The sequence below is a fragment of the Bos indicus genome, chromosome 15 (assembly GCF_029378745.1).
Source record: "Bos indicus isolate NIAB-ARS_2022 breed Sahiwal x Tharparkar chromosome 15, NIAB-ARS_B.indTharparkar_mat_pri_1.0, whole genome shotgun sequence".
Lineage (NCBI taxonomy): Eukaryota > Metazoa > Chordata > Mammalia > Artiodactyla > Bovidae > Bos > Bos indicus.
In genome coordinates this window covers 56886814-56942503 of record NC_091774.1, presented here as the reverse complement: position 1 = coordinate 56942503, position 55690 = coordinate 56886814, and the positions used below count along the sequence as shown (strand labels likewise).

Below are 55690 nucleotides of genomic sequence, written 5' to 3'. Positions count from 1 at the left end.
CTCCAGGCAAGACTGCTGGATTGAGTTGCCATTTCCTCCTCCAGGGGATCTTCCAGACCCAGGTATCCAACCTGGGTCTCCTGCATTGCAGGCAGATTTTTTCCTGGTGGGAGCCACCAGGAAAGCCCCTTTTCATGTCCATGCTGCTGCTGCTGCTGCGTCATCACTTCAGTCGTATCCGACTCTGTGCGACCCCATGGATGGAGCCTACCAGGCTCCTCCATCCATGGGATTTTCCAGGCAACAATACTGGAGTGGGGTGCCAATTCGGGATGGAGGAGCCAGACCCAGACCCCTGGAGGTGCAAAGAGGGCCCTTGTCAAATGGGGAAAGCTGGTTCCAGACCCATATCGAATATTTATTTACTTGTGCAATGATGGGAGGACAGAAGGAGGGGCATATTCCCCAAATAAGATAGAGAAGGTTTGTGAATGACCAGTCCTGGCACACAGTAGGGGCTCTGGGATGGCAGGACAGACGTGCTTATTATGCTCATCGGAGGCCTAGGTCAGCCCACTTCGAAGATGAAGAAGTTCAGACCCACCATCTCTCCCTCCTGTGTTCCCCTGCACACTAAGTCACTTCAGTAGTGTAGGACTCTATGCAACTCTATGGACTGTGGCCGGCCAGGCTCCTCTGTCCATGGGAGTCTCCAGGCAAGAATATTGGAATGGGTTGCCATTTCCTTCTCCAGGGGATCTCCCCGACCCAGGGATAAAACCTGCGTCTCTTACATCTACCTGCGTTGGCAAGTGGGCTCTTAACCACTAGGACCACCTGGAAGCCCAGTGTTCCCAGTCTTGGGTGATGTCATGTACTTAAGTCACTCTGACTAACCCAGCCTCTTCATGGCCTGTCCCAGGCCTCCCAGACATCCCCAACCCCCCACTCCCAGGTGTAGGTCCAGTCCTTTACAGAGCCTTGCAAATATGTAGCCATGACCCACCGCCCACAGAACAATGTTCCAAGGCTGTGCCCTTGCCTGACTGTCCCAGGCAAATCGCACTCCACTGCCCCTGCCCTGGGATGCAGCCTCCCCAGGCTCTCAGTGCTCTTCTCAGGGGTTCCCAGTGCTCCTCTCAAGGGCTCCCAGCTTCCCTGCACTCAGACCTTGTCTAATGGGGACCTGCACAGTCTGAAAGGCTCTTCCTTGCCTCTATACATGGCACATCTTGGTATCAGGCTTGGCCCTAATGTCATGTCTCCACCACAAAGCCCTACCCCCATCTTCAGCATCCCCACCTGGCCTCTTGTGTCTCTTCCAGGGCCCTAAACTCATGCTGCCTCTCTGGGGTTAGTGGTGGAGTGTGCAGGCAGGTGAGGCTGAGGCTTGTTCTAGGAAAGACAGTACTGCTTGGTGAAGCCAGGGAGTTCTGGGCTCGGGTCCTCACCCTGCCAGTTACTGGCTGTGTGATCCAAACAAGTCCACTGTCCTTTCAGAGCCTCATTTTTCTGTCTGTAAAATGGGCTTCTAGCAGAAGTGAGTGATGATCACATATAGGTAAGCGGTATTGAGCAGCACTGCCTCTGGGCTGGGCAACTCCCACATGTTCATAAGTGAAGCTGGGGTCCTGGCTGAGAAAATGTGGCTGGTTCAGCCTTCACAAGGGTAGAGTTCACAGGATGCTTAGCTCTCCCTTATGTATTTCAGAGTGTTAGAGCCACAACACTCTGAAATACAAAGTTTCGTGGTGGTTGCAAGAATGTGTCCTGGACTCACCGCCTGGGTTCATGTCAGCTGTGTGACCTTGGGCAAGTGACCCACACTCTCTGTGACCCCGTCACCTCACCTATAAAATGATGATAGTAGCACCACCCCACGGGGTTGCTGTGGGGATTAAATGGACTGAGTCACATAAAGCACTAGAGTGGGCCCTGGCTGAGAGTTAGTGTTCAGCAGGGCTTAGCTACTATTTCCATCTAGCCCAAACCCCTCGTTTTGTGAAGACACTGGGTCCCCAGGACCAGAGACATGTACACATGGCTACTCAGAAGCCCAGCCATCCTAGGATCTTAGAACTGGAAGGACCCACCCCAGAGCCCATCTCTGGCAGCTCCCACCTCCTCTAGCAGATGAGGAAAGAGACCTAGAGAGGGACAGTGACGTGTCCAGGGCACCCAGTCTGGTGGAGTGGGAGAGGCATTGGCCTTGCTCTTGTTGGGGGTTGGGAGGGAGGTTTCCAGACAAGACAGGAAGAGCCTGGTCCCCCAAAAAGAGGGGGGGGAAGGGGCAGGGCTCTGATGATGCTCTGGCTCCAGGTCCCTGCTGGTTGGTTGTTATAAACTGATTCACCAAGCGGTGCCATCACGGGGCCTGCGGTGTAGGCGCTTTTCCCATTTAATTCTCACAACCACCCTTGGCAGGAGCTCTCATTAGCCCCATTTTACAGATGACAGAACTGAGCCTCCGGGAGATGCTCCAGTCACACAATTAGGAAATGGCAGACCTGGGATCCTATACACCCTGTCTGACTCCACTCTTGTGCCCTTCCCCTCCTCCTCTCTCCCCTCGCCTCCTCTTCACCTCTGATGGCTCTTTGACTGACTGCCCCACCTCTGCTACATCCTCCTGCAAATGGACACCTCATTCCCTCACAAGGCAGCCCTTTCCACTTCTCTTGAGAGAGTGTCTGTCACCCAGAGCTGAGCCCGTTCCCTCCTCCTAGTTCTGCAGGACTTCATAGCCTCCTCCCCACCAGAGCCCTGGAGGGAAACTTTTGTACTGCAGGACAGCAGACCCCTATCTTCACTGCTCCTGTACATAACAGAGTTTCCCAAGTGAAATTTTTCTTTTGTGTTAAAATTTATTTAGCTGTGCCGGGTCTTATCTGCAGCATGCTGGATCTTCGACCTTCATTGCAGCATGTGTGGTTTTTTAGTTGCGGTATGAGGGATCTAGTTCCCTGACCAGGGGTTGAACCCCGGCCACCCGCATTGGGAGGGTGAAATTTTAGCCACTGGACCACCAGGGAAGTCCCCCAAGTGAAATTCTTAAAAACAGTAATTTCTTTTAAAGATCCCATGGGCTTCCCTGGTGGCTCAGACAGTAAAGAATCTGCCTGCAATGTGGGAGATCCAGGTTCGATCCCTGGGTCAGGAAGATCCCTTGGAGAAGGGAATTGCTAGCCACTCCATTATTCTTCACTGGAGAATTCCATGGACAGAGGAGCCTGGCGGGCTACCGCCCATCAGGTTGCAAAGAGTTGGACACGACTGAACTAACGTTTTTACTTTCAAAGAAAACCTGCTGGCAAGGGGAGTGGCTCAATACGGAGCTTAATGTCTTGGGGTGGAGTACTCAAGTAACCTCATTAACCAGTTCCCCCACGGCCATCTAGCCAAGGGGATGGGATCTCAGGAAGAGGAGTGGAGCTGGACACACAGAACTTTTCAGGACACAGAAAACTAACAAACAGTATTCTCCTGAGAGCTCAGGAAAGGGGAGAGCCATGTTGAACTCGAGGGACGAGCAGACACCATGGAAAATAGGGATACGAAAGACAAACATGAACTCTGACTTGCTCTCAATTCCATGCTACTCTGAAACACTACTTATATTTTGTTAGTATCCTGGATATTATTAGGAGCCAGCCAAAACCAAGTGGGATTGATTCCAGGAATATGAAGTTGGTTTAACATTAGGAAATCCATTAATAGTATATGTTAGCTAGGACTGCCGTAACAAGCCACCACAAACTGGGCAGCTCAAACACAGAAATTTACTGTCTCACAGATCTGGAGGCTAGATGTCCAAGAGCAGTGTGTCATCAGGGCTGGGTCCTTCTGAGGGTTGTGAGGGAGGATCTGCCCTGCGCCTTTCTCCTTAGCTTCAGGTGGTTTGCCGGCAGTCTTTGACATTCCTTGGCTTATAACACAACACCATGATCTGCACCTTTGTGTTCACATGTGTTCTCCCTGTGTATCTAATCTCATGTCCAAAGTTCCCATTTATAAGGACACGGGTCATGTTGGATTTTTCAAGATCTTTCTGTGTTGTTGGGTGTTGTCATTATAGACATGACTGAACCGGCTAAGTCTGCTCCTGCCCCTTAAAAGGGCTCTAAAAAAGCTGTGACCAAGGCCCAGAAGAAGGACAGCAAGAAGCGCAAGCGCAGCCGCGAGGAGAGCTACTCTGTGTACGTGTACAAGGTGCTGAATCAAGTCCATCCGGACACCGGCATCTCGTCCAAGGCCATGGGAATCATGAAATCCTGCGTCAACGACGTTTTCGAGCGCATCGCTGGCGAGGCATTACAACAAGCACTCGACTATCACATCCAGGGAGATCCAGACTGCCGTGCGCTTGGTGCTACCTGGGGAGCTGGCCAAGCACGCCGTGTCCTAGGGCACTAAGGCTGTCACCAAGTATACCAGCTCCAAGTAAATATAATATGCCTAGCTGCTGTTAATGGAGAAGGCAATGGCACCCCACTCCAGTACTCTTGCCTGGAAAATCCCATGGACGGAGGGCCTGGTGGGCTGTAGTCCATGGGGTCACTAAGAGTCAACTTCACTTTCACTAATGACCTCATTTTAATTTGGTCACCTCTGAAAAGACCTTATTTCCAAATTTCATTATGAGGTGCTAGGAGTTAGACTTCAACTTCTTTTGGGGGTGGACACAATTCAACCCATAACAAGCATGCACCGTACTAATGAACCTAAGGGGAAAATCATGATTCTGGGGGGAGGGGGCATGCTCTGTAGTTGTGGCATGCAGGCTTAGTTGCCCCATGGCACATGGGATCTTAACTCTCCAACCAGGGATCAAATCCATGCCCCCTGCAGTGGAAGCATGGAGTCTTAACCACTGAACCACCAGGGAAGTCCGATGATTTTTTCCTGTAGATGCCAAGACAGTCTTTAACAAAATTCAACACCAATTCATAATAACATCTCTCAGTGAAATAGGAAGTGAGAGATATGTTCTCAATATGGTAAAAGGTAGCCCTAAAGCCTTAAATAAACATCTTATTTAACTAAGAAACACTGGAAGATCAGGAACAAGGCAAGAATAGACTGTCTACACCACTATTCTACACTGTACCAGAGATATTAGCTAATACAACTAGACAAAATAAATCAATTTAAGGCCTAAGACTGAGTAAAGAAGAAAAATATATATATATCTATTTGCAGATCATATAATGTTATACCTGAAAAAAAAAAAAAACCCAGAGAACCAATGATAAAACTAATTCAAATAGTAAGAGACCTTGCTGAAATAGCAGGATACAAAATTAAAATACAAAATTCAATGGCTTTTATATATACAAACAATAAACAGAGGTCAGAAAGGTGGAGAAAAGCCTTTTCACAATTAAAAAAAAATTAAATGCTTAGGAACACACTTAATGAGAAATGCATAAAAATACATGAGGAAAATTTTAAAACCTTCTTGAAAGACACTAAGAACAAACAGAAAGACATCTCCTATTCTTGGACAGGATAAGTCAACATTACAAAGATGTCAGTTCTCCCTAACTTAATTTGTAAATTCAATACAATCCAAATAAAACTACCAGCAAGCTGTTTTATGAAGATATATGAGTTGAAAAGTCCATCTGGAAAGATAAACATGCAAGAACAGGTAGGAAAACACTGGGAAAGAAAAACTGTGAGGAAGAAATAGCTTTAGCAGAGATTAAAAAAGAGAAAGCTTCTGTCATTAGAAATGGGTGGCACTGGTACATGAATAGACAAATTGCAAAAGACAGAAATTTAGAAACAGACACAAACACATCTTTACCCCAGTGACTCGAGAAGCCATCTTTGATACATTCTAAAAATGGACTTTGTTATAAATGGTACTGGGGACAATTGGGTAGCCATTTGAAAAAAGATAAAATTAAATCCATATGTCACACCCAGCAAAAGAATAAATGACGTGAATTAGGGCTCTAAGAGTAAAAACTAAAACAACACAAAGACCAGAAGAAAACATGGGGGACTTCCTCTTTAGCTCTGATATTGGGTAAGGCTTTCTAACCATGATTCAAAACCCAGAGGATGTAAAGAAAAGATCAATAAATTTGACTATGTGAAAATTTATCCCTGGTGGCTCAGACAGTAAAGAATATGCCTGCAATGCAGGAGACCTGAGTTCAAGCGCTGGGTTGGGAAAATTCCCTGGAGAAGGGAATGGCTACCCACTCCAGTAGTCTTGCCTGGAGAATTCCATGGACAGAAGAGCCTGGTGGGCTACAGCCTATGGGGTCGCAAAGAGTCAGACATGACTAAGCAACTAATACACACACGTGAAAATTTAAAAACTTTGCATGACGCATAAAGTCCACAGATAACTGACAAACTGAAAGAAAATAGTCTCAACATAATACCACAAAGGGCAAATATCCCTAATATATAAGTAACTCTTAAAAACTGAAAACAAAACTAAAAAATCCAGTAATAAAATAAGAGTAAAGGCATGAATAGACAGTTTACCAGAAAAGATATAAAAATGGTCCTCAAACATATGGGGAAAAAATGCTCAAGGACACAATTAGAGAAAGGCAACTGAAAATAACACTGAGATAGGTACCATTTGTCACCTATTCAGACTGGCAAAAAAAAAAGTCCCATTCTGCTGTCCGGGTTGAAGGGGAAAATCACACACATTCTGCTGTCCGGGTTGAAGGGAAACAGGTGCGGGAATACATTGCTGATGGGAATGCAAATTGGTGCAATTCTCTCCAGGAAAATTTGGCAATACCAAATGAAATTAAATACATGCGCACCCTTGAACCCAGCAACTCCACTTCTAGGAATTTATCCTGAAGCTAGACCTCCAACAATGTGAAAATGCATACGCAAAAGGTTTTTCATTGAAGCATTACTTCTTAATTGCAAAATACTGGGAACAATATGGGCTTCCCAGGTGGCTCAGTGGTAAAGAATCTACCTGCCAATGCAGGAGACAAGGCTTGATCCCTGATCTGAGAAGATCCCACATACCAAGGAGCAACCAAGTCCCCGCACCACAACTAGAGCCCGGGAGCCACAACTACTGAGCCCACAAGCTGAAACTACTTAAGCCCACGCCCTACAGCCCATGCTCTGCAATAGGAGAAGCCACGGCAGTAAGAAGCCTCTACCTCACAACTAGAGAGTAGCCCCTGCTCACCGCAACTAGAGAAAAGCCCACATAGCAACAAAGACCCAGCACAGCCAAAAATAAATAAATGACATTATTAAAAAATACTGCCAACAATGTACTCCTACGTGGAGAGTGGTTGGATAAACTATAGCATATCTCGGAGAAGGCAATGGCACCCCACTCCAGCACTCTTGCCTGGAAAATCCCATGGGTGGAGGAGCCTGGTAGGCTGCAGTCCATGGGGTCGCTAAGAGTTGGACAAGGTTGGGCTACTTCACTTTCACTTTTCATTTTCATGCATTGGAGAAAGAAATGGCAACCCATTCCAGTACTCTTGCCTGGAGAATCCCAGGGATGGGGGAGCCTGGTTGGCTTCCATCTATGGGATCACACAGAGTCGGACACGACTGAAGCAACTTAGCAGCAGCAGCGTAGCATATCTAGACAAAGGAGCACTATGCAGTTGTTAAAAAAAAAAAAAAAAGGGAAGAAAAGAAAGAGAATGAGCAAGATCTCTGGATTTGTATGGCATGAATTTCAGCAAGGACTATTAAGTGAAAAAAAGCAAAAGCCAAGATCATCTATACAGTATGCTCCTCTTCATATAAGAGCCTGCTGAAGCTGCTGCTAAGTTGCTTCAGTCGTGTCCGATTCTGTGTAACCCCATAAACCGCACCCCACCAGGCTCCCCTGTCCCTGGGATTCTCCAGGCAAGAACACTGGAGTGGGTTGCCATTTCCTTCTCCAATGCATGAAAGTGAAAAGTGAAAGTGAAGTCGCTCAGTCGTGTCCGACTCTCAGCGACCTCATGGACTGCAGCCTACCAGGCTCCTCAGTCCATGGGATTTTCCAGGCAAGAGTACTGGAGTGGATTGCCATTGCCTTCTCCGAAGGAAGAGCCTATAAGAACATACATAATTGTCTCTCTTGTGTGCAAAGGAAATGGGACAGGAACAGATGAGATAGTGATGTGATGGAAGCAGGCTAGAAGGTTGAGGGGATGGAAAGATACAGAACAGGGCAGGGAGGGGAGTAAGGAGTGTCTGTCTTCTAACTGTATCTTTTAAAATGCCACTATTGAGATGATTTATATACCATAAAAAATCACCATCTTAAAGTATCACATTCAGTGGATTTTAGTTTATTCACGAAGTTGTGGTTAAGATTTTGCGCTTCCACTGCAGGGGCCGCTGCATTCGACCCATGGTCAGGAAACTAAGATCCTACATGCAAAGTGACCAAAAAAAAAAAAGAAAAGAAAAAAAGAAAGAAAAGAAATCCACTCATTTACTTTCTATCCCTATGGATTTGACTATCTAGACATTTCATATAAATAGAATCCAGCTTCTTTCACCTAGCGTACCACTTTCATGGTTTATTGACATGGTAGCATGAATCAGAATCCCATGGGCAGAGGAGCCTGGTAGGCTGCAGTCCATGGGGTCGCTATGAGGCGGACATGACTGAGCGACTTCACTTTCACTTTTCACTTTCATGCATTGGAGAAGGAAATGGCAACCCACTCCAGTGTTCTTGCTTGGAGAATCCCAGGGACGGGGGAGCCTCGTGGGCTGCCGTCTATGGGGTCGCACAGAGTCGGACACGACTGAAGTGACTTAGCAGCAGCAGCATGAATCAGAACTTCATTTCTTTTCATGGCTGGATAATGTTCCTCTGTGTGTATTTACCACATTTTGCTTATCTATGCATCCTTTGATGGACATTTGGAATTTTTCCACCTTGGGCCTATTATGGATAATGCTGTTAGGAACATTCAACTGCAAGCTTTTGTGTGACACACGTTTTTAATTCTCTTGGGTAAACACATAGGAATGGAATCACTGGGTCATGGAGTAAAGCCATGTGAAACCACCAGTTTTCCAAAGAGTTCAGCGCATACTCACGAGGCTCTCAATCCTCCCACACCGAGCCCTGCGAATTGCAGATCCTGGAGCTCGTCTTGGTGGGAATACACTGCCCGAGGCCTCAGCAAACGGACGGTGCTGAAGTGGATCTGGTGCCCAAAGCCCCTGCCAAGGAGGGGCAGCTGGATCCAGTGGCTCCTGGACTCTCCAGTGTCCTGCCCAGGCCAGTACCGGTGGGTGAGGTCGGGGAGTAACGACGTGTGGGTGTTTCCTGGACCATCTGGGACCCAGAGGAGGTGGCACCTGCCCCTGGCCCTCCCTGGGGCAGAGTGTGGACTCCCGAAGTGGCTCTAGGCTCCCAGCTCAGCACTGAGGCTGGGAGGGGGAGGTGAGGAATAGGGGGGGCTATTCTGCTGAACTGGGTGCCGAGAGGGTCCTGGTTGGGGCTTAAGAGACACTGAGGTCCACAGGGCAGCCAGGAAAAGGTGGTTTCCCCTGAGGCAGCTGGGGACAGGCGCTCATTTGCTCAGGAAGTTTCCGGATTTCGTTGAAGGTTTGGGGTACTCTGGCACCTGGGAGGGCCCTGAGGGGTGAGAGGGAGCACGTGCCCCACTGTGGCAGGCCTCCTTGATGCCCATGTAAGCCAGGATTGGGTGGGAGGGGGGGCTGTGTCAGGAGTCTCAGACCATGCAGGTAGCTGTCTCCAATCTCTGAGAGTTTGGGGGGCTCTCTTCTCCCCACTGTGCAGAGCCTGGCACTGCTCACACAGGGGTGGGGTGGGGTCCTTCAGAAGCTGTCAGCCGGGTCCTGCCCTGTGGCAGAGCCTCCAGCCCTCACAGGGCTGCTGTGGAGGGGGCAGGGGCGGGGTGGTGAGGTGTAGGGGAGCGTAGCTGACACCCAGTGTGGAACATTCTGAAGACACTCGGGGATTCCTGTCCTCTGCTGCATGCTGGGGAGCTGTGGGGTGAATGAGGGAGGGCCCCAGGCGGGTTGGTATGTGGCGTGAGGGGCCCTGCGTGCCCCCTAGACTCCCAGGACAACTCACTCTCCACGGGCAGTGCCCACAGAGCTTTTCCATGCTGGACCCCTCCATGCCCCGTCACCCCAAAGGGCCAGACCTGAGCCAGCCTTCCTGTCAGTCCTGACAAGCACGCCCCTCCCCTCCCACGGCCCCTGCCTGAGTGCACGCCCTGCCCATTCCATCTCCCAGAACCTCTGGACTCTCCCCACTTCTTCCTCTCTCCCAGACCCCTTACACATCACCTCCTCACTCCCCCCAGGACCCCTCCTGCCCCTCAGATCCCTTGTCCCACAGCCAAATGAACTTTCTAGAACACACATCCAATCTCTTACCTATAGCTCCAAACACTTGACACCAGGAGTAAAGGAAAAACAAACAAACAAACAAAATGACATTTTAAAAACTGACATCGTTTCTGTGTTCTTGGGAGTATGAGAACGAGCCTGGAAAGACTGCTCTTCTACTGGGAAAACAGGTCAGTGGGCCTGTTTGTTACTCCAAGGCCAGGCTGAGTCTGGCTGGAGGGCAGAAGAGCGTCATCATCACTACCGAACCATCCTGTAAATGACCCGGCCCAGGTTGGAGACAGGCCAGTTTTAAAAATTATCATAACGTTGATTCAAGGCTAAGAGATTGGTAGCCCCAAACCCCCCACCCTCCCCCCACCGCGCCCCTCCCCCACGGCCCCTCCCCTCCACCCGCGCCACCCCCTCCTCGAGGCGGGGAAGAGGGAACGCCGCCTGGTGAGCAGCAGGCGGCCCCTTCAAAGCTCTGGGTTCTACTCTCCTGGCTCCAGGCTCCGCGCAGAGCCCAGCCTTGAGGGGCGGAGTCCTCCTTCCCCTAAGGCAGCGAGGGGAGGGGCGCCCCTCAGGGCCCAGGGCAGACAAAGGGCACCTACCGTTCAGACCGCTGGGCGTTCCCGCCGCAGAACTGAACTATCTCTGGGCTGAGGCTGGGCCTGGAGCCCTCACTACCTCAGACCTGCGGTGCGATGCTGCAGCCACTGCTCCTTCCCAGTCCGCTTTCCTTTCCACTGGGGGTGGGAGCTGGGAGGGCTCTCGGGCTCGGACTCCTGCCTCCCCCCGAATCATTGTTTGCTCTTTTCTTCCAGGTATGAGGGATGGGGCAGGTGTGGCATTGGGTGGGGAAAACTGAAGTGGGGCCTTTCCTTTGAGTTCAGCCTTCACCTCCTGCTCCCAAGTGCAGCTGAGATGGGTAAGACTGAGGAGATTTTACACAAATGATGTTATAGCTGTGGCTGGGTGAGGCGACGGTGGTGCTGTTTGCCTCTTTAGGCAACTGCTTCAGCTCTGGGTTTGGTGGCTGTCCAGCATGGTGCCTGCGGCCGTAGTCAGGGCAGACTTGGTGACTTTGGGCAGGTCATTCATTTACCTGGGCCTCAGTCTCCACATCTGCCCAATAGGAATGATAATAATCCCTGTTCCCTGGACGGGGTGAAGATACGAGGAATTCAGGGGCTTGGAGGTGCTTTGTAACATGCTATCTCTGTACGTTAATTAAGATGTTTAGGACTTACCTGGTGGATAAGAATCTGCCTGCTAATGCAGGGGACATGGGTTTGATCCCAGGTCTGGTAAGATTCCACATGGCAAATAGCAACTAGGCTCTTGTGCCCCAACTACTGAGCCCACATTCTGCAAGTACTGAAGCCTGGGCCTAGAGTCTGTGCTCGTAACAAAAGAAGCCATCACAACAAGAAACCCATGCAAAACAATGAAGAGTAGCTCTTGCTCGCTGCAACTAGAGAAAGCCCTCTCGCAGCAAAGAAGACCTAGTGCAACCAAAAGTAAATAAATAAACACTCAGTCAGTTCATTTCAGTCACTCAGTCGTATCTGACTCTTTGAGACCCCATGGACTGCAGCACACCAGGCTTCCCTCTCCATCACCAGCTCCCGGAGCTCGCTCAAACTCTTGTCCATCAAGTCGTATCAGGTCAGTGATGCCATCCAACCATTTCATCCTCTTTTGTTCTCTTCTCTTCCTGCCTTCAATCTTTCCCAGCATCAGGGTCTTTTCAGATGAGTCAGTTCTTCCAATCAGGTGGCCAAAGTATTGGAGTTTCAGCTTCAGCATCAGTCCTTCCAATGAATATTCAAGACTGATTTTCTTTAGGATTGACTAATTTGATCTTCTTGCTGTCCAAGGGACTCTCAAGAGTCTTCTCCAACACCACAGTTTGAAAGCATCAATTCTTCTATACTCAGCTTTCTTTATAGTCCAACTCTCACATCCTTACATGACTACTGCAAAAATCGTAGCTTGGACTAGATGGACCTTTGTTGGTAAAGTAATGTCTCTGCTTTTTAATATGCTGTCTAGGTTGGTCATAGCTTTTGTTCCCAGGAGCAAGCGTCTTTTAATTTCATGGCTGCAACCACCATCTGCAGTGATTTTTGAAGCTCAAGAAAATAAAGTCTGTTATTGTTTCCATTGTTCCCGTATCTATTTGCCATGAAGTGATGGGACCAGATGCCATGATTTTTTGAATCTTGAGTTTTAAGCCAGCTTTTTCACTTTCCTCTTTCGCCTTAATCAAGAAACTCTAATTCCTCTTCGCTTTCAGCCATAAGTGTGGTGTTATCTGCATATCTGAGGTTATTGATATTTCTCGGGGCAATCTTGATTCCAGCTTGTGTTTCATCCACCCGGGCATTTTGCATGATGTACTCTGCATATAAGTTAAATAAGCAGGGTGACAGTATACAGCCTTGACATATATATTTTAAAAATATCTTAACTGCATCACTTTTAGATTCAGTCCTAGGTGTATTTTTATTTCTACTATAAATGGTACTTTTACAAAATGACTTTTCCTGATTGCTTATTGGGGCATCCCTTGTGGCTCAGCTGGTAAAGAATCCGTCTGCAATGTGGGAGATCTGGGTTCAATCCCTGGGTTGGGAAGATCCCTTGGAGAAGGGAAAGGCTACGCACTCAGGTATTCTGGCCTGGAGATTCCATGGACAGTCCATGAGGTCGCAAAGAGCTGAACATGACTGAGTGACTTTCACTTTTGTATTTTTATTTCTACTATAAATGGTACTTTTATAAAATGACTTCCCCTGATTGCTTGTTACTATATAGAAGTTAAATTGATTTTTGTACATTGATTTTGCACTGGAACAATTGCCACATTTTAAAATTAATCAATCAACTAGGATTTTTGTGTTTTGGTGGGTTTTCTAAAGTAGGCTGTTTCTCAATGAGGTGTACTGCCCCCTAGAGGGAGATTTGAAAATTTGTAAGGGATTTGTTGTGCCCAAGAATTTACACATCATAATACATATTATTTATTTTATTGACATTTTATATTACAATGAAAGAATTATATTCATTTTTTGAAAATACTATAAAAGAATTTAATTTCAGGATAGGGTGTACAGCATTAATTTTATGGGGAAATGGGATCTAATAGGGTTACAAACCTCTGAAGTTTTGATAATTTTTTTTCAAGTCATTATCATTAAAAAAAATTTTTTTTGCCCACTCCTCTGCAGTGAAAGGACAGAGGCCTAATTAGTGGACCGCCAGGGAATTACCTCATTATCATTTTAAGCCTTTACCTTACCTTGCTGTGCTCTCAAGCCTTGGACAGTTGAACAGTGGTGATGATGGGCACATGCAGTCTTTTCAGACTCAAAGGAAATGCTTCCATATTTCACTAAGATTTTCTTTAAATCACAAAAGGATGCTGAATTTTATCAAAAAATCCCCCCCACTCGCCCAACATCTGATTCATATTTATCTTGATGTGATGTACCACATTGACGGATATTTCTTTTTTATCCATATATTCTGATTCCTTTTCTAATGCTAGGCCCACCTCACATTTCTGGGATAAATCCGTCTAAGTGCTATGTCATCCTTTTTACATATTGCCACATTGTGTACTAGCATTTCATGTAGAATTTTGCATCTGTGTTTGTTAGTGAGGCAGGCGTATCATTTTCCTTACTCGTGGGGTTCTTGTCAGCTAGGCTAGCCTAGTGAAGGGAGGTGGGAACGCGGACTCCTGGGGCCCAGAATTACCCGATCCAAGGACCAGCCGCCGCCACCGCGAGGAAATCGTGTGCAGGGCGCGCCCCCTGGCGGCTGCGGATCTCTAAAGAGCCCTAGGAGTCAGGCAGGCTTTGTGGGGACGGGGTGATCAGGGCCAGGTGAGGGGAGGGAAATAGGTGACATCAAGAGGAACCAGGGCTGATTGTGCCCTGGGCCTTCGCTGGGCCTGGTGTGTGAGCAGCTCAGCTTCCGAGAGGGGGTGACCAGGACCCGAAGTGACAAAGTAGTCCTATAAATGAGGCGTTCCGATCCTTCTGAGCTGTGAGGTCCCGGACTCTTAATCTCTTTATCCATGAAGTGGGGATAATCTACCTGACTGTCAGGGAAATGGGAGGAAGTTGTCAAAGCACAGAATTCAGACTTTTCCAAAGATGCAGAGATGTCCTCTCCTGGCCTCAGGATTCTTGTTTTTTTTTTTTGTGTGTGTGTGTTAAAGAGCCTCTTGATAAAAGTGAAAAAGGAGAGTGAAAAAGTTGGCTTAAAGCTCAACATTCAGAAAACTAAGATCGTGGCATCTGGTCCCATCACTTCATGGCAAATAAATGGGGAAAAAGTAGAAACAGTGACAGACTTTATTTTGGGGGGAGGGGTCTCCAAAATCACTGCAGATGGTAGCTGCAGCCATGAAATTAAAAGACGCTTGCTCCTTGGAAGAAAAGTTATGACCAACCTAGACAGCATATTAAAAAGCAGAGACATTACTTTGTCAACAAAGGTCCATCTAATCAAGGCTATGGTTTTTCCAGTAGTCATGTATGGATGTGAGAGTTGGACTATAAAAAAAGCTAAGTGCTGAAGAATTGGTGCTTTTCAACTGTGGTGTTGGAGAAGACTCTTGAGAGTCCCTTCGACTGCAAGGAGATCCAACCAGTCCATCCTAAAGGAGATCAGCCCTGGGTGTTCACTGGAAGGACTGATGTTGAAGCTGGAGCTCCAATACTTTGGCCACCTGATGCGAAGCGCTGACATTTGAAAAGACCCTGATGCTGGGAAAGACTGAAGGCAGGAGAAGAAGGGGACGACAGAAGATGAGATGGTTGGATGGCATCACCAACTCAATGGACATGGGTTTGGGTGGACTCCGAGAGTTGGTGATGGACAGGGAGGCCTGGCGTGCTGCGGTTCAAGGGGTTGCAAAGGGTTGGACACAACTGAACGACTGAACTGAACTGAACTGAAAGCACTTGATAAGTGGGAAGAGAATTCAGTGTTAATGATACTCAACTGACCAGAATGAGAGTTCATATTAGGGAGGTCTGTATTCCAGTACTCTTGCCTGGAAAATCCCATGGACAGAGGAGCCTGGTAGGCTGCAGTCCATGGGGTCGCTAAAAGTCGGACATGAATGAGCGACTTCACTTTCACTTTTCACTTTCATGCACTGGAGAAGGAAACAGCAACCCACTCCAGTGTTCTTGCCTGGAGAATCCCAGGGACGGGGGAGCCTGGTGGGCTGCCATCTATGGGGTCACACAGAGTTGGACACGATTTAGTAGCAGTGTGAAGGAAGCACATTTATTAACTTATTAATTTTTGTTCATTATTTCATTATTGTTCATTTTTTCAACAAATATTTATTGGACACCATGGTAAGTGACAACCTCAGCTATGCAGATGACACAACCTTTATGGCAGAAAATGAAGAAGAACTAAATAGCCTCTTGATGAAAGTAAAAGAGGAGAGTGAAAAAGTTGCCTTAAAACTCAACATTCAGAAAACTGAGATCATGGCATCTGGTCCCATCACTTCATGACAAATAAATGGGGAAACAGTAGAAACAGTGACAGACTTTATTGGGGGGGGGGTCCTCCAAAATCACTGCAGATGGTGGCTGCAGCCATGAAATTAAAAGACACTTGCTCCTTGGAAGAAAAGTTATTACCAATCTAGACAGCATATTAAAAAGCAGAGACATTACTTTACCAACAAAGGTCTGTCTAGTCAAAGCTATGGCTTCTCCAGTAGTCATGTATGGATGTGAAAGTTGGACTATAAAGACAGCTAAGTGCTGAAGAATTGATGCTTTTGAACTGTGGTGTTGGAGAAGACTCTTGAGAGTCCCTTGGACTGCAAGGAGATCCAACCAGTCCATCCTAAAGGAAATCAATCCTGAATATTCATTGGAAGGACTGATGCTGAAGCTGAAACTCCAATACTTTGGCCACCTGATTGGAAGAACTGACTCATCTGAAAAGACCCTGATGCTGGGAAAGACTGAAGGCAGGAGAAGAAGGGGACGACAGAGGATGAAATGGTTGGATGGCATCACCGACTCAATGGACATGAGTTTGAGTAAACTCTGGGAGTTGGTGATGGACAGGGAGGCCAGGCGTGCTGCAGTCCTTGGGGTCGCAAAGAGTCAGACACGACTGAGCGACTGAACTGACCAACTGACTGGCTGATGGTTAAGTGAAATAATGTCCCCGCCAAAAAAAATGTCTAGGCCCTAATCCCTGAAACCTATGGATATGTTAGGTTACATGGAAAAAAAGGAATTAATGAAGGTTGCTGATTGGTGGACTTTAAGACAGAAAGATAATTTTGGATTATCCAGGCAGACCCTGTGTGATCACAAGAGTCTTTATAAATGAAAGGGGAGGCAGGAGTCAGAGGACATGGGTCCAAGGGAAGCAGAGGTCAGAGTGATGTGACTGCTGCCTCTGGAGATGGAAGGAAGCCCCAAACCAAGGAATGTGGGCAGTCTCTAGAAGTTAGAAGAGGCAGGGGAACAAATTCTGCCCTGGAACCTTCCAGAAGGAATGCAGGCCTGACACCTTGACTTTTAGCCCAACAAGACTCATTTTGGATTTCTGATATGTAGGACTATTAGATAATAACAATGTATGTGTCTTTAAGCCCTCAAATCCGTGCAATTTACAGCCGCGATAGGAAACTAATACACTGTCCTGATGGATACAGTTCATACCATTGGGACAGATGGGCACCATCCATTCATTTTTTCACCCCTAAAGCATTTAGGAAGTACTTACTATGAGCCAGACTCTGCTCAGAAGCAAGGCCGGCAAGGGACAAGTGGCCATGGCTCCTGGGGATCCACGTCCAGGACTGCAGAAAGGCTGCTTGGACAGTGCCTCTTCCTCCTGCTCCTTCCACCTCCCAAGCCAAGAGTGAGCCGGCAGGATGCCAGGCCTCCCTCCATGGGTTATCACTGGACATGATTCAGACATGGTCCCTCCCTCTGGGAGCAACCAGTGTGGTAGAAACAGGAATCAGAGAGGACACACTATGTTACCAAGGTTGCCCTAACAAAGTGTCAACAAAACCCAGGAGGCTCAGAAAACATAAAAGTTTATTTTGTTCTTCTCAGCAGTTTGAGCTGAGTATTCCAGGTTAGTCCATAAGCACCCCTGCTCTCTGCAGTGAACTGGGAAGCCCTCTTGTTTCTCTGCCTTCCTCTAGGTCAGCGGTTCACACTAGAGGTGACTTTGCTCACCACGGTGAAAGTGAAAGTCGCTCAGCCATGTCCAATTCTTTGCAACTCCATGGACTGTAGCCTGTAAGGCTCCTCTGTCCATGGAAATCTCCAGGCCAGAATACTGGAGTGGGTAGCCGTTTCCTTCTCCAGAGGATCTCCCCATCCCAGGGACTGAACACAGACATTGCAGGCAGATTCTTTACCATCTGAGCCACCAGAGAAGCCCCACTCACCAGGGTACATGTGGCAAACTTCAGAGATATTTTTGGTTGTTATAACTTGGGGTGTGATGCTGGCATCTAGTAGGCAGGGGACAGGGATATGACTAAATGTTCTCCAATGCACAGGACAGCCCTTTACGGCAAAGAACTCAAAACGGCAATTGTGCCAAGGTTGAGGAACCCAGGCATCTGCAAGGTTATAGGCTCATCCATGTGCCAGTCTGGGGGAAGGAGAAAGTGAGCAGAGGTGAGGCGGGGGTTCAGGAGGGGTCTTCTTCACAACTATGCACAGCCATGAAGACAGGCTGGTCACATGCCCACAACTTACTTCAAGGGAGTCTGAGAAGTATAGTCTAGGTGCGTGCCCAGGAGGAAGCGGGTAACAGAGTTTGGGGGACAGCTCCCCCGCCCCTTGCAGCCTCCTCATCCATACAAGAGACCTGGACAGTGATGGCTGGTGGACATTTCCAGTAAAGGGATCAAAGCTTGCAAAGATGCAGGGCCAGGAGAGGGCCCGACCAAGTGACAAAGTACACAGTTATGCCAGAGGGAGTCCGCCAGTGGGGAAGACTGGCCCTCCTCCCGAAGGCAGGGAAGGCATCAGGCCAGGCTCCTGGCTTCTCATCCAGGCTTTCTTCCTTGCAGCTCAGTCCTTCTTGTCCATCTTACATAGTTGGGACCTCGACAGCACACATTTCTGCCTCACTCTCAAGCTGTTTTCTTGATTTTTGTACTTTGCCAACAACTTGGCAGCTCCTGGAAGTAGCCTGATCCTCAGAGTCTGGTTACTGACCACCCCTCCCCTCCCGCCCAATGGAGGTTCGGTTCACAACAGACTCTGGTTGCCCTTGTGTGTCTGTGAGTGACTTCAGTTGTGTTCGATTCTTTGCGACTGTATGGACCATGGCCCACCAGGCTCCTCTGTCCATGGGATTCTCCAGGCAAGAATACTGAAGTAGGTTGCCATGTCCTCCTCCAGGGGATCCTCCCGACCCAGGAATGGAACGCGGGTCTCTCCCAGGTCACTCCCTACTCACTGTCCTTCAGGCTTACTGATCAGACGCCCCATTCCCCAAACACAGCCCCTTAACATTGACCTTCCAAAGGCTTTCTCAATACTGTCTTCCCAGATTCCCCAGTCACTGCCTTTCCTAGTTTCCTCATGACTAACCCCCACGGCAGCCCCACACTGACCTCCCAGCCTCAAGAGACCCTGTGCCCCCGGTGACAGCTCAGCCCTGGGTTGTGCAGCGCCTTCCACATGAGCAGCATCTCATAGGGCGCGAAGCGGTGCACCAGCAGCAGCTCGCGGTACATGCAGGGGTCGAAGGAGGGCTGCCGGGCGCCGGGCAGCTGCACGCCGAAAGGCCGGATGCCCTCGTGGCCGCTGGGCTTCAGGCCGACGCGCTCCAGACACATGCCCATGTAGGCATCATCGATGGGGAAGAGCGGGGTGTGGCGGGCGGCCTGGCGCAGGGCCTTGACCGTGTAGCGGGACAGGAGGAAGCCGCCGCCGCTGCAGTACACCGGGTAGACCGACCCGGGGAAGAGCTGCGGGGGCACGAAGTACTTGCTCCAGCTCTCACGGATGGGCACAGAGCCGCTCATGAGCTGCCCGGCGAAGAGGTGGCGGTCGGGCGACTTTGCTTCCAGGAAGCGGAGCACGTTGGCCGTGTGCACGAAGACGTCGTCGTCGCCGCTGAGAAGGAAGCGCGCGTGCGGGCAGCGGGCCTCCAGCCAGTCGAGCAGGTGCACTTGCTTGAGCGTGAGGTTGAGGAAGGTGTCAGTGAAGGCCCACTGCAGCACGTCGCCGTGCTCGCGCGCCTCCAGCGCGGCCAGCTCCGCCAGCTGCTCTGCGCGCTCTGCGTCCTCGGGTGCGGGGGTGCCCAGCAGGAAGAGGCGGCGCACCGGCCGCCCGCCGTAGCTGCGCTCCTGCCCCCACGTGCGGCGGATGAGCTCGCGCCGCTCGAAGTTGGCCGGCGCCGACTTCACGGCCAGCAGCAGGAAGGGCCCGCGGCTGCCCCTACACTTGGCCGGCGCGTCCCAGAGCAGCGGGAAGTGGCGGCAGTGGCGGTACCGCAGGAAGTCTTGGATGCGCTCAGGCAGCTTCTCGAAGTCGGCCGTGGCGTTCGCTGAGGCGTTGGCCACGCACGGAGGCCCTGGGCTGGACGGCGACGTGGCAGCAGGGGCCACGTGGGTCACCTGCAGGGACCCATCCGACCTGTGCTTCTGTTGAAACCTGGGGTCTCTGAGGAACCAGTGATGCAGGATCGAGAAACTCAAACCCGCTAGAAGGCAGGTCAGGATCTTGGGTTTCAGGAACTTGCGGCAGGGAAAAGCCATCTGTGGGGGGAACCGAGTCAAAGTGAGCCTGGAGTCATCTTTGAATCAGATGAATGACGCCCTTCCCGTCACGTCTCTCCCAGAACCAGCCCCTTCTCAACTTTGTTGTTAAGAAGGTAGAAAAGTGTACTGAAGCTTTTCCCATCTCCCACAGCCTAGAGTTTTCTGACATTCAAATCTGTGTATCTTTTACCTCCTGACATCTACCTCTGGTTGTCACTCGTGTAGGCCGGGCGGACTCATCAAGTCGTCAAAGCCTTTGTCTTCCCCGGGAATCCACTTCAATCACTGGAGCCTTTCTGCTCACTTGCTCCAAGTAAATACCCTGAGTGTCTACCCCACCCTCAGCTTATACCTACTTTCTACACCTTGTTGAAACTGCATCAGTCTCTCCAGGCCTGTTCCCTCCTCTCTACCTTGTTGAGCCCTGACCCCCTGTGATCTATTTCCCTCCTTGCCACCAGAGTCAAGGAGGCATGAGGTGACAGTCCTGGACTCAGACTCAGGTTAGAATTCAGTCATTACCACTTACCTGTATCATCTTGAACAAGTCATTTCAGATCTCTAGCGCTGAGTGTTCTCCTCTCTACCAAAAGGTTGGTAGCTCCTCCCTTGCAGGGTAGTCTAGAGCATTAAATGAGCATGAACTAGCAAGTCAGTGAATGGCACCTGTTCTTTACCCTCTTCATCCTCCAGCCCCACCTCTTTCTATTTCTACCTGCTGGTGTTATTTTCTTTTCCCCACACGTGCCAGGTCAGGCCCTCTCCTCTGTGTATCCCCTGCCTTGCCTGAGTGAACCTCAAGTCCTGCCTTCATGGGACACCTCAGGACAAATCCCAGATCACAACAGCCTTACCTGTATTTGAAGTGAAGTGAAGTGAAGTCGCTCAGTCGTGTCCGACTCTTTGTGACCCCATGGACTGTAGCCCACCAGGCTCCTCTCTCCAAGGGATTTTCCAGGCAAGAATACTGGAGTGGGTTGCCATTTCCTTCTCCAGGGGAGCTTCCCAATCCAGGGAACAAACCCAGGTCTCCAGCATTGTAGGCAGATGCTTTACCATCTGAGCCACCAGGGAAGCCCCATCAGGATGGTAATAAAAAAGAATGGAAAGGCAGGACAAATATAAATGACACTGCTGCTGCTGCTAAATCACTTTAGTCGTGTCCAACTCTGTGTGACCCCATAAACGGCAGCCCATGAAGCTCCCCCATCCCTGGGATTCTCTAGGCAAGAACACTGGAGTGGGTTGCCATTTCCTTCTCCAATGCATGCATGCATGCTAAGTCACTTCAGTCATGTCCAACTCTGTGTGACGCTATGGACAGCAGCCCACCAGGCTCCTCTGTCCACAGGATTCAAGTGTTCAGTAAATATTAGCTATTATGATTATCAGAGGTACCAATAAATATTATTGAATGAATACTTTGCCCAGATAATGTGCTCAGTAAATATTTTCAGATTGAGTTGTTTGCACATAGTAGATATTACTGGATCAAACTGTAGTCTCATGCCGGGTTGTTACAGTCCATACACAACATCCAGCCCAAGATGGGCACAAAGCAGGTGTTCCATGAAATAGTGGCAGGAGTTAGCTACAGATAAAAGTGGGAAAACCTTGAAAAAACTGTAATCACTGACTCCCATGAGAAATACGAGATGCAGTTTCCTCTTAATGGATTCCTGCTTCAGTGTTTAATGCACTAAAAGAAGAGAAACAGAAAATAAGCTATTTTATCATGAAAATACGCTCAGTGCCTAGTCCTGTGCTTGGCATATTTGGGGCATGCAATACATTTTGCCCCCAATGAATGAAAGAGTAAAAGAATGAATGAGGACAGAATTTGGAGTCTGAATAACTTGGGCGTGAATCCCAGCTTTCATTAGCTGTGTGACTTTGTATAAATGTGTAAACTTTCTGGGTTTCAGTTTCCTCCTCTGAAAAGTTGAAGATTTAACATTCATCTCTCAGTAAAAGTTAGAGCAAGAAAATAATACTGTCAGTGCTAGAGTACCATACAAATGTGTTTTAGAAAATAATTAAAAAGCATTCTCTATCTCCTCTTCCTGTCCACAACTGTTTCTAAAAGGAGAATAGTCTCACATAGTAGACTATGAACAGTAATTCTTATCTCACTTAACCTGTATTTGCTTTGGTCAAGTTGATTCAGGAACCTGGATCTCAGCCACTTTTTGATAGGAAACTAGGGGAAAGGTTGAGCCGGTTCCTGTTCCTAAGGGTGGCACTGGATTGCTGAGCTCTGTTCTTGCATGCTGACATTGTGAAGCTCTGGGGATGTTCTCTGTGATTCTTTTTCCTGCATTCCTCCCGACTCCCCATCCACTTTTCTAGGCACCATGAAGTCCCCACACTTTTAAGCTGTCATAGCCTCTGCCGGCCCTGATCCCTTGTCCTTCAAATACCACCTCCTGCAGGAAGCCTCCTGGTAAGTCCATCTCAACAGAACCTATATCACAGTTTTGTTGTTGTTTTTTCATTTTTAATTTTCTGGCTGTGCCATGAGGCATGTGGGATCTTAGTTTCCCAACCAGGAATTGAACCTGCACCTCCTGCATTGGAAGTGCAGAGTCTTAACTACTGAACTGCCAGGGAAGTCCTATCAACGTTGATAGATACCACAGCTTCTGAGTAGCAGAGATGGTCAAAGAGGACAGACCTGCCACTTAGTTGAAATTTTTGAATCTCAGGTTCCTCATTTGGCAACCTTAGGCAAGTTATTTGTCACAGAAGATATATGAGATATAAATCCTCCCAGGGTATTATGAATTGCTGTAAGGCGCTTAGAACCATGCCTGGCATGCAGTGAGTACCCTAGGAATGTCAGCAGTTGGCTAACACAGGAATGTTTATGGGGCAAAGCAGGTCATCTTTTGTGAATTAGGTCCAGCCTTCTCATGCAGGACTGTATATAGCATTCCTTTGCGAGCCTCTTTCTGTTCTCCTTTCTCACTCCACTTATCACTCCACACGTTTAATTCTCTTCACTCCACCTGAGATTCTCTCCCTTATTTTCCCAGGAACAAGAAAAGTTTCTGTTGTTTTTTCCCTCTTCTGGGATTCTCTGCCTTACTTTCCCAGGAACAGGAGAAGTTCCTTTTGGTTTTTCTCTCTTCTGGTTTGATGCCAAGTGACAGATGGTTGGAACATAGATTCCTCCAGCCCCCTACCCCAAGGTATTCCTGAATATGGATCACAGATACGGCAGGTGAACACACCTTTTATTACTTTTGGCCCCAGTGCCCAACATGGAGCCCTAACCCTGGGGCTTTGCCCTGGTTCCTGTTCCTTTGGTCCCCCTTTGGTTAGCACTCTAAGGAGAGTGGGGCAGGGAGGGGGAGAAAATGCACCTCCTTGTTAATAGGAAAAAGTCCAAGTCCCCATCTTACCTTGAATGTCTGAGAGAGAAGAAATAGACAGGAGTCATCCCCAAACTGGTGAAAGGTTGTTGTTGAATCACGCGAAGACACCGGGATTCTTGGCCTCCGGAGGAGAAGAATTCAATCCGGGGCCAGAGACGAGGCTTGATCGCTCAGAGCTTTTGTGTAATAAAGTTTTATTAAAGTATAAAGGAGATAGAGAAAGCTTCTGACATAGGCATCAGAAAGGGGCAAAAAGACTACCTGCTTGCTAGTGTTAACAATGAAGTTATATAATCCAAAGAATGTCTGGAGGTTGTAAAAACCTCATCAGACCTACTCCCATAATTTACATTTTAAGATAACACTGTCCTCAGGCAGGCTACATCCTTGTAAAGACCAGGTCTACTCCCATAATTAACATTTTAAGATAACAGAAGGTTTAATCCAAAGACTGTCCTTAGACAGGATACATTATTGTTATATAATCCTAAGGAATGTGGAGAAAGAAAAAAAGTTTGTCCTTTCTTCCTCCTTGAGAATTCCAGACCCCTCTCTCCTTGGGGACCCCTAGACTCCTTATCAACCTGCCTAGGAACTGATTCTCTCACTGGGACCTACCATAAACCCTGTTTTTTCGTTCACAAGCTGAGGCCCCACCCCCCGGACTGTGTTTGTGAACCTGACCAATCCATGCATCCCTCTTCCCTTGAATAAGTGGGTAGAGGGTGGGGACATGCCTACAAGCTTCCTTCCGACAGTAATAGCTTGCTTACGCTTTATGATGAGGCTAAACGTCATTTCTTCTAGGGATTTTCTTGACTCCCCCCCACACCAGTTGCCTTGTACACTCCCAGCAATACACTTGCCTGCAACACTTCAAAGCTGTATTATAATGAGCAGTTTTCCTGCTAGACTGAGAGGAATTCCAGGGCCTAGGACCTGTTCTGTTAATATAGGATGTGCTTTAAAAATCTTTGTTGAGTAATTTGCATGTAAAATCGGAGAAGGCAATGGCACCGCACTCCAGTACTCCTGCCTGGAAAATCCCATGGATGGCGGAGCCTGATGGGCTACAGTCTATGGGGTCACTAAGAGTCAGGCACAACTGAGAGACTTTTCACTTTCATGCATTGGAGAAGGAAATGGCAACCCACTCCAGTGTTCTTGCCTGGAGAATCCCAGAGACAGGGGAGCCTGGTGGGCTGCCGTCTATGGGGTCGCACAGAGTTGGACACGACTGAAGCGACTTAGCAGCAGCAGAAGCATGTAAAATGTTCATCTAGGCATACCTTCTAGACACATTCATGGTATCTGAGGGTACTGAGCTTGGCACCATGAGTGGTTAGGAGGGAGGTTGAATCAGATTTGGACCTCATCCTCAGAGCTCAGTGTATCTGGGGAAAGCCAGATAGTAAAATGACTATAAAGTGATATGATATGTAGAAAACACACCGGAGCACTTGAAGAAGGTTCTTGACTGGGAAACTTGACAGAGGTTACTTCACATTAGAACTGCATTGTATCTGTTTTTGTATCTACTGCTACGTAACAAATTATCCCAAGCATTAAACAAATGCTTAAAACAACCAGTATTTTTATTTCTCAAGATTCTGTGCATTGCCTGGGAGGTTCTTTTGTTGGCCCACCTGGGCTGTCTTTCACATGGCTCAGTTCAGCTAATGTGTAAGCTGGAAAATGGGGCACTGGGCCTTGCTCCCCTGCACTCTTTTGTCCTAGGCTTTGTCATGGCATGTTGGTCTCGGGGTTCCAAGATCGTCACAGCGGAAGCTACAGGCCTCCTGAGGCCTGGGCATCAGAACTTGCATCGTGTCATTTTCACCACATTCAGTTGGTCAAAACAAGTCACAACACCAGCCCAGATGTAAGTTCCAAAAATGTGTGACCACATTTAACCTACCACGTGGGTTTTGGGGTGATAAGGAGTTTTTTCAGCAGATAAGGAGCAGTGTAGAGGGGGAGGGCAGTCTGGGCAGAGGTACAGAGGTGGGGATAAACAGGACATGGCTGCAGAACATTCCAAGTTTAATGTGATTGGCAGAGTAAATATTGGGAGCTGAGGATGCAAAGATAAATTAGAGATTCCTGAGACGGGGCCTTGAACCTCAAGTTTTAACTTGATCCTTTGGAAGTTTTAACAAGTCCATACCTGTTTTCAAGAGTCCATTGTAGCAGCCCCTGTGTGGTATGGATGCCAGAGAGGGAAACAGTGGAGGAAGGGAACCCAGAGATGGGGTACAGTGACCCATGAGAGAGAGGTGAGGCCCAGGTCTGAACTGGGCAGGGATGTATCTTCATAGGTTGGTGACTTACTGGCCATCTAGGTTGGCCCAATGACTTAGTTTTAACTCATTTTCTTCAAGCTCCCTAAAAACTCATTTTTTCTCTCTAGCAGAAATGTCCTTTGAGAAGTTTGGAGATGAATTGAAGTGGGGAGAAAGTTAAATGAGGGTAAGTTTATTGGAATAAAGTGGACAGACTTTAGGATAGGCAGTGATGACCTTTCTAGGAAGGTTCTCCAGGGGCCAGGGAGGAACTTAATGACATATATGTACTGGGTGTGGTGGCAGAGTGGTTTCTGAGAGGGGTATTGTTCAGAGGTAGAATTAAAGCAATCTGAACTCCTTTTCAGCTCTCACCTTTACAATGGGTGGTTGTTTTCATCTAGGATAAAAGGTCTTGGTCCATTGCTTATTCTGCCTCACCTAGTCTGAAAAACTGAGGTGGCATAAGGCAAAGGAACCTGTCCCCACCTCTAAGACAAACAGGTTCTCTGGGCCAGATGACCAGGAAGGGGAGGAAAGTTGGATGATCCCTTGTTCCACGTTGAATTGGCCAGTAGGAGAGGGATCCAGAAGAGAGGTTGAGAAGCTTTAAGGTACCCCTGGCAGGTACCCCTGTCCTCAGGTCTGTCCAGAAGCTTTAAGGTACCCCTGGCAGGCCTGGGTCAGGCACTCCTACAGGAATGATCCTATGAAGGAAATCCAATATAATTAAGATTCATACTACAGCATGGTACTAACCCTTAAGACAGTCCTACATTTTACAAATGTATAATCCAACATTTAGTTTTAAGTGACTTGGACACAATCAGACATCTTTTCGGTAGAGGACTGGGATCCTAAGCTAGGCTCTTAGACACCAACAAGGACATGAAATATGTAACAGCACTCCGTGGGGACTAATGCCAATGGGCTCCAATATGGAGCCTGCTGCCTCAGTGCAGTGCTGCGTCAGTTACTTCACTCCACTCCCCAGGAAGGACCACATCGCCAGCCCTGCCAACAGCCACAGCTGAACCCAGCCCCGCTGCTGGCAACCATAGACGCTTACCCTAGGCTTCCTTTTCAGGTGACTGATTATTCTCTTTGGTTGGAGGTGACTTTGTTGTTCAAAATTCCTCTTAACTAGTCCTTAAATAGTTTGGTTTTTAGGACTCAGTCAGAGACTCTCTTCCATGAGTAATCCACTCACATAGCTTCAAATACCATGTATAGTAGGATTCCCTGGTGGCACAGTGAATAAGAATCCACCTGCCAGTGCAGGGGACATGGGTTCGATCCCTGGTCCAGGAAGATTCCACATGCTGTGGAGCAACTAAAGCCCGTGTGCCACAACTACTGAGCCTGCCTACTGCAGCTACTGTAACTTGTATGCCTAGAGCCTGTGCTCTGCAAAAAAGTGTAGCCCTCACGCACCGCAATTTGAGAAAGCCTACGCACAGCACTGAAGACCCAGAGCAACCAAAAAACAACAACAAAATGCCATGTGTGCTTTTGATTCTCAAATTTATGTCTTCATCCCAAATCTCTCAGCTGACCTCCAGATCCACATTTTTCACAATCCTTAAGTTCCTTCATGTATGGATGTGAGAGTTGGACTGTGAAGAAAGCTGAGTGCCGAAGAATTGATGCTTTTGAACTGTGGTGTTGGAGAAGACTCTTGACAGTCCCTTGGAGTGCAAGGAGATCCAACCAGGCCATCCTAAAGGAGATCAGTCCTGGGTGTTCATTGGAAGGACTGATGATGAAGCTGAAACTCCAGTACTTTGGCCACCTCATGCAAAGAGTTGACTCATTGGAAAAGACCCTGATGCTGGGAGGGATTGGGAGCAGGAAGAGAAGGGGACAACAGAGAATGAGATGGCTGGATGGCATCACCGACTCGATGGACATGAGTTTGAGTGAACTCCGGAAGTTGGTGATGGACAGGGAGGCCTGGCGTGCTGCAAATTCATGGGGTCGCAAAGAGTCGAAAATGACTGAGCGACTGAACTGACTGACTGACTGACTGAAGCTCTCCAACAGGATATGCATCTCACATGGACTTCAAACTCAACACATCCGAAACTTATTTGATGGTAACTCCCCCCAAATCTGCTTCTTTCTGTATGACGCAGATATATTTGATTTTTTTCTATCTCTAGCACCCCACCCACCATTATCTCTGACTCAGACGGCTACATTCTCTTTCTACCTGGTGTCCCTTCATCCACACTGGCTCCCTTTAGTCCATTCTCCACCCTTTCTTTGAGGAAGTCTTCCCTTCTCCAGTTTCCTAGGGCACACTCCCAGAGCTCCCTATACCCTTCCTCTGTGACACTCATCCCAAATATGACTGGCACGATTATTTATTAGACACTAGATCGTAAGTGTCATAGCACAGGGTGTCTGTTTTATTCACTGTACTCCTAGCACCTAACATGACACAGCTTTCCAAAGTTTGTTGACTGGGTTGCACAGGGCCATCCGGTCCCCACATAATAGTGCTCAAGAAACAAATCATCAGGGAATTCCCTGGTGGTCTAATGGTAAAGAATCTGCCTGCCAATGCAGGGGACACGGGTTTGATCCCTGGTCTGGGAAGATTCCACAGGCCACAGGGCACTAAGCGCATGCACCCTAGAGCCTGTGCCCTGCAATAAGAGAAGCCACTGCAGCTAGAAAGTAGCCACTATTCACCCCCACAACTAGAGAAAGCCCACTTGCAGCAGTGAAGAACCAGTGCAGCAAAAAAAAAAAAAAAAGAAAAAAAAATCCACCATCCAGTGCAGGGAACTCTGGTTTGATCCCTGGTCAGGGAACTAAGATCCCACATGCCTCGGGGGAACTAAGCTTACATACAACTGGAGAGAAGCCCACGTGCTGCAACTAAGACCCAACACAGCGAAAAATAAATATTAAAAAAATAATCTATAAAAAAAGAAATAAATCCTTTTTTAATGCTTTCTCCACATTTTCCTTTGAGAATCAAGCCTTATTTGGGGACTAGGTCACCCAACCAGTTAGGCTGGTTCTGACTTCTCTGTCATTCAGATAGATCCATTCTGTATCTTAGTAAAGGGTTGAAGCAAAAAAAAAAAAAAAGTGAAAAAAATATCTCAAACATTCCAGAACTGAGCCCAGAGTAAGTGTAATAAGAATCCAGTAAATAAAATGACCATGCATCTGTGTAGGGGGTGTGTGTGGCCAGGTGGCTTTAGAAAAGCGTGTACTCTTCAGAGGTGGAATTGAAGCAGTCTTAATTCCTTTTCTGTCATCCTTTTACAAAGTACAGTCCAAACTGTGTTCTGTCAGGTAAGGGTCCTGGTTTACCTCTGGCTAGCATCCGTCTGTTGATCCAGGCAAGGCTGCCCCTTCCTGACACACTAGATGGGGCTATCTGAAGAATACGCTATGGTCAGCAGCAATTGAAACTATCAATTCATGCATACTTGGCTAGGAAAGCCTATTTTGAAAAGCTGTTATTTGGAAAACTAGGTGAGTTATAGGAAATTCTAATTTGTGTTACATCTTCTAAGGTATTTTGGTCATTGCCAAAGATAGGACCCTTGACATATATATGTCCCCCTACAATGTGTGAAGCTGGAAGGTTCATGCATTTACTCTAGAGCTCCTAAAGTTAAGAAAGCTGTGTATTTATGGATCATGAATGTTTAATTGAAAAGCAGGGACTTCCCTGGTGGTCCAGTGTTAGGAATCCACCTTGCAATGCAGGGGATATGGGTTTGGTCCCTGGTTGGGGAGCGATGATCCCACATGCCATGGAGCAACTAAGCCCCCATGCCACAACTATTGAGCCCATGCTCCTCAACCGGAGAGCCTGTGTGCTGCAACAGAAGATCCCATGTGATACGACACAGATCCCATGTGCCACAACTAGAACCTGAAGAAGCCAAGTAAATAAATAAAAATACATTCTTGAAAAAAAGAAAAGAAAAACTATTAGCTTTTAAGCTTGTAAACTACCCAGACTTGGAGTAGAAATTTACTGCAGTATCATTTAAGACTAATGACAAAAAAAGTCCCAGCTTTGCTAAACTTCCTTCCATGAACAAGATTCTGCTGACCTATACAGCCCCTTTCACTCAGAAATTGGAAAAAAAGTGTGTTGTGAGAGTACAACCCTTCTAAGGCAATACAGTGACAAGCTGAACCCAGGCTTAGGCTGTACTAACCTCCTCCCCAACGGGGTACCATGTGCAGTGCACAAACCATACAACTAAACGTGCGGGCCTGCTTTTATATAAATGTATAGATACATTAACATAAACCAGGGATAAAATATCACCAGAATTCTTATTCAAAACTGTATCATTTAATACTTTCACCTATGTGTGCGAGCCTGTTGGGAAGCGTAGTACAAAATAGCCGTATTAGGAGAAAGTCCTTGGGAAAATGGTGAAGGGCCAGAAGTACCCGGCTTTGTCTACTGCGGACAGAAAAACATCTCCTGCATTTGCTTATGCTTGGCGCCAAGATTTAATAAGAAATAGGGATGTTACTTGAGAAAACGGGTTATGGGATAAGCACATGAGTCACTTAGAGCACGCTGTCCTTGAAGTGTTTTTACTGATTATGTGTTAACCCCACATGCGCTCTGCTGGCCATATACTTTAAGCTCTTTGTTCCTACTTCTATAAAAAGGCTTGACTGCAGAAATAAACTTGTCAGTCCTTGCAAGAGACTGTCTGAGGGTCATTCTTTCAGGTTTGTTGCTTCCAAGTCCCGGGGAGAAAATCCCCAACAAGTGGCGCCACGAACAGGGACTTGAAAGGAAGGCTGAACAAAGCGACGAGCCCCTGCAGAAAGAGGTAAGCAGGATGGGACAACATAGCAGTAAAATTCCTTTCATTTCTATAATGCATCATTTTTTGAAACAAAACGGTGTTAATGTTTCAAGAGATGAGTTGAATGACTGCTATCATATTTTACTGGAACAATTCATGGTTCCCAGAAGAGGGGACACTCAATCTAGACATATAGAAAAGGGTTAAAAATAATGTTTTGCGAGCATATTGGCAAGGAATTCGCATTCCTCCTCAATGGTGGGTTACCTGGTCACTCATACGGGCTATCACAGAACAAATTGAAGGGCATAACGTTGATTTGGAAGTAAAAACTATTCAATCTTTACATGAATATGAGCTTAAAGACAAGATATACAAGGTGCTTTGAAATATAAGAATGTTATGCTCAATCAGACACAATCCTTAGAAAAACAACTTAGAGACATATATATACAGGATGTGTCAAAACTGAAGCCACTTAGAACGGAGATCATTTCATTCAACGGACAGCCCAAATCTGAGGCTTTTCCTTCTGCTCCGTCTGTAACTGCAGTCGCTAACCTTGCTCATACTAACCGCTTCACTCCTCCTCTGGAGATGCCTGCTTGTGCTTTCGCTTTCCCAATACAATTTGATCAACCCATCCAAGGTCAAAATTCTTGGGACGGTATAGATTTTGGCATGTTGTCTAATTTTAAGAAAGCATGTACTCTGTATGGACCTATTTCTCCTTACTGTGTAGAATTTCTCAGAGGATGGGCTAACTGTTGGATGCCATATGATTTTTTTCAAGTAGCAAAGATGGCTTTAAATCCTCAACAATTACTGCAATGGCAAATGTAGGTTAATGATGAGGCCCAACAGCTAATGATTGACCAACAATCTCATGATAACCCTGCCAATTTAACTTATGATATACTGACTGGAACAAGGACTATGGCCAATGTAATGGTGCAATTAACTAATATTACCCTTGAGATGTTGCATTTCATTAAAGAAACTTCCTGCAGGGCATGGGCAAAGGTTTTTTATGGGCGCTAACTCTGATGGTTCATTTGTTAAGATTATTCAAGGACATGAGGGGGAATATTCTCAATTTATCGGAAAATTAAAGGATGCAATTGAAAAACCTATTAAGGATATGACTGTACAAAATATTATTTTAAAACAACTTGCTTTCGAAAATGCTAATGAGGAATGTCAATCCATGCTTAGACCAATTCGAGAGACTGGCTCTTTTATGGAATATTTGAAAGCTTATAAGAATATCAGATCTAGTTCCCATAGAGCAAAATTGGTGACATTGGAAACCTTTAATGTACAAAAAGCTGCTAATGCCAAATGTTTTAACTATGGGAAGCCCAACCATATGAAAAAACAATGACACATACCAACACAGGCCAGAAAAAATAATACTACTTCTAATAAGAAGAAACACCCAAGAGTATGTCCAAGATGTAAAAAGGGGTTCCACTGGCTGAATGAATGTCATTCTAAATTTGATAAGGATGGAAACACCTTGAACCCTGGTGCACAACAAAAACAACAGGGAAACTAATAAAGGGGCCATCCTCTAGCCCCACTACAAAAGGAGGACCTAATGTTATGACGCTACAAGCAGCTACATCTAAGAGTGCTTACATTGATATACCTAGTCCTTATGATATGGAACTAATAGAATTATACAACCCCCACAAAATTCCCACTGGATATTACAGCCCGATTCCACCCGGGACAATGGGACTAATTTTGGGTCATAATAGCTGCACAATGAGAGGTTTAATGATATTGACCGGTGTTATGGACGAAGATTATAAAGGAGAAATACATATTATGGTAAATGTTGTGAAAATGGGAAATGTATACTTACAAAAAGGGGAACATTTTGCACAATTATTACTTTTACCATATGTCAAACCAATGAAGGCATCTGATAAAGTTTGACAGGGAAGCTTTGGCAGTACCAACCTTACTGCTGCACTATCCACCTTATTAAAGGAATATCAGAAACCCATGCTTACTTTACGCATACGGGGAAAGAATTTCACAGGCATGTTAGATACCAGAGCTAACATTTCAATCATTAGAGCTGCAGAATGGCCCCTTGATTGGGGTAAGGTTATGGCTCCTTCTAGACTATTAGAAGTAAATGAAGCTAATGTCACACAAACTTTTGTCAGTGCATCCTATTTACAAGTGTATGGCCCTGATCAAATTGTAGCTTATATTAAACCATATATTACTAATATCCCAATCAATTTATGGGGACGGGATTTTCTTGGACAAACGAAAGCCACAATTTCTTTAAATGAACCTTTTAATGGGGGCCATTGTGTTAACACCGCTGCCCCTCGATTGGGAATCTGATACCCCAATATGGGCACCTCAATGGCCCCTAACTAAAGAAAAATTGGCAACTCTTACGCAATTAGTTAATGAACAATTACAAAAAGCTCATATAGAACCTTCATTTTCCCCATGGAATTCCCCTATTTTTGTAATAAAAAAGAAATCAGGAAAATGGCGAATGTTGATAGATTTAAGAAATGTTAATAATACCATGTTACCTATGGGGCTCTTACAACCCGGATTACCCTCCCCTTCTATGGTACCAAAAGGATGGTCTGTGGTTATTATTGACTTACAAGACTACTTTTTTACTATACCTCTGCACCCTAAAGATAGAAAACATTTTGCCTTTTCAGTTCCTTCTATAAATCACATGGCTCCTGTTAAAAGATTTCAATAGAAGGTGCTACCTCAGGGAATGATGAACTCCCCTATCATTTGCCAATATCTCATATCTATTTTATTACAACCCATTAGAGATAAGTATCCTACTGCATTTATAATTCATTATATGGATGATATACTTCTTTCTATGGAATCTGAACTCTATTTGCAACAATTATACAATGAATTTACTACTACTCTTCAAAATCATGGCCTGCTTGTAGCACCAGATAAAATTCAATGGAAAGCACCCTTTAATTATTTAGGACATGTTATGGAAGAATCTAAAATCAAACCTCAAAAATCTCAAATTTCTGTGCAATCTCTATGCACGCTGAATGATTTTCAAAAATTGCTAGGAGATATTAATTGGCTGCGGCCATCTGTCAGCATCCCCACCTATGCCTTACAAAATCTATTTAAAATTTTAGAGGGATCCCCTGACCCTAATAGCCCTAGGCAGCTAACAAAAGAGGCCAAAGAAGAACTGGCCTTAATGGAGAAACACATTCAACAATCTTTTTCAACTCGGTTAGATTATGATCAACCAATTTCTTTATATATATTCCCCACTGAACATTTGCCCACTGCAATTATAGCTCAACATAGCCCAATAGAATGGGTATATTTACACACTAAACAGTCTAAGAAAATTGTATCATATATTGAGAAAATAGGGCACTTAATTATGTCAGGAAGAAGCCATGTACAAACTTTGACCGGATTTGATCCATATGCAATACACGTTCCCTTGACAAAAAAGGAATTACAAATTGCCTTACAATATAACTTGACCATGCAAATGGCATTAAATGATTTTCAAAATGTTATCTCATTTCATTTGCCAAAAGGAAAATTATGGGACTTTCTACAATGTACTAAATTCATTATAACTAATATCACTGCATCCCAGCCTATTTCCAATGCACCCACCTATTTCATTGATGGCAACAAGAAAGGCATAGCAGGGATTGTCGGCCCTGATATCAAAGAGAAATTACCCACTACCTACTCTTCAATACAAAGAGTTGAATTGTATGCTTTATATGCTCTTTTGTCGCTTCAACCATTATCCTTCAACATATATACTGATTCCAAATACCTTGCTTCCCTTTTTCCTGATTTTGTTACCGCTTTTTTATACAATCTAGATGAAGAATTATATACTCTCTTCACAGACTCAAGCTTTAATTCGCTCACGTACAGAGCCCTTCTTTATTGCACATATACGTGCTCATTCAGGTGTACCTGGCCCTCTGGTCGCAGGAAATGATGCTATTGACAGGCTCATAGCTCCCATTTTTACGTCTGACAGTGACAAACATGCTAATCTTCATACCAATGCTAATAGATTGCACTCTAAATACCATATTCCTCTCGCTGAAGCATGGCAGATTATTAAAACTTGTGATGTCTATGCCCCTCTGCACTACGAACTTTCAGGAGTTAATCCCCGGGGGCAACAGCCTAATTCCCTTTGGCAATCTGATTTCACTCACTGCTCCTTAGGAAAGTTTTCTTTACTTTTTGTCTCAGTTGATACATTTTCAGGCTTTATCTGGGCAATACCTGTCTCTTCAGAATCCAACAAACATGCCATTTCCACACTCTTACTCACCTTCCCCATTATGGGGATTCCTTCTGTCTTGAAAACAGACAATGGACCTACATTCACCTCGCATTCGTTTCGTTCATTTTTATCAGAATGGAACATAACACACATTACAGAAATACCCTATAATCCTCAAGGTCAAACCATTATTGAAAGAGCCCACCACACCCTAAAAACTCATTTATTAAAACAGAAAGAGGGAATATGGAAGAGGAGATACACTTATCCTATGAACCCTCAATTATTATTATCTTTAACTCTTTATTCCCTAAATTTTTTAGACTTAGCAAAAAATAATGCTGACACTCGTGCAGATAGACATTTTGCAGAAGACAAAAACAGCAAATTAGAAATCAATACACCAATATGGTATAAGCAATTTAATCAATGGCTGCCAGGAATCTTATGACTCCTAGGCAAGGGTTATGGTCTTGTTGTTGCAGATGGAGAGGAAATCTGGGTTCCCCTTTGTTATGTCCGTTACCAGGAAGGATCCCAAGACTGGACTCCCTCAGGAAATGATGAAGTTAACGCAAAGGGTCTCATCAATGACCCTGGAGGAGCCAATGAGGAAACGCCATCATCTGAATCCTTACCCGACATGGGCTCAAATGAAAAACATGACTCGTCAGGCTGAGCAGACACTGAAGAACAGGAACATCATAACTGCTCCTGGTTTAATAGATTAAGCATTGGAGGCTTTCATAAATCTAAGACAAGTTTCTGGACTGATAAGGACATATTGCTGAATTGGTATAATGGGGGCTTATCACCCCCACAACCCAGGATTGTCTTCCCTATTGTGGGGCCAAAGCAATGGCACATTTGGAAAATTCCAGCAGCTTTAGAGCATTTCACTAATGTTTATGAGACTATGGGTGTGTTTCATCCTTCTAATTTTACCTTCCTATATACTACTACTACCACTATTACTACGTTGCTTCAGTCGTGTCCGACTCTGTGCGACCCCATAGACGGCAGCCCACCAAGCTCCCCCGTCCCTGGGATTCTCCAGGCAAGAATACCGGAGTGGGTTGCCATTTCCTTCTCCAATGCGTGAAAATGAAAAGTGAAAGTGAAGTCGCTCAGTCGTGTCCGACCCTCAGTGACCCCATGGACTTCAGCCTTCCAGGCTCCTCCCATCCATGGGATTTTCCAGGCAAGAGTACTGGAGTGGTAGTACTGGCTATATTCAATCATGTGTTCACCTTCTGTACTTGTTTATGGTAGGGCATTTTGATATCGACTTATCGGCCAAGATTGTCAGTTGTACTGCATGTGCATTGTATACCTGCCTTAATCACACCATTTCATATCACAATGTTAGCATTGCGCTAAACAAGGATCTGAGTTATGGCTTCCCGTAAACTTAACTGAACCTTGGACTGATTCTGTATTTCTTTCTGTATTGTTGAAAACCAGGCTTAGGTGATCTAAGTGCATCATTGGGTGGATTATTGCAGGCATCTTAAGCCTTTTCTCCATTATGACTGTAGGAACTTTGTCTGGTATGGCTTTACATAATTGTATACAAAATCATGATTTTATCACTGCTTGGCACAAGGACTCTCATGATTTGTGGACTCGGCAAGCTCAAATAGATCAGCAATTACAAACACGAATTAATGAGTTACAAACTGTGGTTATCTACTTAGGAGATCAAATGCAACAACTGACTTTCCAAACATGTATACACTGTCACTGGAATTTTACTTCTTTTTGTCTGACTAACATGCCCTATAATAGCACTGAATATCCTTGGGATAAAATTAAGGCACATTTGCAGGATCTCACAGATAACTCAAGTTTAGACATCAATTTGTTGAAACAACAAGTTGCTAATTTTCAAGTTAGGATACCTAGAGAATTGTATAGCACTCAATTCTATGATACCTTAACCAAAACCCTATCGTCTCTAGACCCTAGAGCTTGGTTTTCAGGAAGCAATATTTTTATGTATGTATTAATCACCCTGCTCTTTTTGTCATTGCTTATAGGATACAGAAATCTCTACTCTAGACTCTGTGCCTCCCACAGTGGAGTCCAACTAGCAGCCGCCATGCTTTAATTAAAAACAAAAGGAGGATATGTTGGGAAGCGTAGTACAAAATAGCCGTATTAGGAGAAAGTCCTTGGGAAAATGGCGAAGGGCCAGAAGTATCCGGCTTTGTGTACTGCGGACAGAAAAACATCTCCTGCATTTGCTTATGCTCGGCACCAAGATTTAATAAGAAATAGGGATGTTACTTGAGAAAACGGGTTATGGGATAAGCACATGAGTCACTTAGAGCGCGCTGTCCTTGAAATGTTTTTACTGATTATGTGTTAACCCCGTATGCGCTCTGCTGGCCGTATACTTTAAGCTCTTTGTTCCTACTTCTATAAAAAGGCTTGACTGCAGAAATAAACTTGTCAGTCCTTGCAAGAGACTGTCTGAGTGTCATTCTTTCAGGTTCGTCGCTTCCAAGTCCCGGGGAGAAAATCCCCAACATGTGGTTGCTTAGTCGCTCAGTTGTGTCCAACTCTTTGTGACCCCCATGGACTGTAGACCGCCAGGTTCCTCTGTTCATGGGATTTCCCAGGCAAGAATACTGGAGTGGGTAGCCATTACCTTTTCCAAAGGATCTTCCCAATCCAGGGATTGAATCTGGGTTTGCTGCATTGCATGCAGATTCTTTACCATCTGAGCCATCAGGGAAGCCCAACCAAAGTGATTAACACTGAAATATAGCCTAGATTATAGCAGATTAGATAAAAATATACATCTCCTCAAAAAATAACTGGCTTTGACAAATCAAATAGAAAAAGTGAGTAAGCAAGTCTGAGATCACTTGAAAACGGTTAGCTCCTCATATAGATTTACAACTTATGTTTATTAAATAATTGCTAGTAGAACAAATATCTGTACCAAGATGAAACTAGGAAAACCTATATTTGCTTGTAAAGTTTATCTAATGGTCACACTGATGAATGACTCTGAAATATCTGAAGTATGGAAATGCTTGATAGTAAACAGTGCCTTCAGTTCAGTTCAGTTCAGTTCAGTCACTCAGTCATGTCCGACTCTGTGACCCCATGAATCGCAGCACACCAGGCCTCCCTGTCCATCACCAACTCCTGGAGTTTACCCAAACTCATGTCCATCGAGTCAGTGCTGCCATCCAACCATCTCATCCTCTGTCATCCCCTTCTCCTCCTGCCCCCAATCCCTCCCAGTGTCAGGGTCTTTTCCAATGAGTCAACTCTTTTCATCAGGTGGCCAAAGTATTGGAGTTTCAGCTTCATCATCAGTCCTTCCAATGAACACCCAGGACTGATCTCCTTTAGGATGGACTGGTTGGATCTCCAAGGGACTCTCAAGAGTCTTCTCCAACACCACAGTTCAAAAGCATCAATTCTTTGGCGTTCAGCTTTCTTCACAGTCCAACTCTCACATCCATACATGACCACTGGAAAAACCATAGCCTTGACTAGATGGACCTTTGTTGGCAAAGTAATGTCTCTGCTTTTTAATTTGCTGTCTAGGTTGGTCATAACTTTCCTTCCAAGGAGTAAGTGTTTTTTTTATTTCATGGCTGCAGTCATCATCTGCAGTGATTTTGGAGCCCAGAAAAATAAAGTCTTACACTGTTTCCACTGTTTCTCCATCTATTTGCCATGAAGTTATGGGACCGGATGCCATGATCTTCGTTTTCTGAATGTAGAGCTTTAAGCCAACTTTTTCACTCTCTTCTTTCACTTTCATCAAGAGGTTTTTTAGTTCCTCTTCACTTTCTGCCATAAGGGTGGTGTCATCTGCATATCTGAGGTTATTGATATTTCTCCCAGCAATCTTGATTCCAGCTTGTGCTTCTTCCAGCCCAGAGTTTCTCATGATGTGCTCTGCATATAAGTTAAATAAGCAGGGTTACAATATACAGCCTCGACATACTCCTTTTCCTATCTGGAACCAGTCTGCTGTTCCATGTCCAGTTCTAACTGTTGCTTCCTGACCTGCATATAGGTTTCTCAAGAGGCAGGTCAGGTGGTCTGATATTCCCATCTCTTTCAGAATTTTCCACAGTTTATTGTGATCCACACAGTCAAAGGCTTTGGCATAGTCAATAAAGCAGAAATAGATGTTTTTCTGGAATTCTCTTGCTTTTTCGAAGATCCAGAGGATGTTGGCAATTTGATCTCTGGCTCCTCTGCCTTTTCTAAATCCAGCTTGAACATCTGGAAGTTCATGGTTCATGTATTGCTGAAACCCGGCTTGGAGAATTTTGAGCATTACTTTACTAACGTGTGAGATAAGTGCAATTGTGCAGTAGTTTGAGAATTCTTTGGCATTGCCTTTCTTTGGGATTGGAATGAAAACTGACCTTTTTCAGTCCTGTGGCCACTGCTGAGTTTTCCAAATTTGCTGGCATATTGAGTGCAGCACTTTCACAGCATCATCTTTCAGGATTTGAAATAGCTCAACTGGAATTCCATCACTTCCACTAGCTTTGTTCATAGTGATGCTTTCTAAAGCCCACTTGACTTTACATCCCAGGATGTCTGGCTCTAGGTGAATGATCACACCATTGTGATTATCTGGGTTGTGAAGATCTTTTTTTGTACAGTTCTTCTGTGTATTCTTGCCACCTCTTCTTAATATCTTCTGCTTCTGTTAGGTCCATACCATTTCTGTCCTTTATCGAGCCCATCTTTGCATGAAATGTTCCCTTGGTATCTCTAATTTTCTTGAAGAGATCTCTAGTCTTTCCCATTCTGTTGTTTTCCTCTATTTCCTTGCATTGATCACTGAGTAAGGCTTTCTTATCTCTCCTTGCTATTCTTTGGAACTCTTATAATACATTAAATAGAATTTATTCATACTATTGCTTCTGCTGCTGCTAAGTCGCTTCAGTCGTGTCTGACTCTGCAATCCCATAGACGGCCTCCTACCAGGCTCCCCTGTCCCTGGGATTCTCCAGGCAAGAACACTGGAGTGGGTTGCCATTTCCTTCTCCAATGCATGAAAGTGAAAAGTGAAAGTGAAGTTGCTCAGTCGTGTCCATCTCTTAGCGACCTCATGGACTGCAGCCTACCAGGCTCCTCCGTCCATGGGATTTTCCAGGCAAGAGTACTGGAGTAGAGTGAGGTTGGTGCAAAAGTAATTGCGGTTTTGCATTGTTCAACTTTGCCATTTGCTATTGGAATACATTCTCAAATAAACGTTATGTTACATGTCATTTTAATGTTCATTTCTTGCTTTTTTTTTTTGCTAATGACTTATTGCTGGGTATTTTATGTTTATTTTAGATTAGGAAAATGATAGACAAAAAGTAAATTCAAACAATTTTCTTATTCAAGTTCAAAATGGGTTGAAAACCAGCAGAGACAACTTGCAACACCACCAAGGCATTTGGCCCAGGAACTGCTCATGAACATACAGTACAGTGGTGGTTCAAGAAGTTTTGCAAAGGAGATGAGAACCTTGAAGATGAGGAATGAAGTGGGAGGCCATCAGAAGTTGACAACCAATTGAGGGCAGTCACTGAAGCTGATCCTTTTACAACTACACGAGAAGTTGCCCAAGAACTCAGTGTCAACCATTCTATGGTTGCTTGGCATTTGAAGCAAACTGGAAATTTGAAAGAGCTGGGTGCCTCGTGAGCTGACCGCAAATCAAAAAAATCATCATTTTGAAGTGGTGTCTTCTCTTATTCTACACAACAAATTGTTTCTCAATTGGATTGTGACATGTCACAAAAAGTGACTTTTACATGACAGCTGGTAATGACCAGCTCAGTGGTTGGACTGAGAAGCTCCGAAGCACTTCCCAAAGCCAAACTTGCACCAAAAAAGGTCATGGTCACTATTTGATGGTCTCCTGCTGGTCTGATCTACTACAACTTTCTGAATCCCGATGAAACCATTACATCTGAGAAGTACGCTCAGCAAATCAATAAGATGCACTGAAAACTGCAATGCCTGCAGCTGGTACTGGTCAACAGAAAGGGCCCAATTCTCCATGACAATGCCTGACCACATATCGCACAACTAATGCTTCAGAAGTTAAACAAATTGGGCACAAGGTTGTGCCTCATCTGCCATATTCACTTATGTCAAGGAACGTTTAATTTTAAGGAATCCTATATGTTGTTTTCTGTTTCTCAAGGGCCCTCTGTTCCTTATCAGTTCCTGGGAAACAGGAATGAGCAGAGCTGCACGCAGTTCTCAGGACTGAGGTCAAGAGGCAGAACGCATACATGGATTCCTTTCAGTAATCTTTTACTTTTCTGTAAAACTACTTAGTCATGTTCCTATTTCCAATATATGGGTTGTCTTCTGGCCCTGTGACGATTGTTATCCCCTAGTTACTGTTGTTATGGCCCCATGACTATTGTTATTCCCTTAGTTACTGTTGTTATGCTTCTGTTTTCAGTGTATTATTACTTTATTTTTTGCCTAAAGCTTCTTTGTATTACAATATATAAGCACACACTGCCATGAATAAAGCACCCTTGTTCCACTAGAGACTTGGGTCCCCCGCGCCCTTCTTTTCTTCGGCTTCTTTTCGTCAACTCCTGTCCCCAGGTTCTGGTCTGTCAAGAAGACCATATCAAGTGGCACCCAAACAGGGACCTGGAGTATGCCCTTGGCAACCAGACGGAGTGACTGTGGACCTACTGAGGTCGGTAAGTGCGGGGTTATGGGTCAAACGGCAGGAAAGCCCCACCACTTTTCTACTTTGCTTCATCATTTATTTAAGGTTCAAGGGCTTTTGGTTTCACGTCAGCAATTAGAGGCTTGTCTCCAAATGGTAATTGAACATAATCCCTGGTTCCTTGATGAAAGCAATTTTGATTTAAAGATTTGGAACCAAGTTAGAAAGAATGTTAAGTGAACCACAAGACGGGGAAAAAAATATTCCAATAGATTTCTGGCCCTTATGGGCCCTCACTAAAGCCATGATTTTGCCATTTCAAGAAAATTCTAGCCCCTCCCACCCCCCGATATTCGACAACAGGCAGAACACTTGTTACATGAATATAAATCAGATGATAAAACTTTACAAAAGGCCCTATTAAAACAACATAAAATATTTCAAAATTATCCCACCAGCCCTGCTCCAGCTGCCCCAAGTGCTCCTCCTCCTCTTACAATGGACGCCAAACCGAAAGTCCTCTCAACTCAAAGACAAAACGACTCTAACGATGACTCTTCTGAGGCTCTTTTTGACACTAAAGCTAATAATACTTCCCATAATGACAATGATAAGCCTTTAACACATACTCATATTTATGAGAAAACACTATCTACTCATTCCCTTCATGACGAAGGCTTTCTAGATTACTAGACTGGGACATAAAAAATGAGTCCTTTCTAGCCTTCACCACGTCACACCTGCCTTTAGCCGAACAAAACGTCGCCAGATATAAACTTCAAATAGTTGAGCCACCCGACCCTAATAAAGATGGTCCAGATTTTGACCCCAACATATGGATATGGGTAAACCCCAACCTTGTGTTCCCCCTCTGGAAAACTAGAAGTCAATGAAACCTAAAGATAGCTACACAAAAATATTTCAAGGACCTAATGAAGCCTATGCTGGTTTTTTAGCTAGATTCAAAGTTGATATTTCCTATAATGTTATCAGAGAAGAGGCCAAAATGCAGCTAGAAAAACTGCTTGCTTATAAAAATGCAAACCAAAAATGTTAAAGAGCTACTGCTCCAATTCATGAGATTGAGACTATTATTGATTATTTAAAGGCTTATCACAATTTAGGATCAGAAACTCAAAAAATACAAATGTTAACTGAAACAATGGTTGCTACCTTTAAAAAGGGATATGAAAGATGTTTTACATATGGGGATAAAACTCATTGTAAAAGGGATTCTGCTAAAAAGCACACAGAAAAAATTAAAACTATTAAAAAATCTCCCAAAATTTGCCCTCATTGCCATAAGAGGACACACTGGGCCAGAGACTGCCAATCTAAATATGATATTATAGGAAAGCCTATTTTGGAAAACTCCAAGCTGGGGACTCCCCAGGTCCCCATCAACAAAAACCAGGGGCAAACTCCATCTTTTCCCTCAAACCCTCAACATCTGGCAATGCTACCGTCGATATACCAGCCCTAAATGATTTTCTCCTTTTTCCTTAAGTACTCCCTTCTAAAACACCTATCGGACTTTTTTGGACCCCTACCCCCACAAACCTTCAGTCTTTTATTTGGCCAGTACTGTTCACCCTAGAGTAATTGATTCAAATTATAAGAGAGAAATTCCAATTATGATGTCATCTCAGATATTATGGCAATTCAAAAAGGGAAACAAAATTGCTCAATTAATTCCTTTATCTTACATTTCTATTAACTCCTCTAATGATGTACAGACAGACGGATTTGACAATTCAGATCAAAAACAATCCTTATGGACATCAATAATATCTGAATATACCCAACCAAGTATAAATATCAAAATTAATGGCAAAAAATTTTGTGGTCTCCTTGATACTAGATCTGATATTACTACTATTTCCAAACATTTATGGCCCAAATCTTGGCCTATACAGAAAATTTCTTGCCAAATTGCAGGAGTTTCTCAAACCAAAATACAAGAGGTTTATCAAAATGTCCAAATATATCCATATGAGGGACGAAAAGGCAGCCTACAACATTACAACCCTACATGATAGATGCACCTCTTAATTTAATAAAAGGAGCTTTATTTATGCAATGACAAACTCAAATATGTATTCCACATCTTTCCTAGGGGCCACTGTACTGCTCACTTAACAAACAATGCAATTATTAAAATAACTTGAAAAGGCGACAAGCCTATTTGGACAGAACAATGGCCCCTTACAAAAGAAAAACTAGAGGCTACTAAAAAACTTATCAATACATATTTGAAATTAAAACATATTAAAGAATCTTGTTCTTGAAATTCTCCCATTTTTGTAAAAAAAAAAAAAATCTGACAACTGGCATCTTTTAACAAACCTTCGAAAAGTTAATACATCTATAAAACCTATGGGTACATTGCAACTAAAAATTCCATCACCTACCATTATTCATCAAAACTGACATATTATTATTATAGATTTATAAGACTGCTTTTTTACTACACCTTTACACCCTCTAGACCGAGAAAGATTGGCCTTCTCTCTTCCTTTTCCTAATCATATTGGGCCTCATAAATGATATAAATAGACTGTATTGCCTCAAAAAATGATAAATTCTCTCACCATATGTCAATATTATGTAGCCAAAGCCTTTGAACCCGTGAGAAAACAATTTCTTGACTTTCTTGTTATTCATTATATAGATCATATATTGTCTTCAGCTCCATCTGTTTTCAGGATGGGGAACACATGTATATCTGTGGTGGATTCATTTTGATATTTGGCAAAACTAATACAATTATGTAAAGTTTAAAAATAAAATAAAATTAAAAAAAATAAAAATAAAAATTCAACAAATGTTTGACATAGCTCAACAATGCTTAAAAGACTCTAGATTAATCATTGCCCCTGAAAAGATTCAAACCTCTAGACCTTACCATTACTTAAGATCTATTGTTAATAGACAACATATTACTCCCCAACTAACACAGATTCGTGTTGATAAATTGTCAACCTTGAATGATTTTCAAAAACTTTTAGACAATATAAACTGGATTAGACCCTCTTTAGGTATTGCTAAGAGAAGGCAATGGCAACCCACTCCAGTACTCTTGCCTGGAAAATCCCACAGACAGAGGAACCTGGTAGGCTGCAGTCCATGGGGTCTCTAGGAGTCGGACACGACTGAGCGACTTCACTTTCACTTTCATGCATTGGAGAAGGCAATGACAACCCACTCCAGTGTTCTTGCCTGGAGAATCCCAGGGACGGAGGAGCCTGGTGGGCTGCCGTCTATGGGGTTGCACAGAGTCGGACACGACTGATGCGACTTAGCAGCAGCAGCAGCAGCAGCAGGTATTGCAAATTATCAACTGACTAATCTATTTAATACTTTAAAAGGAGAGCCTGATTTAAATAGTCCTCATTCATTTTCACAAGAGACACACACACACAAAAACTCTGTTTAATACAAAATGAATTATACAAAACAATTTCTTACTCATATTAGACTTGATTGCCTTTAGAGTTGTTTATACTCCCCTCTCTCCATTCTCCCACAAGACTTCTTGCCCAACAAGAACACCCAATAAAATGGATATATACCCATTTTAAAGAGACAAAGTCACTTCTGCCCTATCTTGATTTGATCGCTCTAATAATTATCAATAGAAAAACTAAGACTTTAATTGGCTCTGATCCTCACCAAATTATATTGCCTATTAATAAAGCTCAATTTGAAAATGCATTACAAACTTCTACCGATTTCCAAATAGACTTCTCAGACTATTTTAGAGAAATTTCATTTCATTATCCCTCTAATAAATTTTAAAATTTTTTCAAAAATACTGAATTTATTATCTCTCACATTGTTACATCACAACCTATACCTCAAGCTGATGTTTTCTATATAGACGGGACTAAAAACACCAAAGCCTCATTTTGTTCTCTCAAGAATATAAAGTCTTTTATATTAAATTTCATTCTGTTCAACAAAATGAATTATATGCTTTTATTCACATTATTCACCTACATCCTTACCCTATCAATATAATTTCTGACTCCTCATAGTCAGTTTTTGTATTAAAAAATATAAAAACTTCTACCATAAATTCTAATCCATCTATTATTCAACAACTTTTTCTTGAATTACAATCTATTATTAGGGACCACACTTCCCCCATTTCACACACTGAAACTACAAATAAAAAAATTTAAAAAGGAGGAATACACAGGAACAATTCTCTTTTCTCTATCCAGAGCAGACTTTACTAGATTCCAAACGCAAGATATTCTTTAATCCTATAACTATTGTTAATACAGCTTTATTTGTTTTAAATTTTTTAAAACTTACCACAAGGAGTTATCTTGACATAAGCAGAAAAACATTTCTAAGAACTGAAAGACACTTCTCTTCCTCTGCCCATTTAGTATCAAGACGGGCTAACTAAACATTGGAAATCTAGGAAATTAATCTTACAGGGAAAGGGGTATGCTTGTATTTCTCCAGATAGATCCAATGAAATCAATTGGCTTCCTCTTCGAAAGATCCACCTCAGGAGAGCATCGGATGTTCAAGACAGAGAAAAAACAGCCAAATTCCTGGGAAGAAAAAAATCCCAATACAAGCCATGGCAACTCTAAAAATCTCCAAAAAACACTGCCTTCACCGTCATTGACCTTTGATCTCCTTACCTAAGGATAAACGAAAACCCTTACTAATCAAGCTAAAAATCTGGTTTCTCAACAGGGAATGCCTTGGAATCCAGAAAATATTTTTCTTGCTATGCTTGTTTTGCTTGCTTCACCCCCCACCCACCCCGCTCAAGCTGAATTAATTATCATACTTATTGCACCTATATACATAACTCCCTTTTTACTACAGGTATTTTAGACAATAAACTGATAGAACCCATCCTTCTTATAAAAATGTCTCAGAGCAACCGAGAGCTGGTGGTTGACTTTCTCTCTTACAAGCTTTCCCAGAAAGGATACAACTGCAGTCAATTTAATGATGTGGAAGAGAACAGAACTGAGGCCTCCTCAGAAGGGACAAAATCAGATATGGAAACCAACCCCAAATGCCATCAATGACAACCCACCTTGGCACCTGGCAGATAGCCCTGCAGTGAATGGAGCCACTGGCCACAGCAGAAGCTTGGACGCCCAGAAAGTGATCCCCATGACAACAGTAAAGCAAACCCTGAGGGAGACAGACAACCAGTTTGAACTGAGGTACCAACAGACATTCAGCAACCTGACGTCCCAGCTCCACATCACCACAGGGACAGCATATCAGAGCTTTGAACAGGTAATGTATGAACTCTTCTGGGCCGGGGTAAACTGGGGTCACATGGCCTTTTTTTCCTTTGGTGGGACACTGCATAGAAAGCATAGACAATTAGATGCAAATATTGGTGAGTCAAATCCCAACTTGGATGGCCACTTACCTAAATGACCACCTAGAGCCTTGGATCCAGGAGAATGGCGGCTGGGACTCTTTTGTGAAACTCTATGAAAACAATACAGCAACCAAGAGCCAAAAGGGCCAGGACCGTTCCAACCACTGGTCCCTGATGGGCATGACTTTGGCTGGTATAGCTCTGCTGGGCTCGCTTTTCAACTCATAGTAACTATTCCCTTCATTATAATCATTCATATTTTATACAAGCTTGTGTTCCTCTTCCTTTTGTTATAGCTATAGAGAACTTACAGTTTAATAAGACTCTACGTTTTGTGACTTGTATAGATTACAAAATGTGTACTTGTCTTAATTCCTCTGTTTCTTTGAAAAATGAATCCCTGGAAAGAGGGTCCCATGGCAGGACTTGCCTCTCGGCTACTCACTAAATCACTCCGGCAATCTAAATGATTCATTGGATGGTTAATTCTTGGCATTTTGGGATTAATAGCCATTTGCACTACTGCCGCTGTCGCAGGCATTGTTTTACAAACCTAAATTCAAACACAAGACTTTATTCAAAATTGGACCAAAGATGCTCATATTATATGGGCCACTCAGGCTCAGATGAGGAAATTCAAGATAAAATACAGGAACTAAAAACAGCCATCCAATGAGTCAGAGATCAATTAATAGATTTACAAAAACAAGTAATACTAAAATGTGATTGGCATTCTACACAATTTTGTATCACTCCTGTTTGGTTCAACTATAGTGCTTACAATTGAGAACAAATTAAATTTCACTTACAAGACATACATGATAATGCTTCCCTAATTGTACAATTATTGCAAAAGAAAATCTTTGAAAGCTTCTCTAAAAGTCTGCCCTCTTCCAATAATTTGGAAACTTTAGCTGAATAGCTTAGCTGATCAATTATCTAGGCTAGACCCTCAAAGATGGTTCCAAAGTATTACTCATAGTATTGGGTCTGATGCTGTAACATTGGTAATTGTCCTGGTAATTATATTTGTTATATATCGATGCCTTTCAACATAAATTGTTCACACTAAATAAACTCAATTGGTCAGGGCCTTTTTCACAAAAATAATAAAAAAGGGAGATTTTTCAGGGAACGTTTAATTTTAAGGAATCCTATATGCTGTTTTCTGTTTCTCAAAGGCCCTCTGATCCTTATCAGTTCCTGGAAAACAGGAATGAGCAAAGCTGCACGCAGTTCTCAGGACTGAGGTCATGAGGCAGAACGCATACATGGATTCCTTTCAGTAATCTTTTACTTTTCTGTAAAACTACTTCTCTTCTGGCCCTGTGACGACTGTTATTCCCCTAGTTACTCTTGTTTGGTCCTATGACTACTGTTATTCCCTTGGTTACTATTGTTATGCATCTGGTTTTGGTGTTTTTTACTTAATTTATTTTTTGCCTAAAGCTTCCTTGTATTACAATATATAAGCACACACTGCCATGAAGAGAACACCCTTGTTCCACTAGAGACTTGGGTCCCCCGCGTCCTTCTTTTCTTTGCCTTCGTCAACTCCTGTCCCCAGGTTCTGGTCTGTCAAGAAGACCAGAACACTTGATCTCTCACCAACTGACTACCACTTATTCAAGCATCTCAATAACTTTTTGCAGGGAAATGTTCCTACAACCAGCAGGAGGCAGAAAATGCTTCCCGAGAGTTTGTCAAATCCTGAACCATGGATTTTTATGCTACAGGAATAAGCAAACATATTTCTCATCGGCAAAAATGTGTTGATTGTAATGGTTCCCATTTTGAGTAATAAAGATGTGTTTGAAGCTAGTTACAATGATTTAAAATTTATCGTGGTCCGAAACTGCAATTACGTTTGCACCAACCTAGTAGCTATTCCTTAAAATGATTCACTTATCAATTGATATTAACCAATTTAGCCCTAAAAGAGCCAAAAGAAACAAGTACTAACTGTGGAAAGGATTTTGATTTCCTTTTAAAAAAAGTGTACATGACCATGATAGTTTATTAGTTCCTCGACAATTACTACATGACACATTTTATATGGCATGAGGAAAAAAATGCTAAAATGATCTCCTCTCTAGAAGTCAACTCAGAAGCTGAATGCAAGTAGAATTTTTGAATTTTATAGTAGGTAATGGAATTTCCTCTATAATGAAAACAAATCATGTAATTTTCTCCAAAGTCTTTGGCACTTTGCAGCAGGCTGTTGCCAGTCTAGCAAAACTGGTATGAAAAAATGCTTTTTTGTGTAAATATTTAAACACAAATCCTATGATTACATCCAACAAAGAAGAGTAAAGTCTCAAATGTATAAAATATTTCACTCTGACAAATACACCCTGAAACCACCCTGTGGAGAAGTGCAGTGGGAAGGCTACCATCCTTCTGTATTTGCTCAAGGCCTAGATAAGTGGAATTCCAGTTGAGCTATTTCAAATCCTGAAAGATGATGCTGTGAAAGTGCTGCACTCAATATGCCAGCAAATTTGGAAAACTCAGCAGTGGCCACAGGACTGGAAAAGGTCAGTTTTCATTCCAATCCCAAAGAAAGGCAATGCCAAAGAATGCTCAAATTACTGCACAATTGCACTCATCTCACACGCTGGTAAAGTAATGCTCAAAATTCTCCAAGCCAGGCTTCAGCAATATGTGAACCATGAACTTCTAGATGTTCAAGCTGGATTTAGAAAAGGCAGAGAAACCAGAGATCAAATTGCCAACATCTGCTGGATCATCGAAAAAGCAAGAGAGTTCAAGAAAAACATCTATTTCTACTTTACTGACTACGTCAAAGCCTTTGTCTGTGTGGATCACAATAAACTGTGGAAAATTCTGAAAGAGATGGGAATACCAGACTACCTGATCTGCCTCTTGAGAAATCTGTATGCAGGTCAGGAAGCAACAGTTAGAACTGGACATGGAACAACAGACTGGTTCCAAATAGGAAAAGGAGTATGTCAAGGCTGTATATTGTCACCCTGTTTATTTAACTTATATGCAGAGTACATCATGAGACACGCTGGGCTGGAGGAAGCACAAGCTGGAATCAAGATTGCTGGGAGAAATATCAATAACCTCAGAGATGCAGATGACACCACCCTTATGGCAGAAAGTGAAGAAAAACTGAAGAGCCTCTTGATGAAAGTGAAAGAGGAGAGTGAAAAAGTTGGCTTAAAGCTCAACATTCAGAAAACAAAGATCATGGCATCTGGTCCCGTCACTTCATGGGAAATAGATGGGGAAACAGTGGAAACAGTGGCTGACTTTATTTTTCTGGGCTCCAAAATCACTGCAGATGGTGGCTGCAGCTATGAAATTAAAAGACGCTTACTCCTTGAAAGGAGAGTTATGACCAACCTAGATAGCATATTCAAAAGCAGAGACATTATTTTGTCAACAAAGGTCTGTCTAGTCAAGGCTATGGTTTTTCCAGTAGTCATGTATGGATGTGAGAGTTGGACTATAAAGAAAGCTGATTGCAGAAGAATTGATGCTTTTGAACTGTAATTTTGGAGAAGACTGTTGAGAGTCCCTTGGACTGCAAGGAGATCCAACCAGTTCATCCTACAGGAGATCAGTCCTGGGTTTTCATTAGAAGGACTGATGTTGAAGCTGAAGCTCCAATACTTTGGCCACCTGATGCGAAGAGCTGACTCATTAGAAAAGACCCTGATGCTGGGAAAGAGTGAGGGCAGAATGAGAAGGGGATGACAGAGGATGAGATGGCTGGATGACATCACTGACTCAATGGACATTAGTTTGGGTAAACTCCAGGAGTTGGTGATGGGCAGGGAGGCCTGGCGTGCTGCGGTTCAGGGGATCACAAAGAGTCAGACATGACTGAGCCACTGAACTGAACTGACTCCAGTACTGGTCCTCTGGGAATGGGATATAAACTATACCACCATCAAAATGGGAAATAAGCCTAGTTTCCCTTTAGACACCCCGCTGGGTTGTCTTTTGACCCACTGGAAGAGATACCAACTGGAAGGACTAAAAAGGAAAAAACTTATCAAATACTGTACTCAATACTGGCCTATTACTCCCTGGGAGGAGAGGGAAAATGGCACCATTCGGGGTCACTTGGATTCAACACCATTTTGCAGCTCAGTCTGTATTGCAAACATGAGAATAAACACAAGGAGGTTCCCCATGTCCCGGCCTTTATGGCCCTCTACCAGAATTCTCAGGAGAAAATGTAAGCTTGAAGACCCTGATAAATGCTCTTACAAAGTCCTTTTGGCAAGGTCCGAAGGAGAAGATCCCCTTGACCTTCTCTTGACCCCCTCAACTTGGGCAGAGAGGACATGGGGAAAGGAAGTTCAGACAAGCCCAGAAGTCACAGAACCTAAAGGAAAGTCACTTAGAATTGCCTCAGCTCCACCTCCATATGTAGCTTCCCCCATGGAATTATGATCAGGAAGTAAGCTTTGTCCTCTACAGAAGGAAAGGTCACCCTCAGACGAAACCTGCCCCCTAAGAGAGGTACGAGATGGGGAGGGGAGAACTATGCATGTTCATGTTCACTTTTCTATACAAGACATTACCAATGTAGGAAACAATTGGGTTCATATTGTGACAATCCCCAAAGGTTTAAGGTGAATTTGAGCATCTTAGCCTTAACTTCTCTCTCACCTGGAAGGATATAATGGTCATCCTCACCCGGTGTTGTAATAATGAGAAAAAAGCTAGAATCCTAAATCAGGCTAGAAAAGTGTCTGATGAGACAGGGGGTTGAGGTCAATCTGGCCCCCTGCAGAAGAGGCAGTCCCCTCTGCAGAGCCAAATTTGGATCCCAATACAAGGACAGGAAAGGAATTCTTAAGACACTTCACTACTTGCCTACTACAGGGAAGGACCTGGGGTGTCCAGAAGGTCATTAATTATAGTAAGATAAAAGAAGCTATACAGGGGGAAAATGAAAATCCAGCTTTTTTTGGGAAGAGTCACAGAGGTCTTTAAAAACTTTATCCAGTCAGATCTAAAAAGTATGGAAGGAAGAGTTCTGTTGGCCTATTCCTTCATAACCCAGGCACTCCCAGACATAAGGAGAAAATTGCAAAAACTAGGAAAAGGACCAGAGACCTCAAACTCTGATTTGGTGGAGGAGGCAAATAGGGTGTTTTTGAATAGAGACCGGGAGGAGGAAATCAAAAGGGAGCAAAAGGAAGCCTGAAAGGCTAGGAGGATAGAGAGGCAGACCCAAGCCTTGGCCTGACAACAGGCTAAAATCTTGGCCTTGATTCATCCTACCACTATGCAACAGTCATGGGGAGAGCAATGAAGAAAAAACAATCTTAGAAATCCACTGCAGCTGAGATATACCCAGTGTGCCTACTGCAGAGAGGACGGGCACTGGAAAGGGGAGTGTCCATACTGCCCCAAGGGAAGGCGTATGAAGACCCCTACACCTGCTCCCTTTGTTAGTCCTGGGTGACTGGGACTGATGATGCCTAGCAGCTCAAGAAACCCCTGTGAATGGTGAGATCCAAATCACTTCTCTTGACCCTAGGGTGACTCTATAAATAGGAGGTAAGGATGTGAACTTTCTCTTGAACATGGGGGGCTGCCTTCTGTCCCCTTTCTGATTAGGACCTTTAGACTCCATGACTAAAATGGTGACGGGTAGATGGAAAACTCCAAAGCAAAAATTTTACTAAGCCCCTCCATTGTAAGGTGGGCAACTGACAAGGGACCCACCCCATCCTATACATCCCCGGTTGGCCCGCTTCCCTACTGGGGAGAGACCTTCTTTGCCGCCTCCAGATGAGAGTGACTTGGGGAAAGCTAGAAACTGATAGTTTCCTTTGTCTGGTATCTGAATATATGCAGTCAGACATAGAAAAGGAGGAGTCCTTTCCTTTCTTAGATGAGGTCATTCCCCAGGTGTGGGATGTCTCCAGCCCTGGTCTAGCCATAAATGTTCCACCAGTGAAGATTCTCCTGAGGCCAAATGCTCCCTATCCCTGGAAAAGACAATATCCCTTAAAACCAGAAGCTCTTGAGGGTCTTAGACCATTAGTTAACAAATACCTGAATACTGGAATTCTAATCACCTGTGAGTCTCCCTGCACCACTCCAATCTTGCCTGTTAAGAAACCGGATGGATCTCATCAATTCACCCAGGATCTAAGACTTGTTAACAAAGCTGTGGTCCCCATCCACCTCATAGTCCTGAACCCGTACACCCTCCTATCCCAAGTCCCAGGAAATGCTAAGTATTTCTCAGTCTTGGATCTTAAGAATGCTTTTTTTTTTTTTTTTGCATTCCTCTTCATCCCGAATCCCAAAAGCCCTTTGCCTTTGAGTGGCGGGGCCTAGGAACAAGGGAGGTCATACAACTTTGCTGGACTCGACTACCACAAGGGTTTAGGAACAGCCCTCCTATTTTGGGGACTTCCTTGGGGAGAGAACTAAGAGAATTAACCTTAACAAACAGTAATGTAATACAGTATGTAGATGACTTTCTCATAGCTAGCCCAGATTTTACCAGCTCTCAAATGGATACTATCAAAACTTTAAATTTCCTCTATGAAAAGGGTTATTGAGTATCCCTCAAAAAGCTCAGATTAGTTTAACACAAGTAAGATACCTTGGATGTATAATTACAGAAGAGGGGAAAAGAATGGTCAACCCCCAGAAGAAATCCCTCATCTTGAATACCCCATAACCCCAAACAAAAAAACAGCTTAGGGGATTTTTAGGAATGACTGGGTTTTGCCAGATCTGGATCCCTGGTCATGGGAATCTGGCCCGACCCCTATATAAAAAATTAAGAGGGAAAGAGGAAGAGCCACTTGACTGGGACGAGACCTGCAAGGTTGCCTTTAATGCCCTGAAAGAGTCTATCACATTGACCTAAACCCAGCTTTAGGCCTCCCGAACCTGGAAAAGCCTTTTGGGCTGTATGTCTCTGAAAGGTAGGAACTACTCTTGGGATGTTAGGGCAAATGATGGGGGCTGTATTTACAACCAGTGGCTCACCTCTCAAAACAACTAGACAAGGTGGCTAGAGGGTGGCCCACTTGCCTCCAGGCAGTAGTAGCCACAGCTCTCATGGTTAAAGAGGCATCTAAGCTGACCCTGGGTCAGCCCACCACAGTGTAGATGCCTCACCAGCTGCAAGCAGTCTTAGGAACTAAAGGGGATAGATGGATGACAAGGGGAAGGATCCCTCAATACCAAGTCCTCCTCCTTGACACTACAGAAATAAAATTAAGGTTCTGTCAGACTTTAAATTCAGCCACCTTAATGCCAGATCCCCACGCTTCCCCCTTGATTACCAATGCATGCAAATCATAGACAATTTATGCTCTTCTCGCTCTGAGCTGAGACACCTTTATCTGACCCAGAGGAAGAATGGTACACAGATGGCAGCAGTTTTGTGGAAAAAAGAGAGAAGAAGGCAGGATATGTTGTAGTGATCCTAGAAGAAACGAGAGAAAATGGGTTTCTTCCCCCAGGCACCTCAGCTCAGAAAGCTTAACTTTTTGCCCTGACAAGAGCTTTGGAATTAGGGGAAGGAAAGAGGATTAATGTGTATACAGACTCTAAGTATGCTTTCCTCATCTTGCATGCCCATGCAACAATTTGGAAGGAAAGAGGGATGCTCAGTACTCAAAACTCTATTAATAAACACAAAGAGCTCATTCTCAGGCTCCAGGAGGTGGTCAAACTTCCTGCTAAATTATGTCATCCACTGCAAGGGTCCCCAAAAGGGACAAGAAAAGGAGGCCCAGGTAAACAGGAAAGCTGATCAGGAGGCAAAATGAGCCACTAGGGAAGCCACCCGTCACTGCTATCTGCCCCTTTTCCCCGAGGAAACCCTGACTCCAAATTATACCCAAGAGGAACATTCCCAATATCCTGAGTGGGGCTGGGAGCTTTGGTCACATGGGTGGTTCCAGACTGATCAGGCCCAAATAACACTCCTTGACTCTCAGGTTTGGAAAATTACTAACTCCTTACATAAAAGTACCCATTTCGGAAGAGATAATCTGGAAACCTTGCTCAAGCCCATTCTCTACCACCCCCAGTTGGCTAAGGTTGTTTGGTATGTCACACAGAATTGTGATACCTGCCTAAGAAATAATCCAAAAACCAGACCCTTGCCACCCTCTCTAATTAAACTTGTCCAACATCGGGAATCATATCCAGGGGAGGACTGGCAGGTGGATTTTACATCCATGCCAAAGACCCAAGGGTTCTCTTACTTGCTAGCCTTTGTTGACATGTGCACAGGATGGATTGAAGTATTCCCTACTAGGACACAGAGAGCTACCGAAGTCTATAAAGCTCTGCTGAAGGAGATAGTGCCTAGGTTTGGGCTGCCTCAATCACTTCAGAGAAACAATGGGCCCTCATTGATAGCCATGATATCCCAGAACCTGGCTGCAGGCTTCAGTTCAGTTCAGCTCAGTTCAGTCGCTCAGTCGTGTCCAACTCTTTGCGACCCCATGAATCACAGCACGTCAGGCCTCCCTGTCCATCACAAACTCCCGGAGTTCACTCAGACTCAAGTCCATCGAGTCAGTGATGCCATCCAGCCATCTCATTCTCTGGTATCCCCTTCTCCTGCCCCCAATCCCTCCCAGCATCAGAGTCTTTTCCAATGAGTCAGCTCTTTGCATCAGGTGGCTAAAGTACTGGAGTTTCAGCTTCAGCATCATTCCCTCCAAAGAAATCCCAGGGCTGATCTCCTTCAGGATGGACTGGTTGGATCTCCTTGCAGTCCAAGGGACTCTCAAGAGTCTTCTCCAACACCACAGTTCAAAAGCATCAATTCTTCAGCACTCA

At 44.4% G+C, this 55690-nt stretch overlaps 1 protein-coding gene, 1 long non-coding RNA gene and 2 pseudogenes across 3 annotated transcripts; 3 read left to right on the top strand and 1 right to left on the bottom strand.

The window, feature by feature from the left end:
• The first annotated feature begins 4017 nt into the window (after positions 1 to 4017).
• LOC109569471 (histone H2B type 1-C/E/F/G/I-like) lies at positions 4018 to 4384 on the top strand (annotated as a pseudogene).
• Positions 4385 to 18506: 14122 nt separating this feature from the next.
• On the bottom strand, positions 18507 to 24538 carry B3GNT6 (UDP-GlcNAc:betaGal beta-1,3-N-acetylglucosaminyltransferase 6). 2 transcript variants are annotated; one of them, XM_070803955.1, is made up of 2 exons: positions 23473 to 24538; positions 18507 to 20065 (listed from the first exon to the last, which is right to left on the bottom strand). In XM_070803955.1, exon 2 carries the CDS (start codon positions 20063 to 20065, stop codon positions 18926 to 18928), a length of 1140 nt encoding a protein of 379 aa, XP_070660056.1. In that variant the 5' UTR covers positions 23473 to 24538; the 3' UTR covers positions 18507 to 18925. The 2 variants fall into 2 exon arrangements, with proteins under 2 accessions (XP_070660056.1, XP_070660055.1); XM_070803954.1 differs by lacking the exon at positions 23473 to 24538 and adding an exon at positions 20923 to 22332.
• LOC139187347 (uncharacterized) lies at positions 22332 to 26325 on the top strand. Its single transcript, XR_011570899.1, has 3 exons — positions 22332 to 22511; positions 25183 to 25327; positions 25859 to 26325. It is a non-coding gene; the product is annotated as an uncharacterized lncRNA (long non-coding RNA).
• A 14356-nt stretch (positions 26326 to 40681) lies between these two features.
• LOC109569469 (bcl-2-like protein 1) lies at positions 40682 to 48700 on the top strand (annotated as a pseudogene).
• Positions 48701 to 55690: the final 6990 nt, after the last annotated feature.

What these genes read in the sequence shown, in the direction of transcription:
- B3GNT6 (XM_070803955.1), bottom strand. Translation starts at nt 20,065, where the DNA reads ATGGCTTTTCCCTGCCGCAAGTTCCTGAAACCCAAGATCCTGACCTGC.